The sequence below is a fragment of the Lineus longissimus genome, chromosome 3 (genome assembly GCF_910592395.1).
Source record: "Lineus longissimus chromosome 3, tnLinLong1.2, whole genome shotgun sequence".
Lineage (NCBI taxonomy): Eukaryota > Metazoa > Nemertea > Pilidiophora > Heteronemertea > Lineidae > Lineus > Lineus longissimus.
Genome location: NC_088310.1, coordinates 4,155,346 through 4,217,828, shown reverse-complemented (window position 1 = coordinate 4,217,828; position 62,483 = coordinate 4,155,346). Strand labels below are relative to the sequence as shown.

Genomic DNA, 62,483 nt, shown 5'->3' with positions numbered 1-62,483 from the left:
CCGCCAGCCCGCAGCATTTTTCTGCCGGCTTTAAGGTAGCACCTGAATAGCTCGTGTAGAGAAGTACAAATGCCTCACCTTGCCCAGCAGGCAATGGCGATTATGTAATGACAGGGTGTATGTAAGTCATTATGCGGGGATTGTGATAACAGTCTACAGACAGAATAAATGGTGGTATGCTGGTTTACTCGTCTGGTTACTCTAAGTTTAGGACAGAGGGGCTGCTCAGGTAGATTATTGAGATACCCTGACCCATGCATAGAAACCAAGGCCTACAGAACTACACAATCTGCCAATAATCACCTATGAACTAACTATTCTAATATATTGCTATGACAATACGCATTAGCAAGTGTATTGTTTTATCACAATACACAAAGCAATATGCGTATTATTTCTTGTATTTTACTTAAAGGTGTCAGATCCTTTTGGCTAAGATCAGGAAATTCACAAACAAATATTCCAACAATCAATATTGTTCACAAATCCAAGGCTTATCTTTCTTTCAAAACAGGCCTAATTCAGGTCACAGCTTGGCTTTTGTTCTTGCTCATTAATATCAATACAATCACTGCCAAACTAACCCTGGTCATCTGTACTCAGGTAGCAGGTGGTCATACATGCACAGCGTCATAATATAATGTTGATGATAAAATAACGGTGTGTCCTTTTCTAACATATTTAAACGCTGATAGGCTATTTATTACTCCAGCTATCAGAAACTCACAATATTGAAAGACAATCATGCAACAGTCTCAGTAAGATAGAATATTCATCGAGCAGTGATTTTGAAAATAAGATGATTATTCAGCAGACTCCAAATTTTCGATGATATATACAGTCCATATAACTGCCTCATTTAAATCTGAGCAAGTTATAACTTTCTTGATCTTACATCAGCAAGAGATTTGCCCAAGGCCATAACATTTCAACTTTGCCCGCTCCATGGGTATATGGACCATCAAGTCAGTTCCTAAAACATACCCACTTTTTTGTGGCATAGAGTTGTCCCTGAACAATCATGGCAGTACACCAATTCAATTCAATTGGCATGTAACTTTAATATTGGAAAGGATCCAGGGGGTCCAAGGGGCTTTTCAAGAGTATCATATGTCATTCCAGATTATTCACCAAATGCACCAGTGATTTGGTCTTGTTTTTCCACCTTTTTAGGCTGGGGCTCGTCAATGAAAGCAGACTTGATACACAGTCATGTATTAGAGTTAAGCAAGCGCGACAGCCATAAAAATGGGTCATTATGTCTACCTTTTGTAACATGATAATTATGAAAGGTCCTTTTTGTAAGGTATATACTTAGAAAATCATCCAGGGGGAGAACAGTAACATGAAAAGAGATGGTCGGATATCTGCTCAAATCTCGAAGAGTGGGACAACTTTTTCAAAGGAATCTTTTAATGAGACACACACATGGAGAGAGAAACACCATACAAGAAAATAACCAGCATAAAATCAAATGCATTATGATCTTTTTCACCTCTCAGGATTTCATATAAAGTTTGCATAATCACCCATTTTTCATAGTGGCCAGACAGTGATGTCATAGCATTCCTTATCAAATACTAATCAACCCAGTACTAAAAGAGATAAAGATAGGTATCGAGGTCTTGTCGGTCAGCCAGATATTTTGAACACTCCTCAGTTCCGAAGTCATGAACTCACGACATGACGGTATTGTACATTTGAATGGCTTCACAAGGAAATGTAGTAGTTTGTACTCGTTGACGACAATGGAATGATACAATATTTATCAATGGGCCACCCATTCACAATCCCCAGGCCTAGCCCACAAAGGCTTTGCTGGCGGAAATAGTTGATTAGGTGCCAGATTTCAATGACATCCTCGAGCGTCATATCAGAATAAATTTGCACTGAAGTGGCTTTTAAAATGTCCAGGTCAGCCTACATATACATGTATAGTTTCAAGCCAGATCATAAGATCAAAGGCACTGTGGTACCTATTTGCAATTTTAACTTTTCCTGATTTCGATAAAGGTTGTATCATGCTCAATGCAAATAGCTTTTTTTCTGCTGAAAAATTGTTATTTTCAACAGTTTGTGCCAATTCCTCTTCTATGCAAAGAACAGTTCCAGGAGCTGCTATCACCAAAAACCAGGGAGGTGGAGTCTATAACAGAACTACTTTGATGGGGTCATTGCCTGCCCTGGCAAAGGCACCAAGTCACTTGCCCATGATCGCAAGTGATGTGATCTGTCGCTGTTGATAGGCAGACAGAATAACAATCATGAGTCTGTTAAAGCCACCCGCTATAGAAAAGATGAGAAACTCATGTCCAAATGATCAAGATTGCTCAAGGGTGCAATCATACAGCCCAGACAGATTTTGATAGGACTGAACAAAAGCAAGGTAAAAGCAACAGCTTGAGTTTATGCTAATGATGTTGGTTTGGATTAGGAATTACATCATCCACCATAACTTAAGCGCAACAACCTGTTTCAGTTGCACCTGACTGTTAAAGGGACTATATTGCCAACAGTGTTGGCCTTGGATTCGAAGTCACATCAGTTGCCATCTTATTTGTTTCTTCAATTCCTGAAGAGTGTTATTGCAAAATGCCCAAGTGTTTGGGAAAAACTAATTAGATGGTGGGGGTGACATCTTTGAGTTACACCACAACAACAACGCCCACATGTCGGAATGATCATGATCATTATTGAAAGGAGTGTTGAAACAGTCACTCTGAATTAAAATTCTTCTTCTGCTTGACCTGAATACCTCAGGGTCAAACCAACTACTGCTGCGCTCCGATGAATTAATCTAATGAATGTGAGGGGGTGCAAAGTAGTCTAATACAATGACCGCATTAAATTTGTAGGCAACACAGAATTAGCCCACGCCTCTTGCTGGCTCATCACTTTCCATCATGATAGGAAATATTTCAAGATATCTCTGTTTGAGTAAACACAGATGACATTGCTGTGATTTTCTCCTAACTTTTCTTAAAGGAGTAGTAGTTCGAGTTCATGCCAGTTCTCCTACTCCTCCTTTAAATCTCTGCAGACTTGTTTATGGTCATGGCCCATCCAGTGGCTAGGTAATTCTTCATGACTGGTAGACTCTTTCATGGTCACTGCCCATCCACACATGCCAAGAACCCTTATTCAGAATACAAGGTCATTGTCAAAAGATACATGTAGGGCAATGTCATCATTCAAATTTTCACATAAACAGATAAATCAGTCCCTGAACCCACAGCTTTTAAAAACATGAGCATAGGCCCTTGTCTATTGTTGACAGGTATTTGTGGAATGCACGAAGAACACAGACCCACTCGCTCCTGATATCAATTTGATTCGATTCAAATTTATTCCCCCCAAGACAATGATTTAGCACCTAGTGCCACCTGGACAGACAAATCGGAATGAAAAATTATCTTCCAATCCTTTAAAAGGAAGAACAGTGACACCTACCCAAAATTGAGCAAACTACCAACACCAGCATGAAGGGGTTTAAAGGTTCAGGCCATTCATGCATTATTTGTCTTCATAGTGACCTATTCAAATGTATAATGAAGATGTTCACATGCTCATTGTGCAGTCGTATCATACGTATCATAACCTATGGCAACAAACTGAACCAGATTGATACGGTGATGAATGAAATCGACTACATCTGGCCTAAATGACAAGTTATTATTTGAGGCTTCACTAGACTATTGGCAGTAATATCTAAAATGACTTCTGTTTGGACCCAAGGAAGATCGTAATCGGCCTTATTTTAGAAACACTTTAATACTGCCCAGCCTTGTCGCCAACCTTCAACATTATCTGATGCACAAATACGCCCAATTCAACACCAAATATGAGAATATTTGAAGAAGATCACAACCTACCTTTTCTCAAAGGCATATCGATGGAATCCAGATGGATAATTCTCAAAAAAATCTTATCCTTTTTCACTCAAAATGGGTAAGGACCCAGCCCATTAAAGGCGAAGACTTGACTAGAATGGAATATGTTATGGTGCCAATATATATCAAGTCATATGAGTATGAGTAATGACACAGACTATTGTTACGACGTAACACAGGTGATAATTTTAAGTGTGAACAAATTACCCCATCTAAGACAGGAGACAACTGCGGAGAAATATATGTGGAACAATATGTACATCATATCATAGGCTATTCATTTATTCTTTGTCGCCAATGTTTTGGGCTCTGAAGTAAAAACTGGTCAGATTTCTTTGAAAATTGCTTTTAACTGATCTGCGCGACACCGAACAGGATTTTCAGCCCATTGGCCATTTGGGGGGGGGGGGGCTTAACCGTTGTGGCAAGCAAAATCAGGCTCCCACCTTGTAGGAGGAATACTCCCTGGAGAATAATATCTCGAAGTGCAGAGAGCACGATTAAGGTAGAAAAAGAAAAAGAAAAAAAAACTGATTTCTGAATTGCCTTTAATAGTGGGCCAATCAGGAACCAATTTTTGTTGTCTCCACTCTCACTTACAAAATAACAAGCCCTGTGAGTCAGGACACCTGACAACCATAGAAACATGGATGAATGGCAGCCAATCACAACAGAATGGGGCAACCCAGCCCTCCCAAGAACCACTGACGCTCACCCCTCAATAGACAACACTGGGCAAGATGAAAATAGATGGTGACCTTTTTCATGAGAGGTCTTCTGCCAAAGGGGACCAATTATTTAGCATTCCTCATCTATTTTTACATCCACGTGGTACAGTCTGTCTGGCTGGACATGACTGACACTGAGATTTGATATTTTGCTACTGGACCAGGGGCGACTCTTTTCGTTGCGGTTAGAAAAGTTACTGCTTGTTTTAATTTGGTCAGGTCAGGACATGTCATGATAACCACATCACCAATTTGTTTACCTTTGTCACTGGCCAAACCACACTCAGCTCATGCCTTAGGCTTCACCTTAGAAATTTCATTTTGTTTATGTATGGCTTGATTGAAGTGATTAGAATCTATTGGATAGGCTACAGCCCTTAGGTCTGTACGATTCCTTATCAAAGGGCTGCAAAGGGCAAGCAAGTATCATCTACAAAAACTTTACCAACAAGCAAGGCGGTAGTTCAACCCATGTGACCCATTTGTCACATCCCAAAAATTGACACATTCAGCATGTTTTTTAGTGTCCTTTTCCTTTCTAACAAAATGTAAAACTTATTTCACATTAAAGTCCTATTATACCAAGATTATACCAAATGCTCTAACTGATGGATTAAGACCAGTGCCATTTAAATTTAATCTCATTCAGTTTAGGACCTGCAAATCCTGGCGTGTTTAAACCCTTGAATAAATTGAGACTTTGCATGAAAAACCTTGGAAGGGGAGCACTATTAACCTGGGTGGAACCAATGCTCTAGGGAAAGGGGTGTTACAAAATGATCAGCCCCTCTCTATTTTAGAACATCTTGGTGACAAATACTCAAATTGGATTGGAAATTTTAAGTTTAGGACAAACTGTTATGACTTTAACAATTTCAGTTGAAAAACAGCCGGTGATATCAGAACCAAAGGATTTGGGGTTTCTGGACAGTAGACAGAGCTGCCATCTCATGTGGTCTTCCCAACTCAGGGTCATGCAGGGCTGTGCCAAATTTAATGATAACAATTTTCTAGAATATTTTGCAGTATCAATCCCGATTCCAGCAGGAGCAGGAGCAAAAGACTTAAATAGAAAGGGCATCCTCGCATCTGACCAACAGGATCTGATGTCAGACTGAACCTTTTGAGCCCTATATCTCCCAGGACTAAACTCATGACCAAGATCTAAAAATCCTTGGAGATAAGAATGGGCTGGATTCCTTTGAATATGGCCCATCCTCCTTTTTGAAAAATGCTCCCCTTTAAAAACCAAGTGACGCCATGTGCCACTCGACTAGTCGCTGTACATCCATCACTGGAGGCTGAACAACACCAAGCACCAGCACTCCGGGCTGTTTTCAATGTAACTTTCTGGAGTCAAGTCTAAATTTGGTGGCGGTACTAAACAGATTGGATAACTTGAAAAGTTGTTTTGAAAGGCGCAATGTCAGGGGACTGAGTAGGAGTCAATGTGTGGTGTAACGGTTGATGCACTGATTGGAGATTAGACTTATGACAGGGACAAGGGGTCAAAGACCAGCCCTGATATGAGGTTACAGCTTGTGACTGAACCCTGCCAATGAAGGGGGTATGCTGACCATATTCGTCCCCTTTATGAGCGGACACCTCAGCCAGGAGGACATCCTCTCTGATAAGGACACATTTGATAGCTTTGGTCTGTGAAATCAGGATACAGAAGTTCATTCAGTCTCTTAATCACTGAGCAAATAATTAGCCATTAGCAAGGTGTCCAACAGATTCATTTCTGACTACACAACCTGTGCTGACAACTGCATCATGTTTTGTTTTCGAATTAGCAGTTTTCACAGCCTATAATGTTTATCATGGTTCAAAGTGGCACCAGAAGTTCAACATGTCCCCAAGCAAGCCTTTAGCAAAACTGCTGCATTATCGCCATAGGCCTGGACATGCCATTGGTTGAAACTAGATTATCGAGCTTCCAGTGATTCAATTTTCACAAAACCTTTCACCTTGTATTACATCGTAGTATCTCGATCATTGATGTGTCATTGTGACAAGATATTCACGCATTAAGAAGGCCTATTCATCCGATTCTTACAAGATGATACTTGTACCCTGGTGTTATGCAATAAATGAACAATGGCATTTATCTTTAAAGGGGGACTATAGGCAGTAGCTGGAGGACTTTTGGTTGACATGAATGTTAATTTAATGAAAGACTCGGGACAGAGTAGAAACAGAGAAGAAGATATCAAAGGAGTAAAACCTTCTTAATCCCTTTGATATGTAATTTGCCAAGTGGCGTACTTGTTTCACAATAAGTCGATATTTTTGGCGTGGTATACAAAGTAGATGGCCCGTAGATTTGGCAAACAACAAAGCAAAAACATGGCATTTACAGGTCAAAATCTAATCAATTAGTTTAATATCAAACAGTGAGATACAATATACATTTTTGTAATAAAGTGAAGCCACAAATATAAATTTTGAAAAGATCATCAACCATTCATAATTATTTGTATACATCAAATGTACTAAGAACATTTATTAGAAAGAACTTCTTTTACAAAGAGCCAAAGTGTGATGCACAAGGTTAGTTCAGGAAGATTTGTCCTAATTTAATGGTTCAAAGTAAAATACTAAGGGTAAGTATAACTTCTGCCCAATAAGGTATTCTGAAAACACTTTTCATAAACAGGTCAATAAAATAACTCGGAAATATATTTGTACATGCACATCTACTGACATATATTCCTAGGAGCATTAGTGATGACTATGCGGGTACAAACTCAAAATGACAGAACAATAGCAAAAGCCGAGTCGAGTGCCATTCCATTCCCAGGCAAGAGCCAAGTGACACCCACAAGTGAAATTCCCTAATGTTGTAACACGCTGAAAGTTCCATGAATAAATGTACTACAAATTATGTTATTCCTGAATAGCGGAAGCATAGATTATCTTCCTCTATGCTTGATGGAGGGAATATTCAGGTGACTGTTTCCAACATTTTGGACCTTATTGATGACAGACCAATATGCAGCATCCCTGATTTTCATCGGGTATGCGTCAAAAAAGTACACCAAACTGATGCCAGAACTCAGACATGATGTCAATGTGTCTGACTTTCGACGTCATTTTGGCCATTATGACGTACTTTTACTTTTTTGAAGAGTGAAAATCTGCCCATTGGGATGCCGATTATTGTCATTACAGAAGTGACGTAACAGAACAAAGATCAACCTGTCTTCATTTTTTCACAGCTAGTTGGGCACAAATTGAGCAGAGACCTTTCAAGTTCAAGTGGTTGCCTTTCATTGCTAAAGTGCTGAACAAATACCTGCATCTCACTCAATCAATAGACTAAACAGGAAGATTTGCTTTAAAAATGTTTGAAACTTGGAAGGACCAAATTATCAGTCTGGTAAACTAAAAAATTTGAAAGATCTTTACAGCTGCATCAAGGACTTTATCATTTTTTCAACTTCTTTATGCCTGAAGTTATTATATTCCTCTGTTGCTGCCATGTGCAAGTTTGCCCAAATCAGTTCTTAGGCTTCATTTTCCCCTCCAAATTAATGCATTGAAAATTCACCAATACTTTTCAGATAATGCTCTGTTGCCTCCAGTCAAGTTCATTTCAGTCAATACAAGTTTAGAAAAGAGTATTCAACTTAAAAAACTACACACACTATTAACCAACACCCTGTAGTAAGCCGGTATAAGAGACATGCCACCTGTGTATGCAACAGAACAGTTTGATACAATGTCACATGTCATACACTCTTAACCAAATAACTTGTAAGGTCATGCATTGCCTAGGCCTATCCTAAACACCGCAAGGGCCTAAACAGCAAAACAAATATTTTCATTCTTTCTTCAAACATTTTGTGTTTCTGATAATCCCGTCAACAATGTTATGAGATCAGAAGGCATGTTTCACAGTTAGCCTTGTAGGTGTTCTTATTATCCAAATGAACATTCCAAATTATCCAGGGGGTTGCTGCCCAAGTCTGCTTGCCTTGATGACATGACCTATGCAAATGTCTCTTTTTGAAGCTTCCCAAATTATTATACCCATTTATTGCCTTTGGCAGGGACTTGCTTGGTGGGGTAAGAGGGAAATAGAGGGGCACGCCTTCCCTATCCCCCCCCCCCCCCCCGCCCAAAGCAAAATGTCAAAGAAAGGGGTGGAAACTGTATTGTAGATAAAGGATAAGGAACTTATTAATTAAGGACATCTCCTCATTGCATGAGTCATTCTACTTGCATGCCGAGATGAAAAAACCTCCCCTGGCCCCCTTCATGATGCATACTGACATTTTCCTATCAAAATGACACAAAAATCAACTGTACTCACCATTGACTTCAGCCTGTGTTAGACCATTTACGGCCCGCTTCTTTGGCTTGCAGCAGATCCTGAAGAGAGATTTGTGTGAATATCACAGTTTCATTTCATAACATACAGTAGAACCTCTCTATTAAGGAAACCCTTGGGACTGACATATGCTGTTCTTATTAGAGAGGTGTCCCGATTAGAGAGGTCAAAATGAATGTAAATGCCAGGTTTGGGACCAAAACCAGTGTCCTTATTAGAGAGGGTGTTCTTAGTAGAGAGGTGTCCGCCAAGAGAGGTTCCACTGTACTTTCATTCGGAAGACACCATCATCTCAACCTCAATTTTTTCAAGTGGGCTGAAAATAGAGGGGGGTCCCCCCTTACATCCGCCCCTGGTAACTGAACCAAATGATAAGCACAAAAATAATCTAGACAGGAGAGTATTAAAGAGCACGATTCGGAGATGAAACAACACATTGCCAAGGGGATACATTGGAGGTGTCATTTAAGGTAGTCCAAAACTGCTGGTCGTTCTTACTGTTGAAGCCTTATACAGTTGGTGCTTGATAATGGAACCAACTGTCACCAAGGGTAAGGGGTATCAGAACACTATGTAATGACCATTCTTGCAAGAGTTGACACAAATTACACATTCCTGGAATCTATCGCTAACTGTGGCCAAATTCCGTTGAGTCAAATTCCCAGGTGCCCCATGAGATTTACACACTGAGAGTCAATAAAATGTTAACTTTACTCACATGTTCAAAAGTCCCTTGTCCTATCCTTAACATTTGGTCATGTCAATTTCACACTTTTTGAGATGGGAAGTTTATCCGAATTGACACAGGCATTCCTTATTTGCTCTTCCCGCCTGAAAATCTACAACAAACACACGAAAATAAAACGTGAATTGTCATCGATAGTGTGGAAGCGTGCCAAGGGTTCGTTTCATCCCCATTCTCCGAGAATGGAATGCCCCTATTGTAAAATCAATTGAATATCTCCCATGGTTGAGTGAAGGAGAAAGACCCTGAAAGGTTCCTCTTTAACAATAGGATCAGGGGCATTTGCTACAGTGCATTGTTAACAAAAGTTATTCAATAATAGCACATATATGCCATATAAATAACTGCTTTTCTTCAATGATAATTCTACAGTGAAGTAATCCAAGGAACAATTGGAAGTTTTTGTTTGAAATAGTTGCACATGTTGTTGAAATGTTTCATTTCAATAAACATTGTAATTCGTTAAAACCACATTTCAAGGGGACACTACCTGTGAGGGTGAGAGTGTCTTTATTTGAACTATTTGTTTTGTCAGAAAACTATGCTCATTATATAGACATTTTAACCCTTTACCCCACTAACTCAAAATAATTGTAATGATATTTTGATTTTGTCAAATTGAGCCTCAAATAAAATAAGCTTTGGTTTAAGAAATATTCCCCATAACTTGAAGTAGATTATCCTATTTTAGTAATTCCTTTTTAGTTTTTAACCCATTTTGTTATTTTTCATGGTCAACATTATCCAATTATTAAATTATTTCTGAGGGCTACAATACATAAGAGTCAGAAGGTCTTAATACTGGAACCACTTTAAACATAATTTTAGGCCAAATGTGAAATCACCTCACAGTCCCCCCTGCATTGGTACCTTTAATGGTCTTGTTCATGCCAAGTTGATATTTAAGATAGAGATGTCCCAACTCAAGACATGCAGTTAACCACCATTGGGGGGGGGGGGGGGGGGGGGGTCAAGGCCTACAAAATAAGAGAAAACTTTGCTTTACCTCCGAGAGCCAAAACACATGGACCAAGGACCTGAAAATAAACACCGATGTGTCTAGTTTTGTGTCAGTAGTAGAGTGGCAAGTTTTATTAACCTAACTAGGCCTATGGGGAAGTTTTATTAGCAGGGTTAAGACCTTTTCAACACGTGCTTAATAGAGAGGTGATGTTGACACTGCTACTACAAGTTTTCCAAGGGTAGGTAGGTGTAAACAGTATTTGCGATAATGGTGTCTTATGCAAGATAAGCAACTATGGCGTTTCCATGGAAACGCGGACTTCTCTCACCCAAAACGGGCAAAAGGATATAAGAAATGTTAAAGGTAAGTTGAATCTGACAGCTGCTTACCTGGGAACGTATGTAATGCCATGAAGACGAATGCCAACCCCCCATTGCCCATCAATCATCCAGTCTGGTTACCCTCAGGTAACACTTAATTTCTACCACGTGTTTCTGTACTAAAAATAGATTAGATATGTACATTTTTTATTTCCGTATCCGGTCCGCAAGTTTTTTTGCCATTTTTCTTGTTTTGGGCATTTCTCTCCCAATCTAGACTTTTGTTGAAGAAAACTAATCTGATACATAGTTCAATGAGATCCCATGATAAAATAACGTTCAAAACTTTCTGTTATGTGATCTTGATGTGGACTTAATTCATCATTAACATAGCTGCAGTCAATACTATACAGGGTGGGCCAAAAGTGTAACTACCCCATAATTACTACCAAAAACACCTATCTATACCGTGGGAGTTAAATGAGATTATGATCAAGTATCCTTCAGCCGATTCCTTCTTCCAGGGAATTATTGGCAGGAGCCACGTACCAACTGCATTCCACCATGATTCCAGGGATGTCTTCCACTTGAAGGATGTACCTTAAAGACGCTCTTCCATCTCTTTCCACCAGTTGAAAAGGAAAGGGAAGGTTATCTATGCAGTCCTCTCCTCAAGTGCCTCTTACCTCTTGCATACTGCCAATACAAAGTGTTTGGCAAAACACTTTTATTTCATGGGCAGCCAGAGGAGACAAACTGGCAAAAAAGACTCCCTACAGAACGCCATCATGTCCTCACAATTGTCTAAACAGAGACCACTATCACATCCCTGGACGAATCTAAATAGACAGCATCATCACATCCCCTGACTAGTCTAAATAGACAGTATCATTGCACCCCCTGACTAGTCTAAATAGATGGCATCATCACATCTCCCGACTAGTCTAAATAGACAGCATCATCACATCCCCGACTGGTCTAAATAGACAGCATTATCACATCCCCAGTCTAGTCTAAATAGACAGCATCATCGCATCCCCTGACTAGTCTAAATAGATAGCATCATCACATCCCCTGACTAGTCTAAATAGACAGCATCATCACATCCCCTGACTGGTCTAAATAGACAGCATCATCACATCCCCTGACTGGTCTAAATAGACAGCATCATCGCACCCCCTGACTGGTCTAAATAGACAGCATCATCACATCCCCTGACTGGTCTAAATAGACAGCATCATCGCATCCCCTGACTAGTCTAAATAGATAGCATCATCACATCTCCCGACTAGTCTAAATAGACAGCATCATTACATCCCCTGACTAGTCTAGATAGACAGCATCATCACATCCCCTGTCTGGTCTAGATAGACAGCAACAACACCCCGCCCCCCCCCCCCGACTGGTCTAAAAAGACAGGACCGGCACATGCCTGGACGAGTCTAGATAGAAAGCACCATCACCCAATCTGCTGTAAGTCGTCTTATAATTGTCAGTCCCAAGTCCCAATTAAAATTAAGGTATTCATCCTCATTATTCAAGGAGTGCTTCAGGTCTCATCACACGTGCTGGCAGTGACAAGTGGAGACACAGAGGTGCAGATTTCTCCGCAGACGACAGTATTGATGACATTTTGTGGATCCTGGCTTGTTGCACACTTCATATTTATCAGGCAAGGTTGAATCAACTGACATTGTTAAAGTTTGATTTTCAATCTTTCTGCAATTGGCATCAGAGCATCATTTCAAAGAGAGCATACAAGTGGTGCCCCCTGGTAAATTTCACTAGAACTAGACAACTTGACAATCAGAGCTGGAATGCCTTGACCAAGGCTCTTTGACAGTCCTGCCCATCCTCTGTCTCTTCAGACAGCTTATTCTAAACAGAAGAACATGAAGACTAATGTTTATGTCAAAAATTTATTCAAAGAAAAGTTAGCTTTCCAAGAAATAGTTCCACTTGATTAATAACGACAATGACAGAACCAGAGACATGCAGATAACATTCATCATCGTCATGTCTAAAGGAGACCCAGAGACATGCAGATAAGGCTAATCATCGTCATGTCTAGGGCAGACCCAGAGGCATGCAGTTGAGGGCTATCTTTATAGTTATGTCTAGTGGAAACCCAGAGACTCTCGTGGTTCCAAGAGGCACACAGATCATGGCTTATCTTAGCCATTTCTATTGGGAGACCAAGAGACAAACATATACGGCTCATCGGCCATGCCTAACTGGGTTCGAACTCTCCTGTAAGCTCACACTGCAAGCAGAGAGTCTGGTGTCTGCCAGAAGAAATGGAGAAACAGCAAAATGCAAAAGTTAACAACGGCAGACTATTGAGATGGGCGTGAAAGTGGGAGTAAGTTTGTGCCAGTGGTAAGATATATCATTGTAACATTTGAGGTTTAACTTACTAAGTATCTTACACGAGGAAAGTTGGTAAACTTTTGAGCGTTCATTGTGTGATGATGTCATTGGTACAATGTGAGGTGCAATCAGGTTCAACAGCTCTTAGTTTGAATATCCCGCTGCATACTGGAAGAAAATCTTGTTTTATACAAACCTCAAATGTTTACCAAACAAATTGGTGACTGTAATTATGGTATTTTCCAGTACACTGTCTGATTTGTGTCCCCCTGCAGGCATTGTAAAATTACATCTCATTATATACAACAATATATAACTACAACTTTTCACGATTCACCCACAAAACATTACTCATCACAGAAACTTGAAAATGAACAACCTGCTGGGAAACCCAATCAAAGTGCTGGCCTCTTCCTTGTGGTATTAACCGTAGGCTGAGTGATAGCTTTAAATTTCATTTAGTTCCCAAAATTATGGTTTTATATTGGAGATACAAAGATGAGTGTTTGGTCATCGGGACTGCTGGATGGCTAATGAAAGAGTTGCCAAGCGCTAGTTTCTGGCAAATCATTTGAGAGAAAAAGAGACTAAGGAAAGAAGTCACTCTATAGTGGTCCTCAATGGCAGGTTCTCACATGGAGAAACCTCGAGGCCTTCATTCACAAATTCAAAATATCACACCCTTGATGGCATGGCGGACATTGCTACCATTTGATGCAGCTCAACCAACATAGTAGAACCAGTTCAGTGTCAAAGATTTGAACTTTTAAAGAGTGAATTTTGCATGAGCCGCAAGATTTTTACAGGACTGTGATTCGTCAAGTACCACAACACACACTGGCACAAACATCAGGATAACACTATGTATTCATATTTCTCATATTATATCCACCAGACCTTTCTCATCAAAATTTATACACATAAAATATATTAAATGAAAATATGTACATGTATTTCACTACAAAAGCTACAACTATGCATGTGTACAAGCATGCTACTCAGTTGCCACCATTAATGGGTAGATCCATCTCAACTAAAGCGACCAGTAAGTTACTGTAATATTCCATGGAAAGATTCAGAGAACTCACAGCCAATTCAGGGTGGATTAAAGTTAAAGCTGAACTATCCAGAATATGTCATTTTCTGTACTGTCTGAAGACCATTTGTGATGCACCATCCATATACTAGCTGAAATAGAAACTGCCATCGATTTTTTTCCCTATTTCTGAAGCCCCCAAATGATTATGTCAGCACACAACCAGATGAGAAGAAAACGTCTCAACATCATGGGCAAGCCAAAGTGAAGAAGGACATTGGGTTAAATGGGAAAGAGCTTCTCGTGAAAAGAACCAAGTTTGATGTACTTCAGCTTGACAACAATATACAATCAATTAGTTCAAGTTACATAAAGCACTTTGCACCACAAACCTACATACGCTGAGAAAGAGACATGGACCTATCTCACAAGTTCAGCTTTAATCTAATGAGTATGTTGACATGTCCTGTGCTTCTTGTTGATCATAGCCAGCACAGAACACGTGCTCATCAAATCTTGGCATTAAGAAGACAAGAGACCATTTTTACTCGCCCATTAAACCAGAAATTACAAAACAAATCTGGCAAATATCTTATACCACTTGAGGCAAAATGATCGAGGTATCATTTTATTAAATATGAGATGAGAATGAGACAAAACCTTGCACAATACTACAATTTGCATTTCAGCACACGTGCTATAAGATAAGGTGCACTGATAATGATCTATCTACTTTGAGTATATTTATGCCTAGACACGCAGACCTCCACTGGAGGCACCAATACAACACTGACAGATTACAAAACTTACTGTTGAAGGGGTTAGGTCGCAAGTTCTCTAGCCAGGTGAACCCTTAAAAGAGGGGGCTACTACAAGTAATATTTGACCATAACATTGTACCAATGGGGCAATTATGACAGCAATGTGCATCCAACACTTGACTACAAATTACTCTCAAATGGCCTATGAATGACAAGGTAACTTTTCCAAGCACCCCAGTCCTTTTCCAGGTTTCCAGGGAGACTACAGGTAGTAGGTGGCCCAGATTCAGTTTGCTGAAGTTTCCCATAGGTGTCTCTACTATCTTGCAGTAAACTTTGATCTTCATACTTGGACACAGACAATTTTTGTCACAAAAGTCAAACCAGACTAAATCCTGTAACTTTGCAGACTAAATGGAGACCACCAATTTTGCCTGTCTATTGCTCCCCTACGAGAAGAGACACCACAACTTCTTCACTGTCAACTCTCACAAGCTACTCAAGAAAGGACAATCAAAACTACTCAATCGTTGCCATCGAACCATCAACACTTAACTCACACCAAACCAAACCAAACCAGCAACAACATCAATTCTTACTGTTTCAAAGCCATGGAAGGACAACCTCAAATTAACATCAAAGAAACACAGAAAATAGCATAGGACGACGACACCAAAAATTTACTTTTTCATGTAAGAATCTAGGGGTAAAGAATTTAGAAATTACCCAAAAGTGCTCTTTGTATTGTTCATGTCTGGCAGCCTCGGTAACCAAAGTGCATCAACTGAGACATGCGACCTGACAGTTGAGATTGTCCTCAAAGTTTTGCTGAAAGTACCGTCTTCACTCAATAGCTGTCAGTGGAAATACAGTAAAACTTGCCTAAATTGGACTAGCAGTGTTGTCCGTTTTAATATGAAATCCATCTAGCACATCATCAACTGACTGGGAATATTGACTTATATGGCTTGGAAGGTCTGTCTGCCATATTTGCGAGTAAGAGTCCAATAGATGCCAAGTTCTACCATACCTGCAATCTGCAGCTGTCTTTCACACTCTGCATTAGCACTCTTCAATCCCCTTTCAATATATTAAGAAAGTTCCTTCAATGGTTTGACTTGTATCAGATTCAAAAGTGAAGAACAGTATTGTCAATTTGGTATCATGACACCCAAACCTGGTTATTCAATCGCAACTTAGGCATTACAAATGATCAAAATAAGGCTACATAAAACCACCCCATTTCTAGGTCATTTGAAAACATGCATGCTCGGGTAACAAAAATGTATCAAAATACAAAAAATATAACGCGGAACATGAATAGGGTGTTACTCCTGTGATGCATTTGGTATGAAGGTATCTAACTAGACCCAGATGATTGAAAAGTTCAAAAATACCATCCATATAAACTTATATATACACAATACCTATATTACATGTACAGTAACACATATGAAAGGCCTGGAGGAATATCTATGCTTATATGTACATACACAATGTGCAGCCCAGAGGAACATGGTCAGTCGCTAAAGACAGCGTTCATTGCATTTTTTCCGATCCGGTTCACGTAAAATCGGTCAGGAGGCTCGACTTTCTGGAGAGCAGCCCCAATGAAGATGTCCTCACGTGTGGACACTGTGCAACCTCAGTATGTTGACAACACAAGTGGTGCCACTTTGAAAGTCCCAACATCACCTGGCCAAGTTTATAGTACAAATTGTGCTCCCAAGATGTTTGAGAAGATAAGTTTTGCAAATTTTGTTTTTTGATTGTGTCACATGCAACTCTTGAACCAATGACACTGTCAGCAGCATTCCAATTGTTTGTCCTCAATGCGCTCTCACAAAATCAACAAGCCAAAAACATTGTTTTTCAATCCACCTGCCTCCATTTGGAGCTGATCTCCTCAAGCTGCTGCCTAGTTTCGTTGACATGGGGACAGATTTAGATACACAAATTGTCACCTGATGTCACTCATGTTACATTACGCACGTCTTCAGGTCGTGAAACAAGTTCTCGTGGTTTGACAGAAGGCATTTAAAGATGAACAAGAGCATAAGCTTCACAAACTTGAAAATCACATTGGACTCTATACGTTATTATAGCTTATATTTAATATATCAAGATTGTAAAACGTTATACATGTATAATCATATTGATACATCTATATTCATCTGTACAGAGGGTAAGCATCTCGACAAAGAAGGTCGAGAGAGTGAACAGAGTTGATAGATATACCACACTTATGAACAATAACAATGGACTCAAGCACAGGTGATACTTCAAGCCTATATGAGCTGAGGGCGGCATTTCGTTACATAAAATGACAGGGAAATTTCAGGAACGCTTTAATACACCATGGCAACATAAGGTTCTCACGTAAGTACGGCGCACAGAAGTGACTAAAGCACCCTGTTAGTAAGCGATTTTAATTGCTACGACCATGATCACATGCAGATCCCTTGCGTAGGTCATCACAGCTGCCTGCGACAAAAATCAGTGGTAGCAGCAACATCACCAACAGTTTGAATTCATGTTTGGAAATTTTGTAGATGACATGAGATTCTATCTTATCATACAAGCTGCCGGACTACCGGCAAGACTAATGTGACTCGTAACCGGTATATTAATTTGAATTTCCACCATGATTTTGGTCATCTGTTTTCACAATTTTTACTTCATCCATCGGTAGACTGGACAGTTTGCATGATTTGTTGAGCTACCAACATTCTTTCCTCTGTCCACCTGATAGCATGCTGCATACTAAATCTAAGACGAGCAAGGTAAAGCGAGGTGAAGTTGGCAATGGGGGATGAAATTGCCCCAAATCTCAAAGTCTTATGTAGTTTAGTAAACTTTAATACCGGTAGCTATATTCGGCGTAGTCAGTATTTGCTCCAAGGGGACATATTAACACAAAGTGCTATCAAGCGGACAGATGAGCAAACGAGTAAAAATGGGCAATTGATGGTGAGAGGAAAGCTCACAAAATGATACAAAACCACTACAGAACCTTTACCACAAGGAGTCAAAGGGCAAACTGCAATACAAAATAACAACCAACTGCACGAGGTGACACTAACTTCATTACAATAGAACCAAATAAGTGCTGAAGGAAAAGTGCTGGTTGGAAAAGCCTGGTTCGTGGTCGCGTCAATTTGGCTTGAGCCGTTTTGTAGGATCTGAAGAACGGGGTTGTTTCAGAGCCAGCATGTGACAGGACCAGGAACCAGTAGAATGAAGACAAACATATTCAGACAGAGAAAACTGTCACTATTTAGATTTTTTATGCTTTTCTTAAAATATGATGATATGCAATATATATCGACACAATCATGGTTTACTGTTATAGCATATTCGATGCACATACATCTGATGTCATTTCCTGTCAAGTCAACCCCAAAATACCATGAATACATGATGTGCAGTGCTGCCATATCGGATGCCAAAAACATGCTTTTAGACAACAAGCAACAATGTGAGATATTCAAGAGTAACAGAGCCTTAGCTTTGCTCTCATGTTTAAAAGTAGAGTGACACCAAACAAACATGTCTCCTTTCGATGTGGCAGAAAAAACTGAACTATTAAGTGATTTGGAAGAAAGCAAAACTGATACAGCTGTAGAAAATGTGATGGTCTGATCAGCCTAAGGTTTGGTTGTACACTTGGAATCATAAACGATTGTAGAATTTTATGACGATGAATTGCTGTGTTTAGATCTAAGCAAGTCCGACTGTACATAGTTTTTGTATCTTTTACGTCATGGTGAGGCATTTGGAAAACTTTCACAGATTTTGACGACAGTACTTTCACTGATTTTGTCGCCAGTTCAAGAAGGGGTGTTGACTTGGTGGTCGTGCTTGTTGTTGAATTGAGGTAATAGTCCTGTAGGAGTTGTGCATCCTTCGTGGTGAGTGCCTGGATCTATATGGGAGCCGAGAGGCGGCTATACGTCAACTACCATTTTCTTGTGTACATCCATAGAACCTACCACCTGAAAGAGAAAAACAAATAGTTTATTCACTTCATACCGAATGCATCAAAAAAGCACGGGGACATTGGCGGCCAACAAATCTCCCTCCAATGGCTTGACACCAGTAAGGACGACAGAGGCAATGCAGCAATGTCAACTATTTCCGCTAGCAGAGCTAAGAATAATGTAAACATGTTCATCACAGTTCAAATCTTTAACATAAGTTTCCTGGAACAGCTTTTATTTTGTAAACATAGCTTGGTATCTATGTCTACCAAGTTAAATGTTCAAATACAACAGATCCAATACTTCTAACAGACAATTGATTTTCAATGAAATTTCAGAACATCACCTATAACCATAAAAGGTAGAATTTAAATCAAATAAATCAAAACGAAGTAATTTTCAAAGTGAGTTATCAATTGAGACAAATAAATTCCTTCTTTTACCACAAATGCTTCTTCAGCTCTGCGATCAGGCAGAAACATTTTTAATTTTATATTTCAACCTCTTTTCCAATCTGACTACAGCCTCCCTAGTGATGAAAATATTTTTAAATCTCTGGTCTAGGCAGCTGTAATTAAGTTGGCACCATGACGACCATCATCACAGGGGAGTAATTTAATCAGTTAATCATGAACGAAAGTATCAAACTCATTCTGAACCTCAAGAGATATTCACTACATCGTAAGCTAGATCTAAACTAACGTACTTTGGAGAAGTTGTAGTGTGAGGACTTTGCAAAGTCAGAAACTTACGCTAAGGCTGTTAAGAAAAGTGTGGGGAGGAAAGATATAAACATAGTCGGTGAATACTGATGTTCAAACAGTTTGATGGATTCCATCAAGAAGCATTTCTTTGACAAGTAATTCGACGAAGAAACAATATGACATTTAACAACACAGAACTTCGAGGCAGAAATTTCCAACTGCTAATCCATTGGTGTCGCCGCAATCAGCTTGGTGCCATGTGGTTTAAGTACGTGTACCTGGCACGTCCATAGTGTCTTAGTTTGCACAATCAGGAAATGTTGATAATTGCAATATAAAAAAACAACTGGTTATTCATGCACAAATTCACACAACATTGTTGTCATTCTTACTGCACAATCACTTGCTGCATGTATTCAGTTTCTGATCATGGATATTAACCTGAAGGCTAAACTGATGAACAATACTTTAATAGCCAAAACAGAGTTTATCCCCTTGCTAATGTCAGACTCGGGGCAATTATTACTCCTTCATGCAAAGACCTGAGTGTAGGTCTGGAACATGTATATTCAATATTGTTCTAAAACGCATATTTGAATTGAACGCCTTTTGCCAAATTATGCCTATTCATGGGACAGGTAGACCACAACTGACATAATATGCCATCATCGAGTGACAGAAATGAACACATGCTAAGCAAATGATTATACAGCATTTTTAACCATATTTACCAAAATGGTGAATGTCTCTGAAAGAAATCCTCTTGAAATACCAACATGTGCCACTGACATAGAGTAAACATTATGATTCAATTCAGACATCAAATGGGAGGGGAAGTATGCCAAATGATAAGGATATTTTTCATGCAAATACAGGAGATGTTTCAAATATCTGCATTCCTCTATGTACAAGATGTGTATGAAATTTGTAAAATGTGCAACCAGTGTAAAACACTCTAGAAGAAAGAAAAGAAGGAAAAGTTTGATTGGATTATTCAAACGGGATTCTACCTTGTGATTGGTCAGAATGTGGCTAAATGTCAATCACCATCTTCTTGTGTACATCCATAGATCTCACCACCTAGAAATTAGAATATAGAATTTGCACATTTGAATAAGATCTCAACAGCCATGCAAGCCTTTGAGTCGACTTTATAGTAGGCTATTGGAAGAGACAACCAGAGCTTTTATAACAGACCACCCTAAGTTTGCAGGAATCATATGTAGGAATACACATGCTGTAATATCAATTTACACTTGATTCATGCAAGCAGAGGAGGGCGAGAAATCTCGAACTTGGAGATATAGAATTTGTCTCAAGCAAGATGGCGAAAAAGATAACATTTCCAAGCCTTGTTCAGTCAAGACAGAAAATCTGAACACACTTGTTGCCATAGGAATCGCCTTGCAGCCTCTGTTGGCAAGGAAATCTCCATGGAAACCAAACTGCCATGGCGACCACCAACCTAGCTCCTAGCAACAGCAACTTTGGTGGCATGGTCTCCAAGCAACTGTTTTTGAATTAAAAGCAATGCAGATTACTGATTAGTACGCTTGCCCATCACCAGACAAAGAATGTACATACTTTCCCTTATGTGGGGACAACGGTATACATGAAAGAGTGAACTCATTTTGCATTAACTCTTTCAAATACACACCAGAGAATGCAAGGTTACAACATGCATAGTTAGTAACAAATAATGCATACAGGTATACATCATTTACCCAACTAACTGATACCAAACGTTTAGATTTTTTATCAGGTGTCGATATTTTGATTTAAAATCTATTCATTGGTATTCAAACACAAGATTTGTTCATTTGAAGTTGAACAAACCATGCATGAATGTTACTGTATCATACCAGATCTTTAGTTCCAAAACAACATCTCCCACTCCATTTTAAATCCCCATGTTATATCAACAGCCACATATCCTATTCAAAATACATAAGCATGAACCGCCTGATATCAAATTGTGCTGAAGGATTAATGGGACTGTCATTGTGCCCCAGGTCACATAAGATACCGCTGTCGATAACAGCCATATGATGAAATTGAATTTACAGTCTAGTCATTAGAAGTGCATCTATCATCAGGACAAGTCATTAGGGTACAGAGTGAATACGTGCTGTAGAGGGAGGCGGATGCTGTAGATGTACAATATTGCAAACTTGGGCTCTGATGGAACGAGTCGGACTGGCAACTTCTAGGACTCATTTTTTAAGTTGGGAGGTATTTGAGGGTGAATTTCCAACGAAGAATATGGGCGCCAAATGGTTGGACATTGATGACGAAGAACACATGTGAAATCATGTGACGTCTGCATGCTACTAACTATACATGTGAAGAGATTGACTCCAAAACAAACTAATTTCATTTTGTCATTTTGAGAAAAAATCAAAAGAATGTCATCATTCCAATGGAATTCCAATGTACTTTAAAAGTGTTGTAGTGTTAACCAGCAGACAGGTACATCGCATACTACATGTACTAGTTAAAATGTGGCAAATTACTTTTAGCTCATTTTGGAACCAAACAAGATCGAGTTTCATTGCAAAACACTCATTTTGAGAGAAATTGATAAATTTTGGAACTTATTGGGAACGTAATAATTATAAATATAGCATTAAATTGTAAATGTAAGTTCATGAAATCACAATAGATGGCTTGAATTTTTCAAAGATTTGGTGGATAAATGCTATTTTAAGAGGGCAGTGCTCAGCATGATCATATTTTGCATTGAAACTCTGACATGTAAAAACACTCATAATCCATCACAGCTCAACAAACCATCATGTTGGTCGATTAACAAGCTGTTAATATACTTTGATGAACTACAGTAACAAAAGTAATAAGCATTGAGTAACGAGACACTAAAACTAACATCAAAGCATCATCACTCATTTTTAGAGGCAGATGGCCCAAATACCTACAAATCTTCAAAAAAACTTGCAGGAGGTATATTTAGGCACCCTCTCTACCCTTCAAACACCCCTTAATACAGCTAAAATAACCAAATTTCCACAAATCAAAATTCAAAATAACTATTTCTTCCTGCAGGTGGCCAAATACTTACCGTACAGAATTCGTCAAATGATATTTTACCATCTTTGTCTACGTCTGCATGTATTATCGTTTTGTCGACAATTTGTTGTAACTGTGCATCCTTAAGGTTGCTGCCGACCATCATTTTTAGCACTTGGAACAGTTCACCATTGGAAATGTATCCATCTTTGTCCATGTCGTATATTTTGAATGCAACTGAAAAGAGAAAGTAGGGGTCTTGTTGAAGTATGATATTGATAGGTGGATCATTTCTGAAACCTCTATGATGCTGTATCTCTGCATGCAAGGGACAAAGTGCTGAACCCACTCTCATTTCTTTATGAGCTGTTGAGTCCTTGCAGAGACTGCATCTGAGAGTGTTACAAAGGTTTCTTGTAGCAGGCGTTATTGTACCAATAAGATGAGGATTAGAAAAAAACATGGCAGGACTTGGAACAAGTATGTGAAAAAAAAGAAAAGTCCTTCGTTTCCAAACTGCAGATTTCCTTTTCGTTAATCGTTATCATAAAACCCGGCTCGCAATATAAAACCCAACTGAAAATTAATGTTTTTACAAAAACAGAAAGATTTAGTTCCACATTCTGCTTCTATGACGGTTTATCATAATGGTTACAGAAACCCAAGCTAACCAATAAGAGAACTATTAACAACCAGCTGCCTGACAATCTATCATAATCATCACCGCAATCAATGAGACTAATAGGCAATCAATACAATAAACATAAAATTGCATAACCAACGTATTTTTCAATCAGTGCTTGGAAAAGTTTGCCATAAATTGCCTCATTATCACATGAACGGTTTGAACATCATCAGGAACCAACTACATGTATGTGTTTAATAGCTGATGACTTTACCGTTACTCTTACATGTGCGGTTGATGGGGAGGACAAAGCAATCAGCTCGGAATACTGTAGAACAGAAAATGTTCACGGCAAACGTCAAGGTACGGAGGATGCTCGCCACATATTATCATGGTTCAGCATGTTGCTTTAAAGCTGAAGACACTTTATTTTTGAAGGAGCCAAAGATATTGAGATGCTCCTTGGCTTCAAGTGTAACAGCGATAACACAACATGAACAGAACCAATAGGCCAAGGAAATTTCTGAGAAAAACAACTTATCTACTTTTCCATCCAAGATACTGACTGCCTGAGTTGTGAGCAGTAAAACCAGAGGAAAAATAGTGGCCTTAAGCCAGCAGGTGAAGATGAGAGGTAAACATATTTCATTTTGTGATATTCAGTTGTCTGAAACAACACAGACAATTACGCACTAGATAGACTTCAGAGAGACCCTTCTATACACTATACACGGTTTCCGTGTATCTTGTTGATCAAGACTTCAGAACTACTGGTAGTTTTCTGTGAGAAAACGGCTACCTTTTTGTCTGGGTGAACCTGGTGGGATACATTTATTGCTCAACCCTGTCGGTGACTGGAGCACTGGCAGGGCTCCATGTTGAGCCAGACAAAGCATTCACCTCACTCATCAAAACATTGGTTTGCCAGGAATCTAAACCGTGTTCCTTGGCTGCTGTTGATGGATAGGTTTCATGTATCCTGAGAGGAAAGGCCTAGCAATGGGAATAGCAGGACTGCTAGAAGAATCATAATGGGGGGGGGGGGGGGGGGGTAGTGTGGTATTGTGTATCTTTTAACGCTATACCTCCAACTAGTTCAAAAATCAGAAATCGATCTCACAAAAATGTCACTATGATATATTTCTAATCGCACAAAATTAGTTGCAGCAATTTCGGGATGAAATCAGAATGAATGAGCTCGGTTGATTAAACCCAAGGCACTTGCACCCAGAGGATACTTCATTACTAGCCAACAAGTGCTCGATGATTCTCCAAAGACACATCAATCACCTGCTGTAGCTAGAATTCTTTCCATGTTCAAGTACCGTACATGTCAACTGATGAAGACAAACTGAGAGTTGAAGGCTGGGGAAGTTGAGGATGCCATAGAAATGTCCCAGCTAGATTGGCATTCAGGAAATTGCAATGCATGAGATGGCAATAGATGAAACTCATGTAGAAACTAGTAACTTTGGCGAGCGTGACCAGCGTGCTGCATTCTTGACCGAGTGGTTAGAAAACATTGGATAAACCACAAGAACTTTCGTACATACATTTCATATACATTGCATTTATTTTGAACACACAGTTGTAAACTGCCACAACCAGCTCCTACCACTTTATGACTCAGAAAATGCAAAGTCGCATGCCAAGGGAGCATTCTCGAATAAATGTGTTCGCTGCATGCAAGCAAAATCAATGGAGTAAAAGCTCATTTCTAGGTAAAATAGTATTGATCCATATCGTGTAAATAATGGGGTTATAGAAGAAGGCAATCTCATCTTGAGTACTGATGTTCTTTGCAATACTTTTCATCTGTATCTTCCCTGACTGATCCACTGCCAGTCAATACAATGGGGAAACTATATGCAAGCATCCTCAGGTCACAGAGCTGCCATCTCATTTTGGGAAACATCAAGCATCGTGTCATCGGGTTGCCACCTTTTCGTTACTTTCGTCAGTGTCAATGGAATGAAAGCAGCCTCGCAGAGTACTGATTTTCAAAACACTGGTTTCCCCAGCACCATTCTAGAACTCCATCACCCATTGATCCACTGCCAGTGCCAGTCAATGGGGAAACATCTGCATAACCATTCTCAGTCAATATTACAGGAAGCTACTCACTATTTGACAGCATCAGGTCACAGAGCAGCAACCTTCAATTGTATGGGTAGGCTATATGTGAGTTACAAATGCCTTCTGTCTCAATGTTTTTTTAAATTATAAGGGCATGCCAGACCAGCTGTTGAACTGGATTTACAAAAGTCGAACACCAGGTACAGTGGCCAGGTCTACAGCATGATGGCCAACAATAGTCTTGGTTCCACTACAGGGTTTAGATCCGTTTCTATCGCATCCGCATCAGGTCCGAACTTAGCTTAGTCCGGACTAACGAATGTGGTGCAGTTCGACTACAGGATTGGTAAGTTAACAGATACGGCTACAGGCGGCGCCACTCTATACGCGTGAGGTGTTGTTTTGACAGAACCAACACTTCCGCTCATGCGCAATACGTTCATATTGACACGCCACCTGTAGCCGTACTTAGTAACTTGATCTTAATCCGGACTAATGCGGTTCCATTACAGGTAATTTCTGCTTTAGATCCGGGTCTATTCTAAGTTCGGCTTAAATCCGCTTGTCCTATCCGCACTTAATAAGACCGCTCTTAGTGAGAGCCGGACTTGTTTAGTCCGGACTAGCTGTAATGGAATCACAACTAATTCGGATGTAGTCCGCACTTTCCTGTAGTGGAACCGCAACTATGAATACAGATAGATAAGACATGTCAGATGAAAAAGAAGATTAGGTTAGAATATCACCAACCTGGACAAAACAACTTTATGGGAGTTTGTTTGGATGTTTCCTTGGCAACAGTCATGGTTATCGGTTATATGGCAGTTATGTATTTTCCATGCTAAAGAATAATGTGACTGTAGCATTCCTTTTAATCCACTGGTTTCCATGGAAATATTCCACGACATTATGTGCCTTTGTTGTCGGAGACTTTCTCTGGTCTAAGGTTGGGGTTATCAACAGTAGTCCTAGAGGCTATCATGTGACTGAAACACTTTAACCCTGTTCTGTCAGCGCGACAACCTGAGCATTTCAAACAGAGAAATCTGCCCAGAGTCTTAAAACGCCAACACTGGGGTTTGAACCAGAGACCTCTTGACCACAAGCCATGAGCCCTGAGCCTATCGACCACTGAGCCACGAGACTATGAAACAGCTGTCCCCAACAGCAAATCACAGCATTGAAGAAATCAAAGAGAATCTGCTAAAATGGGGCTTCAGACCAGCCTCCAACTCATCATGTGCTTCAGACCTGCTCGTGCCTGTGCAACCTTCAAGATACGAGCCTTAGGCTATTACACAGCTATTTCTATGACTGATATATGGTATGGATTCATCAATACTTTTTTTCGCTCGATTAGCTTTCAACTAATAAATCAAACTCTACCTTATCACAGCAACAACTGTTCAAAATGGAGTGATATCCTCTACTTCAAAGCAAATATTACTGGAATATCAATTTCATCATCAAATCAATAGAAATTTAACGATTTTGCAACAAATGAAGTTTTTTTCCCAGCAGCCACTAGTGTTACGACAAGATCATGGGGGGCGGGCGTGAAATTTCAATCCAATACTCCAATCTTCCATGTGATCCATGCATGCTGGCCAAATGACCTTCAAGGCGGATGAAGACTGATTTCCTATGACCAAATCTAGATTTGCAGCCACTGTGGCCTTGCGCTCAAGTAATGGCAGGCAGACACCACCAGAACAGAATACTCAATAGATTTTATTTCCCTGGGGTCGACATAAACTTCCAATAGCAATACATTACAATCTGCTGAGAAACACTTGGGGCTGCTCAACTCGATGCAGAGGACTTTACATGGGGCAGAATAGTGTCAGAGTCAGAGTTGGAGATCTCCGAAAATGTGGAGATGACCTCTTTTGGGACCAAAAGTGGAGTTCTGTTTCCACGAGAGTCTGCTTCCCCCAAAGACCAAAAGGTTGAATACGGCCCAGAGTCATATGTAAGCATGTTGAAGCATGACGCAATCAGAAAGTTGCAGCCAGACGACCAACATTTTCAAGTTCACATAACCCGCCACTCTTTAGTTTCATAACTGGTGCTCCACTCACCATTATGTCAACACGAAAACTCTCTCAGCTACTCCCACACCATTACGGTTACAATGCAATTCAATTAACCAGATTGTATCAATGTTAATTAAATCATGGTGACAGTTGCTGTTAATTGATCGGACTAATCAATTAATTTGGGTAACCTCACAAAGTGCGTCTTGATTCCTCTCGTTAATCTCGCACATGACACCAATCACTTTCAAGTCCTTGGCAAATACATCTTGATGGGTAGTACGCAATTTAAAATTGGTTATTTTGATTGATGCTTGGAATAAAATCATCATCAACATCTGATATATATCCTTGGCCAATCTATTGGCAACCCTGAGTAAGTCTCTCTTAACATTACATCTCCCAAAGTAACACTATCTTCTATATTACAAGCCATGCTTCCTTCATCATACAGAAGAAACTGGCCATTGATTTTTGTGGACCTGTTGCCCGCATGCATAGGTGTTCAACTGGCGTGTCTCAATGCACTGGTATTCAAATACATCACAGTGGCTTCCTTTACCCATCATGCTTGTTCTTGTAGATGTCAGGGACAAACATGCTTGCGAAAATATTGGTACTTACATCGTAACTTGGCTTCCTTATCTCCTTTTACACTGAATTGTGACATGCCTTCGATGAATTCTGAAATGTAAAAGAGAGATGGAACCATGAAAAATCATGAGCAATTTTCAACAGTTCTTTTGAGGTGAGGCTGGAGGGATGGTTACCGGTCTAAACCAGGGATCAACTATACAACTCTGCCATTGGCTAAGGTTCCCTCCGAGATGCCTTGCTGCCCCTTTAAATTTAGCTATCACCTACAGTCTGATCCATACAGATGTATTATTACCAATAACATACAGAAAAAGTCGACTAATGCATTCTGAAAAATTTCAACTGTGAACATGATGATAAAGTGCAATTACTCTATCGAGCGAATACAAATATTAATTGTCGGTAAACCTGGAACTAGTACGATAGACATCGGCAGACATCCATCACGCCATCACGGATGCCCAATTGATTCAAAATTTTATGCTGAATTAAGACTGGTAATAGCTAGTTTCACTTTTTTTAGATGAGAGATGACCATTTTATTGGGCATTGACACTGTATGTTAAATACAGTAGAACCTCTCTATCAAGGACACCCTTGGGACTGACAAGTGCTGTCCTTAATAGAGAGGTGTGCTGATTAGAGAGGTCAAAGTGAATGGAAACAACCAATTAGGGACCAAAACTAGTGTCCTTAATAGAGAGGTTGTCCTTAATAGTGAGGCGTCCGCTACTTAAGGGAGGTTCCACTGTATATTCAAGTGGGTGTGAATTGGGTACAGTGTGTCGATCAACAAAATATTATTGATATCGATTTTTACAGCATGATTTCACACAAAGAGTAATGTTCCCATGTAAACTGTGCTGTGTAGTCATGTTTTCTTTCTAACTTTTGCTCCAGTCATTGTCCTTATCTTCCATCCATAGTTCCAACTTCCATTGTAACCCAACACAATATGCACCCACAGATGAGTTGGCCACTGAAGGGTGGATGTGGTTTTTGAGACGACGGTTCTCCTTCAAATAGTCACTTGCAAACACATTCACAGAATCATACAAAACCCCTTTTCAAGAAGATTTATGGCATTTTCTGTAGCCATGGTTGGGTTATTGATTGCAGCGTACATGCATTCACAAAGCATGAAAAGCATGGCCTTGATGCCCATGACATGCAGCTCTCATAACCTTGTAACAGCATGATGCACAATTTCATGCATACTATCAAAAGGTCAACTATGACAACCAGGAAATAACTTATGTCAACAATTCAAATACCAATAACCATAAGTTTTATTGACTGTATCATTAGCAGGAACTGAAGATTAGATGCCAAACGATTAGCCATTCACTGGATGACAAACTGGTGTCATGAAAATAGTGGAGTCATCTGATAACAGAGCAGCTACTCCAACATAATGCATTGTCGATTACAACCTGGGAATATCTATTGGAGCTAGCTGCATAATGTCTAATTCAATAAATAATTTAGCCAACTGAATGGAGGCTGCCATCACTGGAAGCCAGGCACAGATCGATACTATGGTGAACACTGACTCAATGTCCTACTTTATTGCGAGGTGATGAGGGGTTACAGGCGAGTATGCTTTAATGAAGGGAAGAAGTAATGCGCGTCATGACATCAATCATCGGAAACTAATGATAGACTTGTAACAGAGAAAGTTACATTATACCCATCCCATGGTGATTTCATAATCTTGACAACATGATAAATGCACAAGGACACATTACGATTAATAATCAACCGTCGACGGCATCTTAAAATATTCACATGGTAGAGTGGCGAGAGATATCAAGAGCACGCTGCTATGATAATCCGATTCCTGAGCTGGCAGAGTTCCATATATTAACTGTGTGGAGAGTGCCGTGTTCACACTATGTCATACCATACAATGCACTGCGTGCAGTAAATTTATGTATACCGGCAATCAACATCAACAATAATCGTTCATATTACATACAACAAAAATTACAGCCTACATATAGGAACCTGACATGAGACAAGACCACAATTGATTTTTTAAGCCTTTTAGCAGTTAAATTGTCAATGTTTGACCGCGACGCATCAAAGAACGCGTGGTGTTGTGAATCTGAAATTTAGATTATGTTATTCCGGACAGTCGGGCAAGTAAATGGTGAAAAATAAAATGGTGATTGACCACGGAAATTTTTTTTTAATCGACAAATTAGACAGACTTTGATATTTCCACTCTTTTCAGCCAACTGGCAGAAAAAACTCAAAACACGCCCCCTATTACCCAATTAGCAAAATTCGAAATTAATTTTTTCATCAAATAATTTCTTTATATCTGTAGACTTGCCACAGCAAATATTTTTTCAATACCTCTCCAAATATGTACTTGAGAATAAAAAACATGCACTCGTCTAATAGATAGGCCTCGACCCTCCAACCTATGAATATTCATTAGTGGTCTTGTCTCAATGAAGGTACATTTCAGGGGTTAACATTTTGAGATTTTTTTCAAACTAATGTACATGACATCCCACAACTCTCCAACAAAGGAAAGTCATATCTGGACATTTTTGGAGAAATGAGAGACATTTCAAAGAGTGGTACAACTGTGCCAAAGCGACGAAAGAGGACAAAATCGACAAAAAGTCATGATTTTGCACCCAACAGCACCAAATTCAAAGACCTGCCCTGGCCAGAATAAGCAAGCTATGGAGCTGAAACTTTAGGATGTGATTTAGGAATATCTTTGCTGCTTAGGGCACAACTTTCAGAATCAAGGCCTAAGTAGTTTCAAAGAAATTACAAAATGAATGGCAACACAACAAGACTTGTAAAAATGAAACCGAACTTAGACCGGGGTTAGGTTGACTCTTATTTGGGTCAAATTAAGTTTTTTTCTCATTATTTTAGCTTGTTTTGACCTTAAATCATCAGCAATACAATATTCTAAATGAATTAGAGTGATTTGAGCACATTCAAATTTTTCACTATATTGACCCAAAATGTAGTGTAAATAGAGACAAGACCACAATTGATTTTTTAAGCCTTTTAGCAGTTAAATTGTCAATGTTTGACCGCGACGCATCAAAGAACGCGTGGTGTTGTGAATCTGAAATTTAGATTATGTTATTCCGGACAGTCGGGCAAGTAAATGGTGAAAAATAAAATGGTGATTGACCACGGAAATTTTTTTTTAATCGACAAATTAGACAGACTTTGATATTTCCACTCTTTTCAGCCAACTGGCAGAAAAAACTCAAAACACGCCCCCTATTACCCAATTAGCAAAATTCGAAATTAATTTTTTCATCAAATAATTTCTTTATATCTGTAGACTTGCCACAGCAAATATTTTTTCAATACCTCTCCAAATATGTACTTGAGAATAAAAAACATGCACTCGTCTAATAGATAGGCCTCGACCCTCCAACCTATGAATATTCATTAGTGGTCTTGTCTCACATCAGGCATGTCAGGAAGTACTCCTTTGAGTAGAAGTTGGAACAAAATCCCAGATTGTGTATCCGGTTATAATACACTATGTGCATACCAGACTGCACATGTGCAACCAGATACAAAAATCTGGAAATCTTTTTCCCACTTCCATCCTCAAAGGAGTATTCAAGGGACTGGAATGAAGACAGGAGCGAGCATACAAACAGACCTACCTTTGAAGTCTACCTCGCCATTTCCATCTGTATCAAATATGTCAATCACTCTTTGCACTAATGGATTTTGTTGCAACTCTGGTAATGACATAAACTCGTCTACGCTAAGAGATCCTGAGTTATCTATATCCAATTTTTTAAATCGCTTTCCCAATCTTCTGATTTCTTCATTGTCAACTGTAAAGAGAAACATAACACAAATAGAAAATTTCTCATTTCATTCCAATGGAAGTGTCTAAACGTATGTCACAGGTGCGCCGGCATACCAGTGCGTATCGAGAAGTGTAAGAAAGAGAGGGCACCCTAGAGAAGAAGGGGGCTATCAAAATTCATTGTTGTTGTCATCAAAGGATATGTCATGTCCGTGGCTCTGTCACTGGGCCATCTTTTAAACTAAATCACCAATGTGGAAGTTGACCACAACTAGTTTTGAAAACTAAAGAGGTAACATGCACAACAAAACTGGAAACTGTTTATATTGACCCCATCTAGAACAGTGATCAGAACAAGAATTCAATCTTTTTTCTTTTTATACAAAGTCTAGTTTGAGATTATGTAGAGGATTTTATCAATGAGAACTGTGAGGACAAAACAAACAAATTCATTCGACCATTATCGCACTGACCCACTCCAGATTAAGTGTTAGACAAGTTAAGAGTTAGTCAAATAAACATATTTGGTATTTTAGGTAATATATATCCTCCAGTGCTAACATGAACAAACATCACCAGTGTTTCAAAGGAAAGGTTAAAACTGACCAAACTTTATCAATTTTAAGATTGTTCCCGATCCGTTTCGATGTACATGTGTAAGTGTTCAGTGCTGAAGCAATCTAGTAAATGAGTGGCTAGAAATAGAAGTGGTTATCATAGCATTTTACATTCAAACTTTAAACAACATTATGTCATCATCAAATTGTCACGGTTTTAACGCCTCAAACTCAATGAGCATCTTTATTATTTTCATCAGATATTCAAATTCATTCACTCAACGCGAATAAAAAATAACCAAATAATCATCACGTCAACATCCTAAAAAAAACCAAGGTTTTATATTCATTAGTTACAAATAAGTAAAAGATAATAAACTACATGTAAGCTTACATACACTATAAAAATCCAACTAAAAAAGCTCAAGGTTACATCAATGTTTAACACTCATTAAAAACATACAAGAAGCCAATAACGAACTCCAGTCGACGGAACCATCCCCTGATAAAAAGAAAAAAATCCCCAATCAATAGTTTTGACAATATTAGCACAGTGGGAATTATTGATTTCTAGCAAAGTGCTACAAATCTTTGAACGTCTCACTTCCCTCAGTAAATGGCAGTTTCCCATTTCCAATTCTACATGAGCACTGGTGAGACTCGGCTCGAATGGCTGGTTTAGACTTGTTAGTGTACACAGTATCATAATCTATGCACTGGCACATCTGTAGTGCTGTGTAATCGTATTTGAAGACCATGGAAACAGCCTTTGCAACCTCCAGGCAGTGATTCTCGTGATAGTGACATGCAAGCAGCCCTTGTTTAAAAGGGGGAGCAGTCATCATAAGAGTTTTTTAGACACATGGACTGGAATCTTATCTCATATAAAGTCAGTAACAGATGAAAAACAATGTTAAAATCTTTTCTTTTTGCTCTCAAATGAGATATTTGAATACACTTTGTTAATATCATATTAAGTCTACCACCATAAGAACATGCAATTTACACTTTTATTTATACAGGTTGTATACTAGGATTTTGGTCCAGGGGAGTGCACTGCATGTGTTATTATTGGGCTTTCTACTTGGCTGTACACAAAATTTTGCCATTTTCATTCCAAATTTGCATGATATTTTTCTGTGATGCCCCCCCCCCTCTAAATATGGTTTCTACAGAAGTGTTTTATTATTTCGTGGCATTGTCAAGGACTCTTCAAACATAATTTTTCAAATGGCAAAAATAATGCACATCAGTTCAAAACCATTACCAATGATGAACATACGTACAACTGCAAAATCCGCTCGACTCGCCAGATGCTGTAACCATATTTTTACATGATTTAGACTTCATTTTGACCAAGTTAGGAGAAAACCTGTGTGAGTGCTCCTATACGGAGCAACCACTACTAACTCCATACATTTTTCTGTGCTCTTATTTTTGGTCCAGGTGAAAAAAATTGGAATATTACTCACTACTGTCAGGGTGTGTTCCTGAACAAAAAGCATACTGCTTCAAAAGTGCCAGTCGGGACCTAGTCCTAGTGACTGTACCTTCAGCCAATTGAGGATGGCTTCAAAATCCAACTAGGCAGCGCATTCATACCCACTGCAAAAGGGTGGGATCTGTGGTGGGAGTAAATGTCACATCCTGTCATTGGTCATTCCGTCACCACGGCCTTCATGCAATCTGTGCCAACTGAATTCTGCACAGCACAATGGGAAAATATTAATTCTTGTGAAAAATATGCATCAAAATAATTTTGTAAATGTTCTGCATGAGAGATGACAAATAAACCAAGCCACACTGAACTCTCAAGAAAAGCTACTCACAATTCGAACAAAGTTCTACCGGCAATGATGCTTCATTTCCCTGAAAAGATAAAATAATATCAAAAATTGATTCAGTTTTTACATGACATTTCTCAGGCATGTCAGGGACTTATGTATATGGATTGGTCGTGTCATCATGATGTGACATAATGACAAAGTCAACAACATCCCGATGCTGGGGATTGGACAATGTTGGACATTTCATCACCCATACAGAATATGACATTGGTCAATTGCAAGGATCGGCCCTTCCCTGTCTACCGGCAAGTCTTCCTTTTCATTGCCTTTCACAGACACACACATCATAGTAGGCTGGTGAAGCCCTGGTCCCAGAAAAAAATGAAGCAGATAGGCCTAGTAGTATCAGACGAATTCGAAGAAAGCCAAAACAAATCAAATGCGCACACTCAGATTCAGAACACGTCAGAAGGCCTAAGGCGAGTTCGGACAATACCTACAGACACGGCGATCCTATTCAATAATTTGGTCCTTGAGCATGCTATGAACATGATTGGATTGGAAATGGAAGCGAGGATTCAGAATACATGGCACAACCACTGCATGATGCATGCAGAGTGACAGTGTCGAGTGTAAATTTCTGTTTCAACAAATCTGGAGAACCAACTTTACAGACCGTTCATGTCTTTATTTTTCTCACATTATCGATATCTTTACACCCAATAGGTGCTTGATAGACGCACATTTCATACTTTGACTGCAAAACTTCACTATTGTGAAGTTTAACTTACCATTTTACAATATTTAACAGCAGCTAACCTCTAGCTCTACGAAAAATCTGGGTCTTGACAACATCCGGGAACTTTCCCTGTGGATAACTAGGCTGTGTAGAAGTGGAGAACTTGAGATTCCGGACGAACAACCGGGTTTGCGGATTCCAGTGGACATCCAGTACATTCGTAGGACAACATATCCGAGCGGGATACGTTGGGGAATGTGTCGTCCCAATAGGTTCCCAATCACTTTTAGGAAGAAGAAGAAGAAGAAGAAGAAGAAGAAAACTATAACAAATAGTGACAAATAAGGAGTGGCTCCCAGTGGCTCCCAGTGTGTCTTCTTCACACTTCAAATTCTTTGGTTTAGCAAAACCCAGGTGCGCAATCGTCAAGTGCGCAACTTCCTCTATACCGGTACAATGGCGACTGGCGTGAGTATTCGTGGCAAGAGATAAAATAAATCGGTCTAAATCCACCTCATCCTTTATCTATTAGCATCAGCAAGTATTCCCCAATAATCTTCAGTTAATCTCCTTTGTAAAAATATGTTCAGTTTTACAAATCGTCCTTTCAGACTCTGTACACTTACCCTGAAAACTTCCGTGCCTTCAAGGTACTCGTCGCTGCAAAATACAGTGGCACCAACGTCACTGTTGCAGACAAACCACCAAAGTTCAAGTTCAGTGAAACCAACAAAACTGATGACTTTTTGAAGAAGTTTCCCCTGGGCAAGGTGAGTGAAATTATTGTACAAAATAGATGAAGATACAACGGCCAAATCAGGAACTGTATATGTGATTGTGACGATTATTGAATGATGATGCACCATCCCGGATCATCCCAAAAAAAAGCAATCATTCAATCATTGACAACAATGCATGCATGATGAAATGCCGCTGAAATGTTTGAAATACCCAATTTTCCAGTTAAACCAGTCAAACATACAGTTTCTGGGGTGGGGAAAGCAAACCATTGATCTTGGTTTTGCCATAAAAGAGAAATAAGAAAGGAAGAGGTCTTCGCAGTCTGATATTTCACCGAATCACCCATTACTGGCATTAGGGGCTGTCCAAGAGAAATGAATAATGAAATTAGTAAATATTTGTCATGTTGGAAATTTCAGGTTCCAGCGTACGAGGCAGAGGATGGAACGACATTGTTTGAAAGCAATGCCATTGCTCGCTATGGTAGGTATAATGGAGCTCAATATGAGGCATGAAACTTGAGGAACAGGTCATGTTGACTTCTGCAGAAATGATCAGAAGACATGGTAGTACTAGTAGTAGTACGAAATGATCTATGATTATGAAGTGGGCCTGGCTGAAAGTCGCAACTCTTGAGATGATCCATCAAATACACCTACAGTGTTAGTGAATCAGTGTTGTCCATTACAGTCGGTGTCAGTTAAACCTTGAACCTAACACTAGACAAGTTAAGTTAAACAAAGAGGAAAGACTAATTGACTATTCATCGTCAATAAAGCAGTGCACATTCTTTTTCAGTTGCCAACGGTAAGCTCCACGGGAGCTGTAACACGTCTGCTGCGCTTGTTGATCAGTGGATCAACTTTGGGGACAATGAGATCTTGCCATCAGCGTGTACTTGGGTTTTCCCCTGCCTCGGCTTTATGCAGTACAACAAACAGGTATAATGCCATGATTTGAAGGACTTTATTTGTGGGAGAAATTCTCGAATGAGCAGTCGCCTTCTCAGATGGTTCTGCATTCTTCTTTAAATTTAGTGTTTTGATTTTCTATTTTCGCAGCAACATTTCCAGGTAACCTGATTTCAACAATCACTAAGATATTACTGTTTCCTGTACGACTGGAGTGGAAGATCGATGATTTGTTTCAGCCTCCGAGTTATGGCCCATGAGTTGCTGGAGTAAATTACATTCAGCAAGCCCACAGTCACAGAAATAAAGTTATTCAACTTCAGCATCCAAACAGATTCAGAACATAACCGCTCAAATTATTTTCCTTTCTAGAACACTGAAGCAGCAAAAGAGACCATCAAACGAGCCCTCCGTGTCCTCGACGCCTACCTGAAGACCAGGACCTACTTAGTTGGTGAGAGGATCTCCCAGGCTGACATCAGTGTGTGCTGCAACTTGCTAGCTCTCTACCAGCATGTAAGTATCTTGGAAGTACATGTATATCCTACTCCAGCAGTGTCCTTGATGAGAGCACTCTAGGTTTGTGCGGTTACCCTTGACTTGTCTTGTGCAGATTATCAAGAAGGGGGGATTATTATGAGTGGCTTCACGTGTCCTCATCACCTGCCATGTTGGAGGGACAAACAAAAGAAAGCAAGCCCAAATATAAACCATGACACTTGACAGATCGTTGTTCTACTCTCCAACATGGCTGACGATGAAAATGCTTTGTATTAGTATGAGGTTGAACTACTACTATTTAACTTGCGTTAAAAACTTGATTCCACCAGCCAGTGTGTCTACTGATGTATCTCAGTCATGTTGCGAGGTAAACTGCTGGAATGTTTAATTGAGAGCCTACACTTTCTCTCTGATCAATCCTCTTTCAAAGGCATGCTAATAAGATTTACCTGTTGGTGTGTAAGAACTGGAGGTAAAGAAATGACTAGGTAATGAAATGAGCTTGCTTCTTGATTTCTATCATAAGCAACCTATAATTTTGTCAACAATTGCTAATTGTTTTCTTTTTGCATGTCTTCATAATGAAAACCTAAAAAATAACAACAATCCTCTTTCAAAGGCATGCTAATAAGATTTACCTGTTGGTGTGTAAGAACTGGAGGTATAGAAACCACTTGGTTATGAAATAAGTTTGCCTATGTTTTCTATCATTGGCAACATATAACACTGTCAACACTTAAATAAGTTTGATTTTCACATAGTGAAATAAGGACAGCAATATCAACAATTTGATTTGAGGGAAGTCCCTTTCTTTGAAAACATTTTCCTCCTTCAAAGGCATTCTAAACAGTTCAACCTGTTGGTGTGTAAGAACAGGAGGTAGATTGACGACCTGATCACTTTATTTGTCCATTGATATCCTTTTCATTTGGCACTTGTGATTGCGTCAACAATTTCCAATCTCTTTAGTCTTTCAAAGGTAGTGACTAATATTGGATCATTCTTTAAACCTCAGTCAGTTGAACTGTTTGCAACTGTATATTTCAGGTTCTGGAGCCCTCTTTCCGTGCACCATTCCCCCATGTCAACAGATGGTTCACAACCCTCATCAATCAGCCAAACTTCAAGGCTGTCATTGGAGAGTTCAAACTCTGTGTAAAGATGGCACAGTTTGACAGTAAGTATGCACCGTAAACAAAGGTTGGTTTGAGAAATTGCTGTTTGTTACTGGAGACATCCCCTGACACTGATGTTGTCATTGTTGAGGAAAAACTTGGGAGTGCACAGCAAGATTTTGAAAGGTAAAGCCACTTCAATTCAACCACAGGACTGAAGATATGGTACTGGGAGGCTGAATGCAGTGGAAGAATTGCAGTAATTGTCCAGATGGATGATCATCTTTAAATTGATTCTCTTCGCATGTAATCCCCCGAATAAGGCATGCCTACAGATGTAACCTGTTTGTATGTAAGAGACGGGAGGTAGAGAAATGGTTTTCGTCTTTTATATGGCCAGGTCATTCTTTCTGCTGGATGAACTAGCCTTAGATGAGATCCTACATGTTCAGTCAATAGCCGATTTTCGCTTGTGATTCGCTAGAGCAACTTCACACACATGACATCGTGAAAAATCAGGCTTACTTTGCCATAAGAAAAAACTGATTTTATAATTGTCATGCGCCATAGATTATTTCAATAATTCAGTTCATTTACATTTACATTATTGTGGTTTAGAAAAGTGTTCAATTGTTTCCAGGTAAAAAATATGCTGAATTAAACAAGAAAGACCAAGGGGGCAAGAAAGAGAAGAAACCACAACCAAAGGTAGGTCTCCATGAATCGTGCCATTGTTCCGCTAAAATGATTCAATTATTTCCAGGCAACACTGGACGTTGAGAGCCATAACAAACCAGCGGTAAACCAAATTCTATGAGGTTTTTGGTTCTTGGGCCTATTTCGTTGTGTTGTTGCTCTCAATGGCCTTTGTACTCACTCCTCATCAGCCCACATGGAAGTCAAAGCTTGAGACAAAGACAGTAGATAGAGGCCAGGCATAAAAATAATTCTTCTAAATGTAAAAATTCCAGAATACTGGTGCTAATAATAATATTCTGGATGATTTGTTTAAATGCTATCCATGGATAGAACAAAAACAAAATGGATAAGAGAAAGGAGGTCAGTGGAGTTGTGGCAATTTTTTCAATTATTTTATTCTCTTGTTTTAAGACTTCTCTATCCATGTTAATCATTTCACAAATATCTAAGTTCAGATAATGATATCAGTGCAGATCATGTAATGCATGTATTTTTGAGTATAAATATTATCTTTTTGATTTATTTAAAGGACCTTTTTTTCTCTTTTTAGCTCACCTCTTAGCAGAGGTGAGCTTATCCCATACCGTGGCGTCCGTCGTCGTCGTCGTCGTCGTCGTCCGTCGTCCGTTAGCAGGGCACGTTTCGTAACTGTTGGAGCTATTGAGTTGAAACTTGGTACACATGTACCCTTATGTAATGACACCTGGGAGACCAAGTTTCGGTCCGATTCGTTTCATGGTTTGGCCACCAGGGGGCCAAACGTTAAAAGTGAAAATATGCAATATCTCCCTTAATAGTAGTCGGGAAATTTTGAAAAAAATATGGTAGGTACTTCTAGCAAAGGTGCATCATATATCCTCCGGGTTTTTGAATTGAACTCCTTTTCAAGGTCACAGAGGTCAAATGGTGTAAATTGGCCGTTAGGATGTAACGATGGCACGTTTCTAAACTGCAATGACTATTGATACCAAATTTGGTACACATTTACCCCTTAGTCAGGTGATCTCAGGGACCGAAGTTTGGTCCAATATGATTCACCACTTGACCACCAGGGGGCAAAATCCAAAAACCTTAAAAATGTGATTATTCCTTAACTTCTTGCCCGATTGCCACCAATTTGATATCATGGGTACATCTAACCACCATACAGTATATGTCACACAGGTTTTTAATTTGACCTTCTTGTCAAGGTCACAGAGGTCAAATGGCCTAAATTCGCCGTCAGGCCGTAACTATGGCACGTTTCTTAACTGCAATGACTATTGATCACAAATTAAGTACACATGTACCCCTTGGTCAGGTGATCTCAGGTACCGAAGTTTGGTGCGATCTGATTTGCCGTTTGGCCTCCAGGGAGGGGGCCAAATCCTAAATTCTTCAAAATGCCGTTATTCCTAGTAATGACTTGCCCGATTGGCACCAATTTTATATCATAGGTACATCTAATTCTAACAACCATTCAATGTGTCACCCGGGTCTTCTTTGATTTGACCTACTTTTCAAGGTCACAGAGGTCGAATGTACTGTAAATTGGCCATTTTGGGGAAATTGTAATTGCTTGGACCTACATCAAACCTAACACTACATGACACAAGACCATGCTCTTTATCCATCTTTCCTCCACATGAGGTGAGCACAATGGCCCTGGCCATTTCATTTTTTCTTTTATCATTTGAAAAGCTATATTTTGTGCATGCTGATAATTGTCGAATCGCGCATCTGCTTTTTAGGGTCCAACATCATAAGTTGCAATTGGTCTGTTCAAGTGTTTTATCAAATTGATGATATATGTACTTTCGTTCCTCTTCACTTCAATCTTTAAAAGTTACTGACACATGTGGAATCTCACAACTGCGACAAGAGCCAATAGTCTGTGGGCCCTCCGAGAGACGACTATGCTTTCGAAAACTGAAGGCCACAATTTCTTTTATCGGTATCCGAATTGGTGCAGAATAGGAATGTTTTGTCGCAGTCAGAAAACCCTATTCTGGTTGTTTTGATAAAGTTTTGCATTTTCTTACAGCAAGAACCCAAGATGAAAGAAGAAAAGACAGAAGAAAAAGAGGTGGACCTTCCCCCACCAAAAAGGAAAAATGCCTTTGAAGAACTTCCTCCCGGGTATGAATTCAGATAACCTGCCTTTGCATTGTGGCTTTGGTCAGTCGTGCTATCTGAGTTGTTTGTTGGTGAAATGGAGATTACCTCATTTTGCTGATATGGTACTGTTCGCAAAACTGTAGTGATGCAGCCACAGACAGGTGGAATGATGATACAACGGATTCCCTTTGATTTCGTACATGATTGACAAAATCAATTCTGACCACTGTCTTTGCCTAGTTTGTACTGTTGGTAGTTTGCTAAAAGTATTTTGATCTTGAAAGCATGCGGAGTTGATCAAATCTGATTTTGCATTCACATTTCTTGGGCCTTGCAGAAAAGGGCCTTTCATTTGGTGTGTATGCACTGAATGGGCTCTACAAATGAATATATATGCATGTTTTAAATGATTGTCTTGCTGTATTTCTTTCAGTAAATTCAATTTTGAAGCCTGGAATCGGCTTTATTTCAACGAGGATGACGTGATTGGAAAGTCTGTCCCTTATTTCTGGCAGAACTATGATAAGGAAAATCTGTGCTTATACAAGGGAACATACAAAGAGGAGGACTTGGCAGCATACCGAACGAAGCCTTCATTTATGATTAATAATTTGATTGGTGGTAAGTGATATTTCTGTGGTTGGTTCGAATCCTTCGGCATAGTGTTAGCTTGCCCTGTGCAGCTTTACACCCTACTGTCAAAGATCAAGAGCAGATGTCGTGGAATGATGACATAACGGATTCCCTTTGAGTTGTATGATTGACAACACCTATTCTGACCACTGACACTGCTTTTAAGTTTGTTTCGGCAGTAATAGTGAAAAGTTTTATTGAGGCTGTATGTTACTGCTATTTGTATTGTTCTGCTGTCTTTCCAGGTTGGTTCCAGAGGTTGGATGCAATTCGCAAATATGGCATCGGTATAGCGGTAGTGACTGGTGAGGAGGGCAATCTTCATGCTGTGACGGCGCTGTTTGTGTCCCGAGGAAATAAGCCTTATCATGAGGTGTGTGCTTTTATCTTGTAGCTTAGTGGTCATCTGACTATGGTTGGCCAATATCTGACTCGCCTGTGTCCAGTGTGGACCTCTCTGAGAGACTGCAGTAGACGTGGAATGATGACATAACGGATTCCCTTTGATTTGTATGATTGACAACATCTCTTCTGACCACTGACACTGCAAGAAGCGAGTTAACCACATGGACATAAAAAATTCATATGATAAAAAACACGTTCTGGAATTGTAAAATGTCGGCAAAATTTCTTCAGTTTCATTTGGCGGTAGACTCAATATTGTGGTTGCTGACAGAATTAAGTGGTAATGAAACTTAGAGATTTTTAACATAGTTGATAGTTTATAACTAAAATTACCTCATGTGACTTGTGTTCCAGATCGCTGCTGATACAATTGGAGGCTGTGACCACTTGAGTTACGATTGGGAAATACTGGATCCTGAGAAGCCCGAAGTGAAAGAAATGGTGACAGAATATCTCGTACAGGAACCAGAAAGGGACTACTGGAAGGCACATCCTCTTCTAAGTGTAAAGAACTTCCATTAGATTAATTCAGAATGCAACTTACGGAGAACTCTACAATAATACCAACCAACTAAATTATCCTGTTTCTGTCAATATCCATCTTAGTTAAGCAATTTTAAGTAATTTGTGCTCACCAAAGCCAAGTATTGTGGACAATTTTACAGAATATTGCCCAATGGTTTTGGGTTTAGTTTGCAAGAGGCGAATACCTTGGTGCAAATTTCATGGCTGCAATTCTGAACTATAAAGTTGGCACTCTTGATGTATTGGCCAGGAACTGAAAGGAGTGCCTTTGAATCGCCTCGGTGATTAATTACACAATGTATAACATCCTGTAAAGATGACTCTTAGTCTCTTCATTTTGGTACTTGATGCTACAGTGTACTGGACCTTATCATGTGGGCCATAAATGTGTCACATTAAATATTAAAACTTTACCTATAACCTTGTGTTTATTGCGATGGCAGGCAGCTGTCACTTACATAAAACGTGCTAAGAAATGTGCATCCAGTTGATGGCAATTGGATCTATCCTGATGTGCTGAGTGAAGAGAAAAATAAAAAATTATTTATATACCAGTATTGTGCTTGCTATTTTCTTTGAGTTCAAGGCCACTTGCTCATATTTTAAAGGAACATTCAGACTCGGAGCACGCAAGCTACGGGATCATCTCAAAAACCAAAAGTTGGAAAAGACAAAATGATTTCGTCTCCTCCTTGATCCCCTCTGCCCTCCTGACATTTTCTCCTTGTACACTTGCCCTAAAAAACTTGTCTCCTGTCCTCACAACAAGTATAGATTCAATCTATAAGCCATAATTGGATTGTATCTATTGCCTTGTTTCAATAAAAATGATGTTTTCATACAAGACCAGTTCAGTTGTCCTCTATTAACTGACTGCAGGACACGTGCTTAGCTGATCAAGCAGAACATTTGAAGTTGATGGTTGATGCATCCTCGAAAATCCAGTCCTCCCTTGCACACGTTACTGAGCTCGGTCGTTGGTGCATTGTTGGGCTGAAGTTCAGGATGTAGCCAATGCCACGCGCACTTCTCTCTCATCTGATAGTGGAATAACTTGATCCCTGGTTCCGACCCCAGAGCCAGAATGATTCTAGACAGGTCTTGTTGTCTTAACTGATCCTTACTCCACCCAGATTAAAATGGGGACCGGTCAGAAATGCTCAGATTGTAGCGCTGGTTGAGCCTCCCATCTGAGGTCTACTGACAGAATTCTGCAATTTTGGCACCGACTAGAATATCTGTGCCCTCTCGATTGACTGAAGTCGCTGGTGGCAACTTACATGTAGTCACCTCAGTTCTCTACGACTAATGATGATCATTATGATGTCTCATGTACAATGTCATGGTTCTCCACCACTTGCTGTCCTTGAAAGAAACTTTGAAAGGACAAGAGAAAGTTTGTTTTTCAAACACCATATATTTTACTCTCTGAAGTACATCTGCTGCCAAAAAGTATATACATGATATCACAAGGATTCTCTCCTGACCTGGATCATGAGAAGTTCACATCAAAGAGCACCATGTCTCAGTCAGACTTAAACATGTAACATCGGTTAAACATTTTTGTATACATTTAGTGACCTTTAATGTGCGGTGAGTGCCATTGCACCAGCAAAGAGTTTAATGCAAAATTCATTCATGTAAAATTCAGAGTATATTTTGTTGATAAGCAACTTCCATTTGATTTGAAAATACAATTAATTCTGGCACCATGACAAATTGCATAAAACAAGCATCCCAACATGATTGAGCATCAACTACAGCGAAGACCCCTAAAGCCAGGACCAAGACGATGTTGATGGTGAGTGCACCTCAACAACACTTTATAAATTTTAAACATTCACAATTTGCATGTAATGATGTTAACTTCAAATCTGAAGTACCAAACCAGCAGAGGATATATTATCTCCTCCACCAGCAGTTTGCAGAATCTTTGTACAAACAAGTACTGGCGCAACACAAATCTCATAATTTTCCTCATCCCAACAGGAAACGGGACGGTTATTATCAAGACTAATCCTCCTACTTCCCTGGTTCTTGCTCGTAGCGAAAGAATCGTCCATGATCATTCGCGCATCATTTGTATCAATATCGAGTTTCCCGCATGTGTGACGGTGCGCAGTGAGAGCGGCTTTCGCTGCGGCAGACATGGTGTTCTTCCAACTCGATCCCTTGACTGTCAGAATGACCTGATAGGCCAATGTATGGATATGTAATCTTGTTACCCTTCGTTGATTTTTTCCAGGTTTTCGTTCGCGCAGAGCGCGGAAAACAGCCCGCATTTGATCTAGGACAACCGCAAGTCTGGGATTGCTATCTGAGAGTAACACAATCTTACCACCGGTCAGAACACTGTATAAATTTGGCAATTCCTGTTCGTTGGCTCCCAAGGAATCAGAGTACGGAAGGACGTGTTTGCCAAGATCCTGGAGTAAGGCTTCCTCTGTGAATGATGCCATTTCAAAATGTATCATGGTTTTCTTGGGGACGGCTGCTAAGAAGTCATCTAGTTTCTTCAGTCTCGTCTGTCTCTCACCTTAAAATACAAACACTATACTGTTTAGTGTGCATCAAACACTATATTTATGCCCTTCTCTAGAGAATTGGGGAAGACATTCATCCTTAGTTATACACATATTGTAGCAGTTCATTTGTAAATCTGTATAATATTCTTGATAAAAATAATGTATTTTATGATGCATCTAACACAGTAACAGTATAACTAAACCCTCAGTATGAATATTTCTGTCAGAAGCCATCTGTTTAAATCATGACAAGGCACATTCTGAATAATGTTATGAACACCTGCTGCAGGAGTGAATTGATGTTATTCGATTGATTTAATCTAAAGCAGACAAAATCAAATGATACATATAACAGGCACGTGTTAAATATAGATTTTGCGTGTTTTATTTGCGAGAGTAGATATTGTAGGCCATGCATTTTTAAATGATAAGATCATGACAAAGGAAAGTAAAAAGTTATTTTCTATTTTATTGGTTCGTTGGTTCGTTGGCCATGACTGGTGCATTCCCTCCCATTGTCCATGATCTCCATTCTGAAAGGGATCCCCTCTCCAAAATAACTGGTTCATACTAATTCACAATAGAGCTCATTCAAGTTTTCCAAAACCAGTAAATCAAAGATAAGAAAAGGGGACAAGTTTATTTTGTCAACTTAGGGTTAGAAAACTGGGCCAGATGATCTTAATTTAGACATCTAGGCATCACAATCAGATTATCTTGGCCCTGTGGTCAAACTGTTAGAAAGTTTGTGACTGTCAATTGGCAATCAGTCATGTTGCCTGGTCTTGATCCTTGCCTGGGCATGTTTTTTAGCCAAGTTATAAATCTGTGAATTCCGAGGTAGGCTCGTCAAGAAAAGTTACTCCACAAAACATTGAAAAACTTCTGTCAAGCCAAACTAATTTTCAAATTGTTGCTCTCACAATCATAACCAAACTTGTCTTTTGCATTGTTACCGTACCAGTTCTGAAAGGGAAGTTGTCCAGCATCTGCAGCCCACCAACAACAAGTAGATCAATGGACTGTCCTTTCAGAGCATCAGCAAAGTTCTCCAAGGCACTGATTGTCGGATTGGAGTCGTCACTGTGGATAATAAACCTGCAAAGGACAGAGAGGGCGAGTTGCAAATTGTGTTCAACTGTTCTATTTTACACAAGCCATGCTCGGAGCCGATCGAAAGATACTCTCTCTGCCAACACAGACACCATAACAACATGTCATCTCAGTTGCATGAAAATACCAGATTTAATCAACCAATGGACAAACGACGATCAATCAAAGTTGTGCCTTTTTTATTGATCTTTTTTTAATTACCTATTTGCTCTTGTGGCAGTATATTTCCCCCAGATATCTCCGACATCGTACTCCATGACAAAGTGTACATCATCATGTTCCTGATCACCTCCAACAGCTGCAAGAAAAAATCAAGATCGAAGTTGGTCGAAAGAACTATACCCAAGAGTAGACTTTAAAAGCAGACATATTTTTTTGTTGATATATCATATTTTAGATCACAACATGTCCGGGGCCTTAACAATGCTACACCCTATTTATAACCAAAGCACTGGGAGCCCTGATTTTTTGAACAAAACTATGTCTAAGTATGTATTCAATGAAGTCACGAAACTGAAACAGTATGTACAGTCACAGTGAACAATACCAGTGAGAGGTGCAACTGGCAAGTGGCAGCAATGGCAAAACATTCTGCGTGATGTACTTTGACATTTCGATACAGAAAACACTAGTTTATTACCATTTTACAGGAATTTATCAAAAGTCTGCGTTCTCACTTCTTCACGCACCTGTCACACCCGCATGTACATATTTCTTTGTGTTTTTCGTCGACTTGGCGCCGAGGAAAACTTCGAAGCCTTCGCTTGCAAATCGATTGGCCATGACTGGTGCATTCCCTCCCATTGTCCACCGAGCATGAGGCATAGATTTTGTAAATTCTACAACTTTCTTGAAGAGGTTTTCATCACTTACAAATCTCCTGAAAAAAGAGTTCCTCATTTCATAAAGACAAATTTTTAGTTTTACATTTCCTCTTAATAGAGGTACGAGATCTTGACTTCCATCATTCTGCAATTATAAAGAGGATAGGCAGCTTTACGAATTCATTCTAGAGATTTTACACTGGATCTCCCAGAGTGATTTTCTTGTCCACTGGGAGACACTGAAAGATAACACTTGAAAATGCCCACTGGGAAAAGACAGACGGTGCAACACTATCACTGCCAATGAACAATTCATGCACAATAAAATAACCATAAAAAACAGGAAGATACGCTGAGGAAAAACTATAAAAACTATCGGGAAAACAGATAATAAGATACTTTCTTTGTGTCTTATCTGCGACAATACTTGGAGAGGGCATTGGATCACACTGGAAGTGAAGTGGAGGCACACTGGGAAAACAAACTTACTCAGCAGCAGCTCCGCTTCTGAAGAAGTATGCAAACACCTCTTCCAGGCCCTCTTGATCTCTGACGACATCGTGATGTGCTGGGCTTTCGGGGGGAACAGCACCAAACCTCTGCAGAAATTGTGTGGCATTTACAAACACATCCATGCACCCACCAAATCCAACAGCAACTTTTGTTTTTGGGGCAACAGAAACTTTTTTTTCTGCCCTCAGCAAACCGTCCAAAACCTGATCTAATCTTTCCCTGAGAACATTGTCAGTTCGTCTGCTGTACAGGTAAGCAAGAAGTATAATAAATACGGGCAAAAATAAACCAGCTTTTGCAGAAGTCATCCTTGAAAGCAACTGGTCTTTACAGCGAGAAACTCAAGTCTACTGTCATCGTCATGACTGTGCATGATGTGTCAGTTCTTGATATGCTGCTCTTTTGTTTCCTTCCCAGAATGCGTCACTTCCGCGAATTTCCAAGATGGAGGAAATCGGCATTTTTGTTGAAAAGGTGAGAAAAAACCCGATTTTTTCCAGTTATCATCAAATTCTTTGTGTTTTCACATTACTGAGTACTTAGAGTTAAGTGTATAGAACCGTCTTATATTTGTTTGATTCTATTTAATGCTATATTTCGGGGGAATAAACGTGTCAATCATGTAAAAAAATGCCATGTCATGACCGAAGGAGGTTCAATACCCGGCACCGAGGGGGCAGCACTGTCGAATAAAAAATAGACAATCGTCACTAAAAATTAAAATACATGTATACATCAAAACTTACAAGTTTAATTATTGTCTTTCAGGAAGAGACCCAGGTTGCAGAGACTCGTCCTCCAACTGCTGCACCGACTGCAGTTTTGGATCCATTGGCAACTGAGGTTGAAGATCTCTTTGTGAAGTACAAGGTAAGAAATTGTCAATCGAATGGTGACAACATGAGTCGTATATATAAATTTGATTGAAGGATTTCCCTATGCAAAGCATCAGAAGCAAAGTGTCAACCTTAAAAATCTTAAACATGTTTTGGAGTTTTTCATTGAGAAAATGAGTGTGAATTATCTTTTTACTTTCAGAAACTCCAAAGGCAATTAGAGTTTCTTGAGGTGCAGGAAGAGTACATTAAAGATGAGCAGAAGAATTTGAAGAAAGAGTACCTGCATGCCCAGGAGGAGGTCAAGAGGATCCAGAGTGTCCCGCTGGTCATTGGACAGTTCCTGGAAGCGGTCGATCAGAATACCGGAATTGTTGGTTCAACCACAGGTATGAGTAATGATAATGAGGTTCAGAATTGCCTCTACTAGTACTACTCTAGGTTTTAGTGACATGATAAGACCCTAAAAAGATGGAGCGTTCTTTCATAATTGTTTTATCTGTAATCTTGGGAATATTTAGAAAATCCAGATAATGATAATGTTGTGATTCTTTCCCATACCAGGTTCTAATTACTATGTGAGGATCCTCTCCACCATCGACAGGGAACTCCTGAAGCCCAGTGCCAGTGTTGCTCTACACAAACACAGCAATGCCCTGGTTGATGTTCTACCCCCAGAGGCTGATAGTAGCATTACCATGTTGGCGGCAGGTCAGTAAGGATGGCAGGCCTAACACAAACAGAATAAATGTTTTTTTTCTGTAACAGCCCTAAAGAAATTGAGGGAGGACAGGCTCAGTTGGAATAACTTGGAGCGGAAAGAAAAATATTGCTGTGGCAGTAAACAAATAAAAGTAACAAATGACGACTTGATCAATACTTCCAGCTAGTGCAAGCTTTCAGTTACCAGCATTCAATTACAAGTGCATCTTTTATTTTAGATGAGAAGCCAGATGTGGCCTACTCCGATATCGGAGGCATGGACATCCAGAAGCAGGAGGTCAGGGAAGCTGTCGAGTTGCCGCTCACTCACTTTGACCTCTATAAGCAGATCGGTATCGACCCTCCTCGTGGCGTGTTGATGTTTGGCCCTCCTGGATGTGGAAAGACTATGTTGGCTAAGGCTGTGGCTCATCACACAACTGGTAAGTTGTCAGGACACTCGGCAGTGACTCTGGCTAGAAGTGTTTTGGGAGTGTTGAGTGATTTCAGTAAAAAAGGCATGCAAGGTAACTGTTCAGCGAGTTTATCCGGGACACAAACATTGCAAATTGATACTGTACTTCGATTTAGATCCTTGACTTTACATTGAATGTTTTGTTTTTCAGCTGCCTTTATCAGGGTTGTCGGATCTGAATTTGTCCAGAAGTATCTGGGTGAAGGTCCTCGTATGGTGAGGGATGTGTTCAGGCTTGCCAAGGAGAATGCCCCAGCTATCATCTTCATCGATGAGATTGACGCCATCGCTACCAAGCGTTTTGATGCTCAGACGGGAGCCGATCGTGAGGTTCAGAGGATTCTGCTAGAGCTCCTCAATCAGATGGATGGATTTGACCAAACTGTCAATGTCAAGGTATAAAATAAGACACAATACTTCTTACCTCCTTTATTGATGGTGTACGATATTAATTCTATGTTTGGATGATGAAAAAATGACCATTAGAGGCAAGTGCAGGAGAGAATTTACAATTTGCTATTGTGACATTGACTTGTAGCAGTGCTGGTGTATTACTAACTCTTGTGTTGTATCGTAGTTGTAACAATGACTTCCCATTTTAGGTGATCATGGCCACCAACCGAGCCGACACCTTGGATCCTGCCCTGCTGCGTCCAGGCCGTCTGGATAGGAAAATTGAGTTCCCCATGCCAGACAGGAGGCAAAAGCGTCTCATCTTCTCCACCATCACCAACAAGATGAACCTGAGCGAGGAAGTAGACTTGGAGGATTATGTTGCCAGGCCTGATAAGATCAGCGGCGCTGATATCAATGCTATTTGCCAGGAGGTGAGACCGCTTATAAGTCCCTGTTGATAACAGACATCTATCTTGTCTAACATCAACATCGGTAGTGTCCACTGCAGTTCAAAGTTTATGAATTTGGGAGTTCTAACCAGGAAAAAGAGTTCCATGAAGTTATTAGTTTTGTTTAGTCTATAAGTGTCCCAAGGTTGTGCACTTTGTTTTGTTTGCTCATTTGATTTTGTTCCTGTTTTAGGCTGGTATGCAGGCAGTTAGGGAGAACCGCTACGTTGTGCTGGCCAAGGACTTCGAGAAAGGTTACAAGAACAACATCAAGAAGGACGACACTGAGCACGAGTTCTACAAATAAACTCAAGGCACGATCCTCTTGGTTTCTGTCATAAAATCAGTTCCCTATACATGTACATGTAAATGCCCAAGTTTGTATCAACTATGGGCCGACTGAATTTGTTGTCACCAATACTGAAAGTGTTTAAAATTTGAATCTATAAAATTTGTTTCATGTTGATTGTTCCTATTGTAACAAGCTGAGGTCTTTATTAAGAGGTTTGCACAGTGTAATAGAAACATTCCCAGGAGCCACCAGGCTATGTGGATGATTATATGAGATAAGACAATTCAGGTCGAGTAATTCTTGAACTGGATGATGTCTGTATTGTCATCAGTGAGTCTGGGATCTTCGATTCTCCAATTCAGTGTCAATGTATTACACCCTGTAATAATTTTGTGAACCAGCTATTCAAACTAATAAACACATGTGAACATTTCTTGGTTGATCTTTGTTTGTTGGTTTGACATTAAAGAAAGCACCTTGACAATACATGTAGGACAAGGCTGAGACTCAAATCTCGGTCACAATGCCTTGAATGGTCATGTTGATGACCCAGCATCTAATGGCTAACTTTCTCCAGATTATGTACATGTACATGTATGCAGGACTGGTGAATTCAATGACAAAATGGAAAAGGATGTGTATTGGACAGATATCAGTGCTGTATGCATGGAGACGCCAACTACCCTAGATTTGAGCCTGAACTGCCTGTCTTGGCATCTATCTACCTATTATGCGAGGGGAGTACGGTCTTCCTGGATGAGAGAGAGTGCCTATCTTGGCATTTTTCTTAGATAAGGCAGAGTACTTGTCTTTGCTTTCCTAGATGAGAAAGTGCCCTGCTTGGCATCGTCCGTAGCTAAGGAAGTGAATGCCTTGGCATCATCCGCAGATAAAGAGTGCCTGCCTTGGCATCTTACTGGATGTACATGTACAAAGCAGGCTAGTACCGGGATGAACAAGTGCCTCTCTTAGCACCATCCCTAGATTAGGATTTGCCTTTCTTTTTAGGCAGGAAGTGCCCCATCTTTGCAGAGTCTTGGATAAGGGAAGCAGTGCCCGACTTGGCACAGACCTCAGAGAAGAGTGTGGCTTTCTTGGCACCATTCTTGGTAGGATAAGAGAGTAACTCTCTTGGTGCCACCCTCAGATATAATGAAGTGCCTCTCTTGGTACTATGCTCAGATATGTGAGTACCAGTCTTATTGAACAGATAATCTAAAGAAACTGCCAGTGTATGTGAGTCACCATGTTTTATTTTGATATAAATCAACCACTGTATAAATACAATGGACTGCATGTACAATTCTAGACAAAATTCACCAAATCACATTAATCCTTATGTAACATCCAAAAGGGGGGATTTTTGCCCACTATGCCAAAAACTTGACAACCATGATGAAATAAAGACGTCCAGCTCTCCCATTTGTGAGCATCATTTCTCATCAATGCCGTCTGGATGTTCTTTCATGATTTCATCCAAGCGTCCAAGATCCTTTATTGATATCTGACCACTTCCTCTCTTGGCTGCTTTTGGCTGAAACATAAGAGAATGGCATCAGAGAACTGTCTCCACAGAGAACTATCTGTGGTTTCAAAAAGCTGCTCTAAGTGCTGATTTGAAATTAACCAGTTTGGACTCAGCTGAAACTTTTCGAAATAGCCCAACTTACTTGTGATGGATCTGGCTTCCATCCTATGAAGTGCAAGATATGAAAAGTGGCTGGAACACTTCCATCTTCATTACCATACATGTCTGAAATGAGTCAAAATACAAGTAATAAACGTGCAGAGCTACCAACCTTTAATAACAAAGATCATACGTGTGCTTAAAATATCATAAATGACGTACTAATAGGAGTGGTAATGATTCGAAGACCCCTGAACTACAACGTGGAAAGAACAAAGCAGCTCCAAAAGCAACTACTTCTCAGTCCAGAGCAGATGTCACAAATCTACCTCTTGAATCACATATACCTTTATAAATCGCAGCAGCAGCTAATGTAGTATCACGTGAAAGGTGTAATTTTCTATTCCAGGCACAGTTGCTTTCGCCCATGCCTTTTAAGTCCCACATCAGTTCATACATGCTGGGATAATTCACAACTAATTCATCTACATCCTGTAAAAAAGATCAAATATCATAGAGAGCTCCTGATTCATGAACAGAGTTCAAGACAATCTTTGTCAATTCTAACAATGGTTCGTAGGCCCTGACTTAATCACATCACAAGAACTCTGTCTCTAAGGAAAGCAGCTGGTACAACTACAAGGCAAGCAATCCGAAAATAGGTTTTATGAATGACCATCGATTAATGATTTTCAATTATATGTGACTAAATCTTGTGACAAAGTGATAGATCATGGGGCACAGCACATCATATAAGAACTGCAAGACCGAAAACTAAGGTCAGGCAGTACAATTACAGCCCAAGTACTTTTTTGCCTCGGTGTGCGTTAATATGTACTGCCAGCAGTTTTCAATGCAGGTGCGATAACTGTACCTTGACTTTGCACCACTTTGCCTTATGGTTCTGTCATTTCACTGTGTACGCAGCGCTAATACATGTCAATATGGCTTAATGTAAATCATACCACTTACTATCGTTAATAAAGTAAACCCTGCTCTGTTCAGCAGGCTACCGAGATCTGTGTTATCAGTGAATGGGGAAATGTGTGGTGCGAAACCCTGAAATTGAATAGGAGTATTGTATTATTCAGGCAGGTGAGCTCAGAAAGCAGAGTTGCACATCACAGTGCACAATTCTGGATCAAGTTATCAAAAAATCAAATTACACTAAAATTTTGAATGATTCACATGGTGGGAGAAGGCATTTCAACAGTAGCACTGCAAAGAAAGCCAGCACCAAAAAACCAAGAAGAAAAGAAAATCATCAATACTCACCCCTTCTCTTTCTAGTTCAGCAAGCTGAAGTGACACTCGGAGCTCGAACAATGTCTCTCCACCAAACATCGACCCAATAAAAGCTCCATCTGGTTTCAGAGAATTATGAATCTAAAGAAGAAAGGTTTAGAATACACTTAGCGTTACGTCATGAGGAAAGTAATGCAAATAGATTCATGTACAGAATGAGTGTAGTGTTGGCCCTTTGTTGCGTCACAACAAATGAAGCTCACAACCTAGAGAAGATCAGTTCTACCAACTGGGTTGTCGTCACTCCACTTCCTAGTTTAAATAGTAAAGAAGATTGAAGAAGAATACCAACCTGTTTGAATGTACCAGGTAAATCATTCACCCAATGAAGACTTAAACTGCTGAACAGAAGATCCAGGGAATTATGGTTGAATGGAAGGAATTCTTCATCCACACAAAGTTTATGTGTTGGGACTTCTGGGGAGGTGACTGCTTGCTCCTGGAAGAGTATAATCAATTTTTTATAGTTCAGGGTCAACATTATTCAGACTAGGATGAATTTTATTTGTGAGGCAATGACACATCAGCAGTGTTCATGGCATCACAGACCAAAATGGTAACAGAAGAGAATACCGGTATGGTGATGCTTTTCACAATCTGAATCAGGTATTGCATTTGGAATAGGACTTACCAAGAGTTTTTTCTGCATGATCGCACATGTATAAAGTTGCATTAGGAATCAGACTTACCAGGACATGTTCTGCATGATCACACATGTATAATGTTCCCACATTCTCTTCAAGGATGTGTTTTGACACTTGGCCTCTTCCACAACCGAGATCAACTGCAACATTGAATTTCCTGGAAGATTCAAACGTTACTCAAAGTGTTACTTATGGAAAACCAAATGTTGTGAGAGCCAAGACCCCATATACAAATTGACATAAAATTATGTACAGAATTTCAAAAGTGAATTCAGTGATAAAGACTAACCAATTTCAACCAAATATAATTTGAAATGGCTTAAAACAGTAAAAGTTATAATGGTTACTGCAGATAGGCTGCATCATGTTTTGACAAACTACAATCAGCCCTGGACACCTCTTGTGCCTTGTGGTTCATCTAATACTATAGCGAAGTCTTCCATTACAGTGCAATCATGAAACTCCAGGGGCAGTGGTTATGATTACCATATGGCATTTCATAGTCACCAATAAATCATTGCTGAGCATGAAAGTCAACGTGGGAGGAGTCATTTTACCTTTTAATGTCACATATCCTGTCGTACATGCGGTAACCCATCTCCTCTTTGATGTAATCATACACTTCATAATTCTCTAGCTCTGCCGTCGTATTCCGCTGCATTTTCTTTGTTTTTCTATCAAAAACCATCACGACATTATTAGTCGAGTCATTCGAGTATTGTCTGTGAGCACAACTTGTCAGAGGAGTTATGAGTGGCTTCCGAAATAATCGACTGGAAAAACTCTTCGGTATGAATGACAAATCTCCCCGTTTAATACTGGAGTAAAATGTATTGGTATTGGCAGTCAGTCTTGCTTGTATCTTGCAACTGTCTTTGCAGGATAATTCATCAGTTACTTTTAAACACTTTGACTTGGAAGAAAGTCTTTGAAAAATTCGTCTGCTACATTGGATGAAATGCGATTTCCCAAAGAAACTGACACATACTGGATGCATACCAGGATACCTCATGCTAGAATAAGTACAATACCACCTGGTAACTTTACTCTCCAGTCACCAGTCAAACAAGGATCCCGTTTTGCGAGTTCTTGCTACTTCTGACAGTACCGTCGGCGTCGCTACTTTTTGCTGCGTCACTGGATGTCCCAATGCAATTGCAAATCATGCCCGCTGAAACGATGAGTAATCATATCAACGTTGTTGTGGCGATACTCCTAACCACCCCTTGGCAATTCCCAAAGCCCATGATTCCCCCCTCCTCCTCATAGGACCAAACATATTATATTCAGAATTGTCTTTTTCGCAGACAATGAATGAGAAGAAGCCAAGAGGCAAGCATACCCATCTAGTTTCGTCCGATAAAAGATAAATGTTTACACACATGGCAATACAGCCTACAGGTACACGTCAAGGTCGACGTGTCATTGTCGGACGTAAGTTCGCCAAGAAAATCACAGGAATTGAAGGATTCATTGAACTTATCAAACATTTCAACACACCATTAGTTTCAGTGAAGTTGAACTGTATTCCTAGATAAATCACTTTGGTATGTAGAGAGTCAGATTACAATTAACTCACGTTAAAGTTTGAGTTCCGGGGAGGTAGCGCTGTCAGTACGTTGTTTTAGGGGCGCAATAACCTAGCTTATAGCGAGCAATTAGTACACTAAGATTTCAGTGATTAACATAATAGTTGCAAGTATTTGGCATTTTAGACTCATATTTCGTGCTATAATAACTACGTTGTAAACATAATGCTCAAAATTGATTCATGAAAAAGTTGTTAGGGCAATATCAAGCAAGCAGTAATGGAAAAAAGTGTAATTCCATTAACTGAATATTGTTTTTAGACACTATAACATTTTAGGCCTACTTTTCCGTAAACCACGAGAACAATGTATGTGAAAAAAACAACACATATAAGTGAGGCGCCGAGTATACAGTAATTGTAAGGTTTAAGAAAAGCTCGGTCTCTAAAGTCTGGAGGTCCGGAGTCCGTAACTGTGACGGTCACGAGAGTGGTTTGTCCTTACGGATAGATCGAGAGGGCGGTTTGGGGTTCCGCCGACGGTGCTCGCATGCATTGGTCGTATCCCCGAAACCTTTACAACGACAACAAAGCTGGTGGCATCCATGACGGTATAGGAATTGACGGTGAGGTAACAAAAAATCTCGTGGCATCCAATGACGGTATAGGAATTGACGGTGAAGGATCTCGTGGCATATCGGATGCGCATCCGAAGACGGTAAGGGAATTGACGGTGAAGGATCTCGTGGCATATCGGATGCGCATCCGATGACGGTAATTGACGGTAAAGGATCTCGTGGCATATCGGATGCGCATCCGAAGACGGTAAGGGAATTGACGGTGAAGGATCTCGTGGCATATCAGATGCGCATCCGATGACGGTAAAGAAATTGACGGTAAAGGATCTCGTGGCATATCGGATGCGCATCCGAAGACGGTAAGGGAATTGACGGTGAAGCATATCGGATCCAAAGACGGTAAGGGAAATGACGGTAAAGGATCGATCGTGGCATATCGGATGCGCATCCGATGACGGTTTTATATACATATATATATATTATATAAATTTTAGTTTTACACTATTATGTAAGTGCAGGCTCTAGTAAGCTCACACAACTGTTTGACAGTCCTGGCTCCTCCATCGTGCTGACAACATGATGAGAGAGATGAGACAGTCACAGCCAGGCAAAAAAAGTATTGGCTGCTCTGACAAGTTGTCAACATGGTGAGAGAGATGAGGAAGTCACAGCCAGGCCGAATCAGTCCTGGCTGCTCCACCGTGTTGACAACATGATGCGTGTGATGGACAGTCACAGCCAGGCCGCATCAATCTTCGCCGCACTGCCTAGTTGTTAATAAGGCGAGAGAGATGAGACAGTCACAGCCAGGCCGAATCAGTTCTGGCTGCTCCACCGTGTTGACAATAATTATGGTGAAAGAGATGAGACAGTTACAGCAAGGCCAAATCAGTCTTTGCTGCTCTGCCAAGTTGTCAACATGGTGAGAGAGATGAGGCAGTCACAGCCAGGCCGAATCAGTCCTGGCTGCTCCACCGTGTTGACAACATGATGAGAGAGATGAGGAAGTCACAGCCAGGCCGAATCAATCCTGGCTGCTCCACCGTGCTGACAACATGATGAGAGAGGTGAGGAAGTCACAGCCAGGCCGAATCAATCCTGGCTGCTCCACCGTACTGACAACATGATGCGAGTGATGAGACAGTCACAGCCAGGCCACATCAATCTTCGCCGCACTGTCTAGTTGTTAATATGGCGAGAGAGATGAGACAGTCACAGCCAGGCCGAATCAGTTCTGGCTGCTCCACCGTGTTGACAATAATTATGGTGAGAGAGATGAGACAGTCACAGCCAGGCCAAATCAGTCTTGGCTGCTCTGCCAAGTTGCCAACATGGTGAGAGAGATGAGGAAGTCACAGCCAGGCCGAATCAGTCCTGGCTGCTCCACCGTGTTGACAACATGATGAGAGAGATGAGGAAGTCACAACGAAATCAGTCTTGGCTGCTCTGCCAAGTTGTCAACATGGTGAGAGAGATGAGACAGTCACAGCCAGGCCAAATCAGTCTTGGCTGCTCTGCCAAGTTGTCAACTTGGTGAAAGAGATGAGGAAGTCCGGCTGCTCCACCGTGTTGACAACATGATGAGAGAGATGAGGAAGTCACAGACAGGCCGAATCAGTCCTGGCTGCTCCACCGTGTTGACAGCATGATGAGAGAGATGGGACGGTCACAGCCATTCCAAATCAGTCTTTGCTGCTCCACCGGGTTTGGCAACATGATGAGAGTGATGAGACAGTCACAGCCAGGCCTATCAGTCTTGTTGGCTGCTCTGCCAAGTTGTCAACATGGTGAGAGAGATGAGACTGTCACAGCCAGGCCGAATCAGTCCTGGCTGCTCCTTGACAATATGGTGAGAGAGATGAGAGGGTCACAGCCATTCAGTCTGAGTCTTTGCTGCTCCACCGTGTTGACAGCATGATGAGAGAGAGATTGGACGGTCACAGCCAGGCCGAATCAGTCCTGGCTGCTCCACCGTGTTGACAGCATGATGAGAGAGATGGGACGGTTACAGCCATTCCAAAACAGTCTTTGCTGCTCCGCCGGGTTTGGCAACATGATGAGAGTGATGAGACAGTCACAGCCAGGCCTATCAGTCTTGTTGGCTGCTCTGCCAAGTTGTCAACATGGTGAGAGAGATGAGACAGTCACAGCCAGGCCGAATCAGTCCTGGCTGCTCCACCGTGTTGACAGCATGATTAGAGAGATTGGACGGTCACAGCCAGGCCACGTCAGTCTTGGCTGCTCTGCCAAGATGTCAACATGATGAGAGAGATGAGACGACAGTCACAGTCAATCACAGACCAAATCTGAGACAACCTGCATACAATAAGGATGATTGCGAAACTATGTCATATCGGTGCGATAGTTGTTGACGATGTCTTCATGTATATACAGTCTTTGGTTGGCACATCCTGACACCACTTGTTTTCTACTCCGCCTCTCCACCCGATATTTGAATATTTTGTATACGACAAAGGAGTAACAAAGCCGATCTCAGGTTCGGAGACATCCTCAGGACAAAATTTCAAGATTGCGACAGTTCATGTATGTCTAACATGTGCGACAATGATAGGTTGTGCCCGGGGGGGGGGGGTCACTCCCCATGACATCTGTAGAGCATCCTTGTACCAAAAAAGCGTGATAGGGGTATTTTCTTCGGAGGACAGAGCGTGACCCCCGTGTGTCTTGAAAAAACACATTGCACGGAATTATAATTGACTGCTGTATGCAAAACAGCAGGGATGGCTATTCTACTTGTGTCATTTGAACCCATTTTGCTTGTATAGTTTTGTTTGTATTTTATACTTTGTAGTAGAACTTGCCATTATATCAATATATATTTCTGTAAAATGATGCTTCAAATAACGCTGTTCTCAGCATACAGTATCAAAATATACTGGAGGAAGACCATACACATGAGGCAGTATCGAAAGACAAGTCTCATTGCAAAGAAACATATTCATACTGGAGGAAGACCATTCACATGAGACAAGTCTCATTGTATATTCATACTCAATCTGAATGACTATCCCTTGGATCTTGGAGATGGGCTATTGTTATTGTCCTTTCTGTAGGTATGTTGCCGGCAGCATAACTCAAATATCTAAAATCTAAATAACAAGGGAAAAGAAACGCATTATAAAAAGAAAATATTAGGGAGCTCTAGCGAGCTTTATGGTTAGAGAGTGTGTGTATACCATCAACGAAAAAAACTTGACCCGGAACCAGAAAACCTCCACACCCAGGTGACATTTTTGCACGCGAATCGTATAGGTCTCACTAGCCAGTGGTGATCAGGTCAACATTGGTCCCCCTTAAAAAAAAAGTTCTTCAATCTCAGGCGATTACCATGGATACAGATAAGCCTATCATATCGCTATTGCTGCATGTTCAAATGTCGGTGTCCTGGGTATTTTGTGAAGAGGTAGCTCTGACGATTATTTGAGGAAAATATCAGCTTCTTCTGTGCACGTCCGCAGTGACCAGGCCTCGCATGCTATGTATAGCTCAATCGGATGTTGACATGAAATGGTTCCTGTCAGAGTGCACATGTTCTCAAGGTGAGACTTCGCGGTCAAAATGCTCAAAGAAAAGCCGCAACGACACCCTATTTTGGTATCAAAATTTAAAATTGTTATTATTTTGCTTTCTCAAGGTGATAAGTAGAAGTTTATAAAAATATTATTTCACCATCCATGTTAATCGTCAAGTTATAAGGCGGCAAGGTGAAATTTTCAAAATTTTCATCGATGTACAGGGTGTCTCATGTATTGTGCTGCCCCCATGTTCTCATGACTGAATTACTTGATAACAATGAAAGCTGGTCAGAAGTATTCTAGAAGCGACAAGCTATTCAGAAATGTATAGGTTTATGTGTGAGAGTGATATACTGCAAGGTCGACAGCCACTTGAACAGGGGTATGCATGAAATGACGTCGCGCCATTTGTGGAGCCAGGTAGGCCCGGCCATTGCACTGGCTAGTGAGACCATACGCTAATGCACAGCAATTTACCTGGGGAGAGATTTTCTTTTTCCAAACAATTCAGCAGGACGCTACGATGTTTACGCACAGAAGTTGCTGTTCGGTTGAAGATTTCGTCAAAACAGGGCCGAATCAAAGTGTAACGATACCCTGGGGCGAATCGAAATGCATTAAACAACAAGCTGCATCGCTGCCAGAGATTATTTTTCTCTTTCCGCGAAGAAATCGTGCTTTGAACTGGCAAAATTCCGCAAAAGATTTTCCGTCTGCTAACTTTTCCGTAGTTTCAAGCGCACCAACATGATCGGTCCGGGGCTGCCCGTTTCGACGACGATTTCGTCAATATCATGGGGTGTGACAATATGTCGACGGTCTGGTTCCATTAATAATGCAATAATCTTGAAAGTACATTGGTCTCAATGTCTATTTCTCCGTTTCCATGACAAAATCCTACCTTGAAACCTGAAACCACTCGTCCACAACACAAGCCATTTCTATTTTCAGAAAGCGCATGCGCACTAACTCAAACGCACGCGCTGACCTCAGGTCTCACTAGCCGGTGCGGAGGCCAGGCCTACTTGCCTCCAAAAATGACGCGACGTCATTTCATGCATACCCCTGTTCCAGCGGCTGCAGACTTGACAGTACCTTACTCTCACACAAACCTATACATTTCTGAATAGCTTGTCTCTTGAAGAATACATCTGACCAAGTTTCAACGTCGTCTAGACTTACAGTCATGCATATACTGATGTAGCACAATGCATGAGACACCCTGTATATATAACGCAAATTTGAAAAATTTCACCTCTATGCCTTATAACTTCAAGATTAACACCTGATCACCACTGGCTAGTGAGACCTCAAACTATTCAGCAGGACGGGGGGGGGGTCGGCTAAGGTGTTTTTGAATTAGAATATAAATCTTAATTACACTTGGGTCTTGGGATCATTATGATTATCTCCGGGCAAAAATACCTATCCTTCTCCTGTTGTGTTTAGTTTCCCACATTCTCCCCACTTATTTTTTATACTGCGACAGCGTCTATTGGGTCAACTGCCATGATGGCATCATCCTAACTATATCCCCCCTCTCCCACCCACCAACTACTCGCCATCAATCATTGACATTGTGTGCTAGCCAACTGCTTCTTCGGTCAACTGTCATGATGGCATCATCCTAACTATATACCCCCCCCCCCCGAGTCTTCTCGCTCACCAGCCCTATTAACGAAGAGCTCCCTATCAAGGCCTGAGCCTTCCTCATATTAAGAGAAAAAGAAAAATGTTGTCCACAACCGGATTCGAACTCACGACCTTTGGATCGAACATCGTATTCTGCCATTTCTGACGAGCGCTCTACCAACTGATCCAAAGTTTCTCTGACTTCTGACGTCATGTATTTGTCGAAATCTGATTGGCTGAAAGTCTCTGTATAGTGCCCCAAAGCCAAAGGTTAGGAGCAAAAAATTCGCCCCGGGAACACCTCAAGACACGATAAGTCCAAGTAGCGGACACGTGCCCGCACCACGCTCCAGGCGCCTCTCGTCTCATCACGCCACGCGATAGCGGGTGCATGAAAATTGAACATTTGGCCCGGCGGCGAAATTTTTTTCTGCAGGATACTTCTGCCATAGTGTACATCTGACAGCCAATCAGAATTCAAGGCAAGCACGTGTCTTTGTTGACATCATCTTTCCACATGGCGCAATAATGTCAACAATGCCACGTGTTCTGATAATCTTGGAAAGAACAAGTTAGTAAATGGTTAGAGGAGTATATTAGCTAAAATATATTTATTTGCAGTATCTTAACATGTATTTTCATTGTCGAGTGGACTGTATTTATTGGACTTGTCTGTTAAAGGCGCACTGTGCTCGGCAAAATAGCCGAGGTTGAATGTTTATCTGTCAACCGTGTAACCAGTTCTGCTGTATATGCATAGGTGGCGCCACCATTCAATTTATTTTGTTTGCTTGT

The 62,483-nt window shown here is 40.3% G+C and overlaps 5 protein-coding genes across 7 annotated transcripts; 2 read left to right on the top strand and 3 right to left on the bottom strand.

Moving 5' to 3' along the window:
• Positions 1–12,888: 12,888 nt before the first annotated feature.
• LOC135485437 (calcineurin subunit B type 1) lies at positions 12,889–35,355 on the bottom strand. Its single transcript, XM_064767447.1, has 7 exons — positions 35,139–35,355; positions 34,390–34,429; positions 31,852–32,028; positions 28,220–28,279; positions 22,911–23,095; positions 20,845–20,914; positions 12,889–19,145 (listed from the first exon to the last, which is right to left on the bottom strand). Exons 1-6 carry the CDS (start codon positions 35,139–35,141, stop codon positions 20,867–20,869), a joined length of 513 nt encoding a protein of 170 aa, XP_064623517.1. The 5' UTR covers positions 35,142–35,355; the 3' UTR covers positions 12,889–19,145; positions 20,845–20,866.
• A 45-nt stretch (positions 35,356–35,400) lies between these two features.
• On the top strand, positions 35,401–43,264 carry LOC135485436 (elongation factor 1-gamma-like). The gene is made up of 11 exons (XM_064767446.1): positions 35,401–35,554; positions 35,698–35,856; positions 36,247–36,310; positions 36,626–36,768; positions 37,111–37,254; positions 38,287–38,416; positions 38,995–39,062; positions 41,077–41,171; positions 41,584–41,771; positions 42,029–42,156; positions 42,543–43,264. Exons 1-11 carry the CDS (start codon positions 35,543–35,545, stop codon positions 42,708–42,710), a joined length of 1,299 nt encoding a protein of 432 aa, XP_064623516.1. The 5' UTR covers positions 35,401–35,542; the 3' UTR covers positions 42,711–43,264.
• An 846-nt stretch (positions 43,265–44,110) lies between these two features.
• Positions 44,111–48,053, bottom strand: LOC135484709 (ADP-dependent glucokinase-like). The gene is made up of 5 exons (XM_064766353.1): positions 47,665–48,053; positions 47,041–47,231; positions 46,553–46,649; positions 46,200–46,336; positions 44,111–45,249 (listed from the first exon to the last, which is right to left on the bottom strand). Exons 1-5 carry the CDS (start codon positions 47,994–47,996, stop codon positions 44,582–44,584), a joined length of 1,425 nt encoding a protein of 474 aa, XP_064622423.1. The 5' UTR covers positions 47,997–48,053; the 3' UTR covers positions 44,111–44,581.
• Positions 48,054–48,110: 57 nt separating this feature from the next.
• On the top strand, positions 48,111–51,268 carry LOC135485434 (26S proteasome regulatory subunit 6B). The gene is made up of 8 exons (XM_064767441.1): positions 48,111–48,162; positions 48,457–48,558; positions 48,727–48,913; positions 49,089–49,235; positions 49,466–49,669; positions 49,853–50,097; positions 50,304–50,528; positions 50,740–51,268. Exons 1-8 carry the CDS (start codon positions 48,133–48,135, stop codon positions 50,851–50,853), a joined length of 1,254 nt encoding a protein of 417 aa, XP_064623511.1. The 5' UTR covers positions 48,111–48,132; the 3' UTR covers positions 50,854–51,268.
• Positions 51,269–52,073: 805 nt separating this feature from the next.
• Positions 52,074–56,011, bottom strand: LOC135485435 (arginine-hydroxylase NDUFAF5, mitochondrial-like). 3 transcript variants are annotated; one of them, XM_064767443.1, is made up of 9 exons: positions 55,994–56,011; positions 54,972–55,585; positions 54,460–54,571; positions 54,063–54,209; positions 53,741–53,851; positions 53,438–53,524; positions 52,813–52,957; positions 52,509–52,591; positions 52,074–52,372 (listed from the first exon to the last, which is right to left on the bottom strand). In XM_064767443.1, exons 2-9 carry the CDS (start codon positions 55,424–55,426, stop codon positions 52,271–52,273), a joined length of 1,242 nt encoding a protein of 413 aa, XP_064623513.1. In that variant the 5' UTR covers positions 55,427–55,585; positions 55,994–56,011; the 3' UTR covers positions 52,074–52,270. The 3 variants fall into 3 exon arrangements, with proteins under 3 accessions (XP_064623513.1, XP_064623514.1, XP_064623515.1); XM_064767444.1 differs by lacking the exon at positions 55,994–56,011 and having other exon boundaries at positions 54,972–55,088; positions 55,414–55,585; XM_064767445.1 differs by lacking the exon at positions 55,994–56,011 and having other exon boundaries at positions 54,972–55,088; positions 55,449–55,585.
• Between the last annotated feature and the right edge of the window lie 6,472 nt (positions 56,012–62,483).

Bases quoted from the DNA above. Each gene is read 5' to 3' on its own strand.
- LOC135485435 (XM_064767443.1), bottom strand. From the start codon at position 55,426: ATGAGGTATCCTGGTATGCATCCAGTATGTGTCAGTTTCTTTGGGAAA. The intron at 54,210-54,459 runs GTAAGTCTGATT...ATACTCTTCCAG, and splicing joins ATCATGCAGAACATGTCCTG to GAGCAAGCAGTCACCTCCCC. The intron at 52,373-52,508 runs GTAAGTTGGGCT...CTTATGTTTCAG, and splicing joins GGAAGCCAGATCCATCACAA to CCAAAAGCAGCCAAGAGAGG.
- LOC135484709 (XM_064766353.1), bottom strand. From the start codon at position 47,996: ATGACTTCTGCAAAAGCTGGTTTATTTTTGCCCGTATTTATTATACTT. The intron at 46,337-46,552 runs GTAATTAAAAAA...TGTCCTTTGCAG, and splicing joins ACTGCCACAAGAGCAAATAG to GTTTATTATCCACAGTGACG. The intron at 45,250-46,199 runs GTACGGTAACAA...TTGTATTTTAAG, and splicing joins CAACTTCCCTTTCAGAACTG to GTGAGAGACAGACGAGACTG.
- LOC135485436 (XM_064767446.1), top strand. The intron at 36,311-36,625 runs GTAGGTATAATG...ATTCTTTTTCAG, and splicing joins CAATGCCATTGCTCGCTATG to TTGCCAACGGTAAGCTCCAC. The intron at 38,417-38,994 runs GTAAGTATGCAC...AATTGTTTCCAG, and splicing joins AAAGATGGCACAGTTTGACA to GTAAAAAATATGCTGAATTA.
- LOC135485437 (XM_064767447.1), bottom strand. The intron at 32,029-34,389 runs GTGAGTAGCTTT...TTCTCTTTACAG, and splicing joins GGTAGAACTTTGTTCGAATT to TTGACAATGAAGAAATCAGA. The intron at 20,915-22,910 runs GTAAGTATTTGG...TCTAATTTCTAG, and splicing joins CATTTGACGAATTCTGTACG to GTGGTGAGATCTATGGATGT.
- LOC135485434 (XM_064767441.1), top strand. From the start codon at position 48,133: ATGGAGGAAATCGGCATTTTTGTTGAAAAG. The intron at 48,163-48,456 runs GTGAGAAAAAAC...ATTGTCTTTCAG, and splicing joins TCGGCATTTTTGTTGAAAAG to GAAGAGACCCAGGTTGCAGA. The intron at 48,914-49,088 runs GTATGAGTAATG...TTCCCATACCAG, and splicing joins AATTGTTGGTTCAACCACAG to GTTCTAATTACTATGTGAGG.